The 72,089-nt window shown below is 42.5% G+C and overlaps 1 protein-coding gene across 1 annotated transcript; it reads right to left on the bottom strand.

Moving 5' to 3' along the window:
* Positions 1–32,931: 32,931 nt before the first annotated feature.
* LOC140465046 (beta-1,3-galactosyl-O-glycosyl-glycoprotein beta-1,6-N-acetylglucosaminyltransferase 7-like) lies at positions 32,932–71,104 on the bottom strand. Its single transcript, XM_072560870.1, has 3 exons — positions 69,964–71,104; positions 59,429–59,524; positions 32,932–37,013 (listed from the first exon to the last, which is right to left on the bottom strand). Exons 1-3 carry the CDS (start codon positions 71,084–71,086, stop codon positions 36,766–36,768), a joined length of 1,467 nt encoding a protein of 488 aa, XP_072416971.1. The 5' UTR covers positions 71,087–71,104; the 3' UTR covers positions 32,932–36,765.
* Between the last annotated feature and the right edge of the window lie 985 nt (positions 71,105–72,089).

Here is a 72,089-nt window from a genome sequence, read left to right as displayed (position 1 = left end):
TGTGTACAAGAAAATTTTCTGATTCAGTATGTGGATGTACCTACTAGAGAAGGAGCAAAACTTGACCTACTCTTGGGAAATAAGGCAGGGCAGGTGACTGAGGTGTCAGTGGGGGAGCACTTTGGGGCCAGTGACCATAATTCTATTAGTTTTAAAATAGTGATGGGAAAAGGATAGACCAGATCTAAAAGTTGAAGTTCTAAATTGGAGGAAGTCCAATTTTGACAGTATTAGGCAAGAACTTTTAAAAACTGATTGGGGGCAGATGTTCGAAGGCAAAGGGACGGCTGGAAAATGAGAAGCCTTCAGAAATGAGATAACAAGAATCCAGAGAAAGTATATTCCTGTTAGGGTGAAAGGAAAGCTGGTAGGTATAGGAAATGCTGGATGACTAGAAAGTTGAGGGTTTGGTTAAGAAAAGAAGGAAGCATATGTAATGTATAGACAGGATAGATCGAGTGAATCCTTAGAAGAGTATAAAGGCAGTAGGAGTATACTTAAGGGGGAAATCAGGAAGCCAAAAAGGGGACATGAGATAGCTTTGGCAAATAGAGCTAAGGAGAGTCCAAGGGATTTTTACAAATACATTAAGGATCAGGTGTACCCTAGAACTCTGTAGGAAGACAGGGAAGTGATTGCTGGGCCCCTTGCTGAGATATTTGTATCATCGATAGTCACAGGTGAGGTGCCGGAAGACTGGAGGTTGGCTAATATAGTGTCACTATTTAAGAAAGGTGGTAAGGACAAGCCAGGGAACTATAGACCAGTGAGCCTGATCTCGGTGGTGGGCAAGAGGTTGAAGGGAATCCTGAAGGCCAGGATGTTCATGTATTTGGAAAGGCAAGGACTGATTCGGGATAGTCAACATGGCTTTGTGTGTGGGAGATCATGTCTCACAAACTTGATTGAGTTTTTTGAAGAAGTAACAAAGCGGATTGATGAGGGCAGAGCAGTAGATGTGATCTATATGGACTTCAGTAAGGTGTTCAACAAGGTTCCCCATGGGAGACTGATTAGCAAGGTTAGATCTCATCGAATACAGGGAGAACTAGCCATTTGGATGCAGCACTGGCTCAAAGCTAGGAGACAGAGGGTGGTGGTGGAGAGTTGTTTTTCAGACTGGAGGCCTGTGACCAGTGGAGTGCCACAAGGATGGATGCTGGGTTCACTACTTTTAATCATTTGTATAAATGATTTGGATGCGAGCATAAGAGGTATGGCTAGTAAGTTTGCAAATGACACCAAAATTGAAGGTGTAGTGAACAGCGAAGAAGATTATCTCAGATTACAATGGGATCTTGATCAGATGACCAATGGGCTGAGAAATGGCAGATGGAGTTTACATTAGATAAATGCAATGTTGGGAAAGCAAATCTTAGCAGGACTTATACACTTAATGGTAAGGTCCTCTGGAGTGTTGCTAAATAAAGATACCTTGGAGTTCAGGTTCATAGCTCATTGAAAGTGGAGTCACAGGTAAATAGGATAGTGAAGAAGGCGTTTGGTATGCTTTCCTTTATTAGTCAGAGTACTGAGTACAGGAATTGGGAGGTGATGTTGCGGCTGTACAAGATGTTGGTTAGGCCACTGTTGGAATATCACTTGCAATTGGAAGGATGCTGTGAAACCTGGAAAGGTTCAGAAAAGATTTACAAGGCTGTTGCCAGGTTGGAGGATTTGAGCTAGAGGGAGAGGCTGAATAGGCTGGGGCTGTTTTCCTTGGAGCATCGGAGGCTGAGGGGTGACCTTATAGAGGTTTACAAAATCATGAGGGGCATGAATTGAATAAATAGATAAAGTCTTTTCCCTGGGGTCGGGGAGTCCAGAATTAGAGGGCATAGGTTTTTCATGCAGAGGGTGGTACGTGTATGGAATGAGCTGCCAGAGGAAGTGATGGAGGCTGGAACAATTGCAACATTTAAAAGATATTTGGGTGGGTATATGAATAGGAAGGGTTTGGAGGGATATGGGCCAGGTGCTGGCAGGTGGGACTAGATTGGGTCGGCATGGATGGGTTGGACCGAAGGGTCTGTTTCCGTGCTGTACATCTCTATGACTCTATGACTCTATGAACAATGAGCATAGTGGGTTAATTTTAGTTAAATGTTTTTACTGAGATCTGTCTACTGATTAAACTTTAAAAATATAAAACATAGTATTGAGTTAGCCTGGAGCAGTGTTTCTTGAGCAGTAAGATGGTGCTACTTTCTGGGTTTGTACATTGTAAAGGTGCAAAGATGGCCTTGAGGAGAATGATTTGCTCTTCCTGTCGGATGTGGGAGATTAAGGACAGTTTCCATGTTAGTGATGATTATGTCCGCAGGAAGTGTGCTTGGTTTCAAACATAGACCGGGACTCCCATAATGTTAAGAGCTTGGATGGAGAGGAACTTGTTAGAAGTTTTCTGATTCAGTATGTGAAGGTACCTACTACAGAAGGTGAAAAACCTGACCTACTCTTGGGAAATAAGGCAGGGCAGGTGACTGAGGTGTCAGTGGGGGAGCACTTTGGAGCCAGTGACCATAATTCTATTAGTTTTAAAATACTGATGGAAAAGAACAGACCAGATCTAAAAGTTAAAGTTCTAAATTGGAGGAAGGTCAATTTTGTTGGTAATAGGCAAGAACTTTCAAAAGTTGGTTGGTAGCAGATATTTACAGGTAAAGGGACAGCTGGAAAATGGGAAACCTTAAAAAATGAGATGACGACAGTTCAGAGATAGTATATTCCTGTTAGGGTGAAGGGCAAGGCTGGTAGATATAGGGAATGCTGCATGACTAGAGAAATTGAGGTTTTGGTTAAGAAAAAGAAGGAGGCAAACTTCAGGTATAGACAGCAGAGATGGAGTGAATCCTGAGAAGAGTATAAAGGCAGTAGGAGTATACTTAAAAAGGAAATCAGGAGGGCAAAAGGGGACATGAAATAGCTTTGGAAAAAAGGGTTAAGGAGAATCCAAAGGGATCCTACAAATATATTGAGGACAAACGAGTAACTAGGGGGAGAATAGGGCCAATCAAAGATCAGCAAGACGACCTATGTGTGGAACCACAGGAGATGGGGGAAGATACTAAACGAGTATTTTGCATCAGTATTTACTGTGGAGAAGGACATGGAAGATATAGAATGTGAGGGAAAAAAAAGCGACATCTTGAAAAATGTCCATATTACAGAGGAGGAGGTGCTGGACATCTTAAAATGCATAAATCCTCAGGACCTGATCAGATGGACTTCGAACTCTGTAAGTTTGCAGATGACACTAAAATTGGAGTTGTAGTGGACAGTGAAGAAGGTTACCTCAGAGCACAACAGGATCTTGATCAGATGGATCGAGAAGTGACAGATAGAGTTTAATTTAGATAAATATGAGGTGCTGCATTTTGGAAAGGCAAATCAGAGCAGGATTTAGACACATAATGGTAAGGTCCTGGGGAGTGTTGCTGAACAAAGAGACTTTGGAGTACAGATTCATAGTTCCTTGGCAGTGGAGTCACAGGTAGATAGGATAGTGAAGTAGGTGTTAGGTATGCTTTATTGGTTAGTGCATTGACTGTGACGGTTGGGAGGTCATGCTGCAGCTGTACAGGACATTGATTTGGCCACTGTTGGAATATTGTGTGCAATTCTGGTCTCCATCCTATGGAAAGAATGTTGTGAAACGTGAAAGGGTTCAGAAAAGATTTATAAGAATGTTGCCAGTGTTAGAAGGTTTGAGCTAAGGGAGAGGCTGAACAGGCTGGGGCTGTTTTCTCTGGAGCATCAGAGGCTGAGGGGTGACCTTATAGAAATTTATAAAATCATGAGGGGCATGGATAGGGTAAAGAGACAAAGTATTTTTCCTGGGATTGGGGAGTCCAGAATGAGAAGGCATAGGTTTAGGGTGAGAGGGGAAAGCTTTAAAAGAGTCCTAAGGGACAAGTTTTTCATGCAGAGGGCAGTGTGTGTATGGAATGAGCTGCCAGAGGAAGTGGTGGAGGCTGATACGATTACAACATTTAAGAGGCATCAGAATGATTAAATGAATAGGAAGAGTTTAGAGGGATATGGCCGAATGTTTGCAAATGGGACTAGATTTATAGAGGATACCTGGTTGGCATGGGCAAGTTGGACTGAAGGGTCTGTTTCCATGCTGTATATCTCTATGACTCTATGACTCTATAACTTCTTCAGTTTGAGCTGATTGGGCTGGTTTAGTTAATTCTAGATCAGCTTGCTGAGCCTCAATTAGAAAAGACTTATTGAATACTTCCTTCAGATTACCCAAATCAATGAAGACATTTTCTGATCAATATATATCTGTTCATGCTGCATATTTGACCTCTGACAATGGGTTTTGTTTAACTGCTTGTTGGGTCATGTTCATGATGGAAATAATTCTGGAGTCTTTTCCTGTAATTGCTCTATCGTCTTGACTTCACTTGACCTTTTCATTAATATTGGAGAGGTGGCAACATTTTTCTCCTGCCAAAACATTCTCTGATAGTAGGTCACGCCTGTCTACAAATAAACTATGGCTGAGTTCTATAGTGATCTCTACAGAGAGAAAATCATATTATGGGTGCATCCAATGCAAAAGCATATATTTTGCATGTATACTTCCTGCTAATAACCATTTGCTAAAACTTTGGCATTCATTTCACTCTCTCAAGAAAAAGTTATACCTTTCTCTAGTAATACTGTGTGAGTGGCTTCTGTATATCTAATTATGACAGTATCTGTACTTTGGCTTGTTTCAGGAATTATTTCCTTTTCTTGAGAATTCCTTGTAACAATCTATACCTTGTTTATTTTCTGGACATTACAGCAGCAGTCAGACCGACGGCGCATACGGTGGCTCAATGGTTAGCACTGCTGCCTCACAATGCCAAGGATTGCACTCTTGAGCAACTGTCTGTGTGGAGTTTGCACATTCTCCTCATTGTCTGCATGGGTTTTCTCCAGGTGCTCTGGTTTCCTCCCACAATTCAAAGATGTGCAGGCTATGTGGATTGGCCATGTTAAATTGCTCATAGTATCCAGGAATGTGCAAGCCAGGTGAATTAGCCATGGGAAATGCAGAGTTACAAGGGTATGGAGGTGGGTTTGGGCGGTTAGTATGGACTTGATGGACTGATTGGCCTGCTTCCACACTGTAGGGATTCCATGATTCTCCAACTTGATCTGTTTAACCCTCAGCCAGGGGTCCTTTCTCTACACTGATATATCCCACAGATTTACATCAGAACATCCAGCAATCTGAACAAAGATATCCACCTTGTGACAATCAAAACGATGCTGCCTTTGGATATCACATCCATCTTCTGCACCTTCGATTCTGGCTGCAGGTGGAGATCCTGGGCATTTCCAGCTGCACCTCCTCATCCCTGGGCAAATTGCCTTCCTTTCACCCTCCCGCCTTTGATGGTTTGTGGGTTTGAGAGGGTGATGGAAAAAGGGTTTGGATTTGTGGACCAACTTGTAATCATCAGCTGCACGACTTGCTTTTGACACCTTGCACTTTCTATGAGAATTCTTACTAATGGAGGGTGTGAATTTTTAAAATCTCCCAAGGGAATTACTTCTCTAAGAGTTTCATACCTCGGCTTATACCTTTAAGACCAGCATCCAACAGACAGTGTGCTGTTCTAAACCCTCTCTAATTCTATACAAGTCTGTTTGGGCTGTTTCCAGATATTCCAACATTTCTGCCTGTAAGCCTAAGGGACCAACACAAATGCACCAAAAACAACTCTTTTAATTTGTAGAAGCCTCCTCAGAGAGCAGGACATAATCATCAAAAGTTCTGTTCATCAGTCTGCTTTGCATTTTCAAAGTTCTCTTTTAGCCACTTTATCTGCTTAGTTGTCTTTGCAAAAATATGATAAATGCCTCTGTCGCCTTCATAAAATCCTAGGAGCTGTTGCACAAATTTAAATAACTGCCTGCGGGATCTTAGAATCAACTCCAATCTTTCTTGTCAGAATAATCCCCAGAATTACAAGCCTTTTTAATTTTAATTTCTGGCTTTTTAAAGCTGGAATGTCCGCTCTCTTCCCCCTTATCATTTTGCCTGAAATGTTATGGCCCTATCTCTGAAATCATGTTCTTGTTCCTTTGTTTCTCAAGGTCAAGTTTTAAATTTCCACTTCCTTTTCGTTTTCAATCAGTCTCATCTTATTTTTAATTCATTCTTATAACTAATGTATCACTGGCTGGGCCAGTATTTATTGCCAATCCCGAGCTGTCTTTGGGGAAGTGGTTGTGAGCTGTCTCCTTGAACTGTTTGGTGTAGTTTGACCCACAATGACCTTTGAAATGGAATTAAAGAATTTTGATCCAGCAACATGGACGTTGCCAGGATTGGAGGATTTGAACTATAGGGAGAGGCTGAATATGCTGGAGCTGTTTTCCCGGGAGTGTCGGAGGCAGAGGGGTGACTTTATAGAGGTTTATAAAATCATGAGGAGCATGTATAAGGTAAATAGACAAAGTCTTTTCCCTGGGGTGGGGGAGTCCAGAACTAGAGGGCATAGATGACTTAATTCTGTCATTATTTGGTGCCTTTTGGATGGTGAACAGCTTGGGGAGTCAGGAACTGAACTACCCGCTGTATGATTCCTAGCGTCTGTTCTGCTTGTATAGCCATTGTATTTATATAACTGGTCCAGTTCGGTTTCAAGTCAATGATAATCCCTTTCAGTGATGGTAATGGCATTGAATGTCAAGGGATGATGATTAAATTATTTCTTGTTGCAGATGGTCATTGTTTGGCACATGTCTGGCATTACTGTTTGAACATGGACTGCTCCAGTAGCTGAGGAGTTACGCATGGTGCTGAAAATTGGGCAATCCTCAGTGCACAATCCCACTTCTGACCTTATGATGAGGGAAGGTCATTGATGGAGCAGCTGAAAATAGTTGGACCTAGGACACTACCCTGGGGAGCTCCTATAGAGATGTCCTGGAGCTGAGATGACTGACTTCCAAGAACCACAGTCCCCCTCCCATATGCGAGGTATGACTCTAAACAGCAAAGAGTTTTCCTCGATTTCCATTGATTCCAATTTTGCTCAAGTTTTTCTGCCACATTTGGTGAAATTTGACTTTGATATCACTATCACCTCACTTCTAGAATTCAGCTCTTTGGTCCATGCTTGAACCAAGGCTGTAATGTGGTCAGGAGCTGAGTGGTCCAGATGGAACCCAAACTGGGTATCAGTGAGCAGGTTATTGCTGAGCAGGCGTTGCTTGATAGCGCTGTTGATGACATCTTCCATCACTTTACTGACAATTGAGAGTAACTGATGGGGCAGTAATTGGCGGGGTTAGATTTGTCCTGCTTTTTATTTATAGGACATACCTGGGCAATTTCCCACATTGTCAGGTAGATGCCGATGTTGTAGCTGTACTGGAATTGCTTGGTTAGGGGCATGATAAGCTCTGGAGCTTCCTTACTATTGCCAGAATGTTGTTAATGCCCATCGCCTTTGCAGTATCCAGTGCTTTCAGTCATTTCTTGTTATCACGTGGAATGAATCAATTTGGCAGAAGACTGGTTTGGGCACCTCCAGAAGAGGCCAATATCAACCATGGACTCAGCACTTCTGGCTGATGTTTGTTAACACATGCTTCCATTTTATCTTTTGCATTGACATACTCAGCTTCCACATCATTGAGAATGGGGATATTTGGGGAATCTCTTTTACCAGCCAGTTATTCCATTCTTGACCAGTTGTGGCTTCACTTTGGCAGAACTTAGGTCTAATTCATTGGTTATGGAATTGCCTGTCCCTATCTATCATGTTCTGCTTGTGCTGTTTCAGGTGTGAGTAGTCCTTTATTGTGGCTTATTTTGAGAATGGCTAAGCATCTCCTCATGCTCTCTTCAATGACCAGGGTTAATTGTAATACTGGAATGTGGGAGATGCTGAACAATGAGATTGTAGATTGCATTTGAGTACAATTCTGTTACCACTAATGGTCCATGTGCCCCCATGGATGCCCTGTCCTCATTGCTGGACCTTAGACTCTTGTCACCCTCAGTTCTTCCTGTGAGATGTGTTCAGTATAAAGGAGTATTGATTAATCAGCTGAGGTTGGGCTTCAGGAGGTTGTCACATAGAGGTGTGATTCATGGGGTACATGGTATTCCTTGCCTTTGAGGTCAGGAGACATCCAGGGCTACAGAGTTAATGCTGAGGATTCCCAGTGGATCTCTGTCCTGACTGTATACCACTGCTGAATTTGTCCTGCAGATGAGTTAGGACATCTCCAGGGATAGTGATGGCGTATGTAAGATTTAGCAATGTCAGGCATACAATTTTGGCATCAGCCCTAGATATTGGTGAGGAGAACTCTGCAGAACCAATCAGGCTGCGTTTGCCATTTTGGTTCTGGTGTTGAAGTCCATCGAATTTTGTTCCTTTTCAGAAGCTTTTAGCAATTGATAGAACTGAATGGCTTGCTCAGTATTTTCAGATGGCATTGCTGTCGCATATGTGCCAGGCCAGAATACTGGAAAAGGGTCACTGGACCTGAAATGCTAACTCTGCTTTCTCTCCACAGATGCTGCCAGACCTAAAGAACAAAGAAGAACAAAGAAACTTTACTGCCCAGGAACAGACCCTTCAGCCCTACAAGTCTGTGGTGATCCAAATCCACTGTCTAAGCCTATTGCCCAATTCCTAAGAATCTGTATCCCTCTGCTCCCCACCTACTCATGCAACTGTTCAGATGCACCTTAAATGACTCTACCGTGCCTGCCTCTGCTGACAATGCGTTTCAGGCATCTACCATCCTCTGTGTAAAGTACTTTCCACATGTATCCCCCTTAAACTTTTCACCTCTCACCTTGAACGTGTGGCCTCTCATTATTGAATCCTTCACCCTGGGAAAAAGCTTGTCTCTATCCACCCTGACTATACCCTTCATAATTTTGTAAACCTCAATCAGGTCCCCCCTCAATCTCCTTTTTTTCTTATGAAAACAATCCTAACCTACTCAACCTCTCTTCATAGCCAGCACCTTCTATACCAAGCAACATCCTCATATACCTTGTCTGCACCCTCACCAAAGCGTCCTATCGAGTTTTTCCAGCAATTTATGTTTGGGTAGACCAAGCCAAGCTTGAAAGGAGATTAGTGAACCAGGTGGGGTTTTTTTAACAACAATGATTTCACAGTTATTATTATAGTTTTAAGTTCAGATTTATTAGTTAAAATTCACCATCTGCCATGATGGTATTCACACCATGTCTCTAGATTACTAGTCCAGAGCTGAAAAATGTGTTGCTGGAAAAGCGCAGCAGGTCAGGCAGCATCCAAGGAGCAGGAGAATTGATGTTTCGGGCATAAGCCCTTCTTCAGGAGGGCTACTAGTCCAGAGACAATATTAGCATCACTAACTCAGTTGACTCACTATCTGGTTTGCATTACTGTTCTTTTAACTTCAAGTGTTGTCCCATTACCCCACTAATGTCTTCCTTCCCTGCTCTTGTTTTTAAATCTAACCCTAACTTCTTAGTCCATTCTATTAGCACTGTCACCACTGGTCACAAGGAAAATAAAACTACTTTCTCCATCTACCAGAATGGTCAATTAAATTATATTGAATTGAATTAAATTATTTAGATGATAAAAAGTGACAAATGAGTTGTGAAGAAGATGCAAGGCAGTTTCAGGAGGATTTGAACAGGCTTAATTGGGTACGAACATGGCACTTGGAAACTAATGTGGAAAAGTGGGAGGTACAGGTATTCTTCTGTAATGCAATGGTTGCGTTCTTGTGCAACTCTGCATTATAGAAAAGTAGCCCTTTAGAAACCGTGCTTAAAGTGTTGGCGATGTAATCGTGTTACAGCCAATGCACGTTTTAAAAGTTTGCGCTTTAGAAACAGTGTACTCAATTTGTCAATCGCATTACAGCGAATTTGCATTAACGAAACATGCGTTATGGCAGAACGACCTGTATCCACTTTGGTAGGAAGGAACAGATGCACAGAATACTTCTTAAATGGTGAGAGGTTTGAAAGTGTAGATGTGCAAAGGAACCCAAGTGTCTTTGTCAGTTAGGCTAACACTGAAGGCTAACATGCAGGTGCAGCAAGCTGTTAATGGAATGTTAGCCTTTATCACAAGAGAATTTAAGTACATGAGTAGTGATGTGTCACTTCAATTGTCTAGGAGCTTGGTTAGATCACACCTGGAGTACTGTGTGCAGCTTGATCTTGGGAAAAATTTTAATGCCACAGAGGGAGTTCCAAATTTCACCAGATGTGTTCCTAGGATGACAGGACAGAAGAAAGCAGAGGATTTGGGGAAACTGTGTTCCCTGGAGTTTTCATCAAAATCAAAGGTAATGTCATTGAAATCTACACAACACATAAATGGATAGACAGAGTAAGTTAAAAGAAGATGTTTCTCCTAGTTGGGTGCTCTAGAACCAGAGGGCAGAATTTAAAAATAAGGTGGGGGGGGGGGGCTATCATTTCAGACCGAGAGGAAGATAATTTATTTTTACCCAAAGCATTGTGAGTGTGGAATTTGCTATGCCACTGGAAGCTCAGTCTTTGAGTTTATTTAAAGTAAAATTTAATAGATTTCTGGTTATCGATGGTGGTTATGGGAATAGTATGGGTAAAAGGCATTGAAATATTCAATCAACCGTTCTGACCAGAATATAAAACAACAAGGTCTATAAATCAGGTCACTTAATAAAGACAGGTATTGGTATATCATGAAAACAAATGTGTTTGAAAAAGATTTAATTGTAAACTATTCGCAGTCAGTAACATAGAAATACAAATGATTATCCTTCTAAATATGTCCCAAGCACACACAACCTTCTTAAAAGTATTAAAGAAACAGATCCCACACCCCCCCAGAGATTGGTTTTCTGATTAAAAAAACACTTTGGTGAATGGTTTATTCTTAAGCTGAAAGGAGAAAGTGTAGGAAGTATTGGAATCTGTTGCTGTCATATCCTGGCTGGTGTGGGCAAGTTACTAATCTTGTACATTTGTCTCTGGAATTTTGCAGATACAGTTTGTTCAGGAAATTACAGGGTGGACTTTTCCACAGCCTTGAGCAGCTTGGGTAATGGTGAGAAAGTTGGGAAAATATGACGAGAATGGAAAAATCAGATCCCTGACATCAAGAAAATGATCGAACTCTCCCCTTAAGGTATAGATGGCCAGTTCTGAATTATCCTAATGAGCAGTGATTTGCATCGCATTGTTAGCTAATCTTGACTGATTTCTACACAGCTCCTCATACTTCCCTCTGAGAGAACAATTCTTAAACTGAAACTCAGAATGGTTATCTGGGGCAGTTTGCTGGTTGTTTCCATGGATCTTCATCCAAGTCAACCGACACAACCATTTTCTTGCATGCTGAGTTCTTACTCCACACAAGACAACACGGTGGCACAGTGGTTAGCACTGTTACCTCACAGCGCCAGAGACACGGGTTCAATTCCCACCTCAGGCGACTCTCTGTGTGGAGTTTACACATTCTCCCTGTGTCTGCGTGGGTTTCCTCCCACAATCCAAAAATGTGCAGGTTAGGTGAATTGGCCAGGCTAAATTGCCCATAGTGTTAGGTGAAGGGGTAAATGTAGGGGAGTGGGTCTGGGTGGGTTGCGCTCCAGCGAGTTGGTGTGGACTTGTTGGGCCGAAGGGCCTGTTTCCACACTGTAAGTAATCTAAGAGGCAATTGCCAGAACACCAGCTTCACCACATCATTGTAGTTGTTTTCGGAGCAATGAATACACCACTGCAGCACCTCCGGGGTAGTTATGATTTGCAGGATCTGCAAGGTCACTTTCTGTGCAGGGGACACACATAAAGGTCTCATGCATCTACACAGTCTGCATTTTCTGGCTCTTGGTGTACTTTCTTAGTGTTCACTCACTTTGTGCTTTCTTCCAGGCAGATAGCCTCTCTGGCTTGCTTTCGTTTTTAAGGTATAGGGAGAGGCAGGCCCCTGAACATCGAAGGCATGGTCATAAGATTATAGAAGCAGAAGTAGACCATTTAGCCCATCAACTCTGCTCACCCATGGCTGATCTGATAATCCTCAACTTCACTTCACTGCCTTATCCCTATAACACTTGATTCCCTTACTGATTAAATATCTCTTTCAGCTTTGGATATACTTAAAGACCCACCTCTACAACTCTCTGTGGCAAAGGATTCCACAGACTTAGTGCACTCGAGAGAAAGAATTCCACCTCATCTCTGTTCCAACTGGGAAACCCCTTATTCTTAGATTCTGAGACTCTACCTGAATTGTAAGAACCATCTATATCATAGTTGTCAAGCCCTCGAAGAATGTTGTCTGATTCAATAAAGTTGTCTCTTGTATTTCTAAACTCAATTTAACACAAGCTCAACCTGCCTAACTTCTCCTCATAAGAAAATCCCTTTATAACCAGGATAAACTCTTCTCAGGATTGCCTCCTATTCTTCCTTAGAGAAAGAGTCCAGAACTGTTCACAGGATATCAGCTGTGGTCTATCTCATGCCTTTGTAGTTTTAGCAAAACCTCTATTTTTATACTCAATTCCCGTTGAAATAAAGGCTGACAGTCTTTGCTTTCCCTACTGCCTGCTGAACTTAAATGCTAGCTTTTTGTAATTCACAAACACAAGAACTCCCAAATCCCTCTGTGCTGCAGCTTTTCCCTGTCTTTCTCCATTTCAATAATATTCAGCTCTTTATTACTTCTTGCCAAAGTGCAGAAACTCACATGTTCCCAAATTATATTCCATCTACCAAGTTTTCGCCCACTCATTTACCCCGTCTATATCCCACTATAGATTCTTTGTGTCATCCTCATTACTTGCCATTCCACCTATTTTGTATCATCTGCAAACTTGACAATAGTACACTCACTTCCCTCCTCCAAATCACAGAAAGGGTTCAATTCCCGCACTGGCTGAGCTTACTATGAAGATCCAGCCTTCTCAACCTCACGGGGAGAAAGTGAGGACTAGAGATCAGAGATCTCAGATGCTACCTGACTGGCTGTGCTTTTCCAGTGCCACACATTTTGTCACTTCTCAACTTCATCCCATGCTTGAGGAATGGTGACCGTCAGATTAAACTGACCGCCAGTTCTCTCTCTCTCTCTTTGTATTGAAAGAGTAACCCCATGGTCCTCTGGGATTATGGTAACTTTACCGTTACCTAAATATTGTAAATAATTATAGCTGCACTGCTGATCCATGTGGTACTCCACTCGTTACAGGTTGTCATCCTGGAAATGCCTCTTATCCCATATCTCTGCCTTCTATTAGTTAACTAATTCTCTATATATAGTACCTCAAATACAGTGGGTTCTTACTAAATAACTGTGCGTGATGCTTAATAGAATGCCTTTGGAAATCCATACATAATACACTGACTGGTTCCCACTTATTTAGTCTTAGAGTTGTAAAGATGTACAGCATGGAAACAGACCCTTCGGTCCAACTTGTCCATGCCGACCAGATATCCTAAATTAATCTAGTCCCATTTGTCAGCATTTGGCCCATATCCCTCTAAACCCTTCCTATTCATATACCCATCCAGATGCCTTTTAAATGCTGTAATTGTACCAGCCTCCACCACATCCTCTGGCAGCTCATTCCATACATGCAACATCTTTCCCATCTCACCCTTAATCTAGTTTTGGATTGCCCCAATTCAGGGAAAAGAATTTATCTGTTGTCTATTTATCCTATCCATGTCCTTCATGATTTTATAAATTTCTATAAGGTCACCCCTCAGCCTCTGCGAATCTAGGGAAAACAGCCCCAGCCTATTCAGCCTCTCCCTACAGTTCAAACCCTCCAACCCTGGCACATCCTTGTAAATTTTTTCTGAACCCTTTCAAGTTTCACAACATCCTTCCTATGCACTTCCTCAAAGAACTATAATAAATGTGTCAGGCATGATTTCCCCTTCAGGAAGCTATGGTGACTCTGCTTGATTTTGTTATGTGTTTTCAAATATCCTGCTATTTATATCCTTTCTAATAAACTCGAGTATTTCACAAATAAGCAGATGTTGGACTAACTGGCTTAATCTTACCTGTTTTTGTTTCTCTCCCTTATTGAACAAGGATGTTACATTAGCAGATTTCTAAACCTCTGGGATATTCCCTGAATCTCAGGATTCTTGCCTCTCTCTGATTACTTCTTTTAAAAACCAAGTTGGAACCCCTCAATTCCCAGGACTTGTCAGCCTCCAGCCCTGTTAGTTTCCTTAGTATCTTTTCACTAGTGACAGATATTGAATTTATGCTCCTCAGCTCAGTGTTGGAATTTAAGAATATAAATCTTAATTTTTCACATACTTAAAATCTAAAATTGTGGGGAAGGGAAGGGTAGACACTTCAAGGGTTGTACTTACAGCTAGTTCTTCAAACCATTATAGTATGAAAGATAGGCAGAGAGTGAGTGACAAGAGCATGCAATCACTGAGATTTGAACTAAGTGCGGAAGTTTTAGGCAAGTCTACATTCACTAATTGTTAAAGGGGCAGAGATGGCAGTCAGTGGAGTGGCATGCTCCTTCTGCTGGATGTGGGAGATCAGGGAACAGTTGACTGACGACTATATCTGCAGGAAGTATGTTTGGCTGCGGCTCATAACAGATTATTTGGATCGGTTGGAGAGGCAGTCGGACTCACTGAGGAGCACACGGGAGGCAGAGAGTGTGAGGCATAGTAACTTCAGGGAAGTGGTCACACTGCAGGTTTAGTCAAATAGACGGGTGACTGCCAGGAAAGGAAGGAAGGCAGTGCAAGAGTCTCATGTGGCTATAACCCCTCAAACAAATTCAGTCGCACCTCGACATACGAACGACCCCGTTCACGTACAAATTGGTTTACGAACAGGATTGTACATAAAATTTTGCTTCAACATACGTACGAAATTCAAGGAACAAACGGAGGTCCGAACGCAAAAAGCCCATGTGTGACCACGTGGTTTCATTGTTCTGCTTTGCTATGCACTTGTTGAACGCAAAAGCTCTCGGGCCCCGCGTGATCTCATTCAATTCGTCTTTGGCGCATGCGCTGTGAACAGCCGTCCAAGTATTCTTACGCTATCCGAACAACAGGAAAAAAAAGTTCATGAACCTGGTCCCGGAACAGATTAAGTTCGTAAGTCGAGGCACTACTGTATATATTTTTGGATACTGTTGTGGGGGATAGTCTTTCAGAGGAAAATAGCAGCAGCAGCTCAATCTTGGGCCCCAAGAATGAATCTTACATTAAGCAAGGTTTGTCAAGATTCAAATGAGCAATTTTTATAGAGGACTCTCCAGTCAGGTGCACAGATAGGTGTTTCTGTGGCTGTGCGTGAGACTTCAGGATGATGTGTTGCCTCCCTAGTGTCAGTGTCAAGGATGTCTCGGAGTGGTTGCAACAAATTGTCAAATGGGATGATGAGCAGCTGGAGGTGGTTGTACACATTGGTACCAATGGCATAAGGAGAGAAAAGAATGAGGTTTTGCAGAGTGAATATAGGAAGTTAGGTAGGAGATTTAAAAAGCAGGACCTCAAAGGTAGTAATCTCTGGATTATTCCTTGTGCCATGTGCTACTGACAGTAGGAATAGGAGGAGGGAGCAGATTAATGCATGGCTGAGGAGCTGGTGCAGGGGTCAGGGATTTAGATTTTTGGATCACCGAAATCTCTGCTGGGGCAGGTGACTTAAACAAGAGGGATGCATTGCACCTGAACTGGAGGGGTACCAAGTCCTGGCGGGGAATTTGTTAGTGCTATTTGGGCAGGTTTAAATTAGTATGGAGGTGAGGTGGGATCCTAAGCAGTAGTGAGGAAAAAGAGAAGGTTGAGGTTAGTTCAGAAGTTAAAGGGAGCAACTTAAAATGACAAGACAGGCAAAAGCACAGCAGAGACTGAAGTAAACCCAATGAATTAAACTGCATTTATTTCAATGCAAGAGGCCTGACAGATAAGGCAGACAAACTCAGGGCATGGATGGGAATATGGGACTGGGATATCATAACTATTACAGAAACATGGTTGAGGGAGGGACAGGACTGGCAGCTCAATGTTGGGGTATAGATGCTACAGGAAGGATAGAAAGGGAGAAAGGGGATTGGTACTTTACAGAGGATATTCCTGGAAGATTATCCAGTGAAGCTATATGGGTGGAACTGAGAAATAAGAAGACAATATTCACCTTGATGGGATTGTACTATAGGGGCCCTCAAAAATCAACAGGAAATTGAGGAGAAAATAAGTAGGCAGATTGTAGATATCTGCAAGAATAATAGGGTTGCAACTATAGGGAATTTTAACCTTCCAAACATAGACTAGGACTGCATGGTGTTATGGGCTTGGATGGGGAGGATGTCCTTGGCGGAGTGGGAGGGGGAGTTGATGTGTTCAGCCACAGGGCAGTGGGGTTGTTTAGTGCAAGTGTCCCAGAGATATTCTCTGAAACATTCCGCAAGTTGGCGTCCTGTCTCCCCAATGTTGAGGAGACCACACTGAGAACAATGGACACAGTTGACAACGTGTGTGGATTCCCACCTCCCCCCTCATCTCCATCCAAGGCCCCAAAGGATCCTTCACCATCTGACAGAGATTTTCACCTCCACAAGTCACCTACTGAATGCTGCTTTGTACCATGTTATTGTCACCGTTCCCTATGAGATCTCCTACACTAAGATCACATTGTAAACCTAACTCATTACACATTACCAGATCCAAAATAGCCTGATCCCTGGTCACATCCACAATGTATTGTTCTGGGAAGGTAAGCCAAATACATTCAATGAAATCTTCCTCATGGCTACCCTTTTCAATTTGATTTTCCAAATCTACTGAATATTAAAGTATTAGTGTGTTTTATGCCAGTAAGGGTACTATTGATGGTCTTGAAGGTTTCCTCAAATTTGTTTTATTTAGGGATGACAAAGGTGTCATCCACATAGCAGACCCAAAGTTTGGGTTGGATGGTTGGCAGAGCTGTTTGTTCAAGTCTCTGCATTACTGCCTCTGCTAAGAACCCTGATATTAGAGATCCCATGGGTGTTCCGTTGGTATGTCTGTAGGTTTTGTTGTTGACTGTGAAGGCGATTTCACTAAAGAGGAGGAAAACAACAACAATCTGCCATTCCTAGATGTCACAGTAGAGCGAACAGCCAATGGGGAACTTCAAACCAGCGTCTACAGGAAAACAACACATACAAACCAAATTCTGAATGACAAAAGCAATCATCCCAACACCCACAAATGAAGCTGCATTAGAACATTATTTCAATCAGCCACCATACACTGCAGCATAGGGGAATTATGCAAAGCAGAGGAAAATCACCTATACAGTGTATTCAAAAAGAACGGGTACCCAATGAACACAGTCCAGCGATTTCTCAGCAACAAACCCAAACAAGCAGACAAAACAGGTCCAGAAACCCAAGACACTCTCCCCTCCATCAAAGACATCTCGGAAATGACTGCCAGACTACTCAGACCCCTTGGCATCATGGTAGCCCACAAACCCACCAACACACTAAAACAGCAGCTAATGAACTTGAAAGACCCTATACAGACAACAAGCAAAACTAATGTCATTTACAAAATACCGTGCAAGGACTGTAACAAACACTACATTGGACAAACAGGCAGAAAACTAACCATCGAGATGCATGAACATCAACTAGCCACAAAAAGACATGACCCACTCTCACTAGTATCCTTATATACAGATGAGGAAGGACATCACTTTGACTGTGACAATACATCCATCCTGGGACAAGTCAAACAGAGACATGTATGAGAATTCCTAGAAGCATGGCATTCCAACCAGAATTCTATCAACAAACAAATTGACTTGGATCCCATTTACCACCACCTGAGAAAAAGAACCGGAAATGGTGTCACCACAGGAAATGACATCAACACAGGAGATGGCATCACCAACCCAAGGAAACCTAAACACATAAATAGAAAGTGGGCTACACCACCAGTGCTTCATCCGGAGGTACACTGAATATGTTACCTAGTATGGTGGCAAAACGTCTGAAAATGAACCTTCCAGCTCAGCGAGCAAACCTACATCCAGAACCTCAACCTGAGCTACAAATCTTCTCAAAATTTGCTCTGCTTCTATTTCTTACGTCTAACACCATGCAGTCCCCATGAACTGAGACCCATTCCTCCCACAATTGATTTTTCGCCATGTATTTAATTCCATGACTTAATTTACCCTATTCTGGATTAGTGGTGCTGGAAGAGCACAGCAGTTCAGGCAGCATCCAAGGAGCAGCGAAATCGACATTTCGGGCAAAAGCCCTTCATCAGGAATGTACCCTATGTCTGTTTGCCCATGGCTCAGCTAGTAATCCTGAGATTATTACCTTGCGTTTTAGTTTAGCTTCCATCTGTTCAATATCTTTCAGTACAATTCCTTTCCACATCCTATCAATGTTGTAAGAAGCAACATTGCCAGCAACAGCAGGAATTCTCCCCTCCCATTCCAAGTTCCTCTTCAGTCCTGAGGTATCATTAACCTTGGGCACTGAGCAAGCAATACAGCCTCCAGGACTCAGGTCAATTAGTCAGGGTGTTGTGAAGGGGCTGACCTACTCAGTCCAGGGCTTAACCTTGCACATGCTGAATCAGCCTCAGTCTTCACAAGTCACTTGGGGGTTAGTCCACAGTCAACCTCAGGGTTTGGGTATTAACAGTAAGGGGCTTGCCCGGGAGTAATCTGTGCAATCCTGGGGAAAGGGGCAAGTTCAACTGTGGGGCGAGGGTTAATTGGACTGAGTAGCTGAGGGGATGACTACGGTAAAAGGGGGAATCAAAGTAGAAGCATTCAATGTCATAAAGCAAAGAAAAGCATTGGGAAGCTGTGGGGAGGTGATGCTTACCTCATTGTTTCTTATTGGCCTAGTACGCTACAATGTACAAATGATCTTGAATCATAGTTCATGGTATTTTAAGGAAAATCAAAGACAGACACAGATGCTGAGAGAAAGAGATAGAAAGACTCCTGTTTCCAAATTAACTATCAATCTGACACACATTCTCTTATATTCCTTTTTCATGCAAGCAGTCTGTGTGATCAAATCCTGACACTGTCCAGTCTTCAGTCATTGATCAGTTTGACTACTGCCAGACTTTACAAGTGTGCCTTCTGCAATGGTCAGTCTGACCTTTCACCTATTAGGACCTTTTGTTTGTTTTCTGTGAAAGAAGATTTATCTTTTGGTTCTGGGCCAGCCTGCTCAGATAAGCTATGTTCTTGCAATTTCTGTGTTGTCCAGTGAATCATGTGATATTTATACAGTACAGCCCAATGATCAACCATACTTTGTTTTGCTGACAAATAGTACATCACACATCTCGTGCATGGTGACTGCTTTAGTTGCAGGGATATGAACCCTGTGACATTGGAGGAATGGGTCTCAGTTCCAAGCCAGAATAGTGTGTGGCTTGGAGGGAACTTGGAGGTGATGATGTTATCCTGTGTTTGCTGTCCTTGTCTGTCTAGCTGGGAATAGTCGTGAGTTGTGTAAGGTGGGGCAAAGATCCCCATCAGCTTGTGGGTATACCTTGGACTAAAACTGTCTGAACTTCAGATGTAAATTTATGGAAAGTTCATTGGACTAAAATTCACTGAACCATTGGACTCCAGAAGCTATGGGCCTCAACCAGAGAAGGCTGGTTGGGACAGACTGCGTAATACGCAAGCCGAGGGGCAGCTGTCTGGAACAGGGGTCAGCTTGCAAGACAAAAGGAAGACCCCCATTCATGCCCCAACTTAAAACAATAAAAGCCAGAGTGCAGATCAAGGTTGACAAGCAGGAGGCTGGAAGAACACAGCAAGCCATGCAGCATTAGGAGGTGGAGAATCAATGTTTCGGGTGTAACCCTTCTTCAGGACTAAGGATGGGTGTAAGGACAAATAAATGGGGAAGTGGGGGAGGATTTTGGGTGGGGAGAGGGGTAGGTGGTGAGGTATGGATAGGTGAGAGACTCCTGATGAAGGGCTTTTGCCCGAAACTTCGATTTAACTGCTCCTCGGATACTACCTGAACTGCTGTGCTTTTCCAGCACCACTAATCCAGAATTTGGTTTCCAGCATCTGCAGTCCTTGTTTTTACCTGGTATGACCTCATTGGTCAATGGAAGGAATGAATCCAGTTGGTAGCTGGAAGGAAGGGGGGGGGAGGGGCTGGGAAGGGAATTGGGGGATGGGAAGGGAGCTTATCTGAAATTGGAGAACTCACTATTGAGTCCTCTGGGCTGTAGGTTTCCCAAGTGGAAGATACAGTGTTGTTCCTTCAATTTGTGGTCTGATTTGCTGCAGCAATGGAGGAGGCCAAGGATGGTCATGTCAAAAAGGGAGTGGGAAGGGAAATTAAAATGGGTGGTGACTGGGAGGTCAGGTCAGCCCCTGCAGTCCTGGCTGAGGTGCTCGGCAAAACATGCCCTGTTTACCTTCAGGCCCTCAGTTTCTTCCCCTCCAACAGACCCAACCGGTCCCCCTCCACCAAAACCCTCCTCTGCCTCACTGAACTAGCTCTCACCCTCAATAAGTTTTCCTTAAAATCTTCCCATTTCCTCCAAATCCAGGGGGTATCCATGGCACTTGGATGGGTCCCAGCTATGGCTGCCTCTTTGTCGGCTACATCGAACAGTCCCTCTTCAGTACCTACACCGTGCCCCAACTCTTCTGCCACTAATGCAGTCTTCTGCGGTGACTGCATTAGTGCTGCATCCCGCACACAGGCTGTACTGGAGCGGTTCATTGACTTTGCCCACAACTTTCACTCCACCCTTAAATTCACTTGGTCTATCTCATATACCTCCCTCCCCTTTCTTGACCTCTCTGTCCTGATGAAGGGCTTTTGCCCGAAACATCGATTTTCCTGCTTCTCAGATGCTGCCTGACCTGCTGTGCTTTTCCAGCACCATTCCAATCTAGACTCTGGTTTCCAGCATCTTCTGTCCTTGTTTTTACTCTCTGTTGCTATCTCTGGCAACAATCTACTATAAACCCACAGACTCCACCTCCTCCCAACAGGTATACTGAAGATCCTTCAACCCATTCTCACAATTCCTCTGCCTCTGCCGCATCTGCCCAGATGAGGAGACATTCCACTCCCAAGCATCACAGATATCCACCTATTTTGAACAACGTGCTTTCCTCCCCTCTGTCATCCTCACCGCACCGTCTCCATTTCCTGCTCCAACCACCTTCTCTAAACGTAATAAAGACAGGGTCCCCTTGTCCTCACCTACCACCCCATCAGTCTCCGCATCCAATGCATCATCTTAAACATTTCCACCAATTAGACCACAACACCAAGCACACCTTCCCCTCCCCACCCCTCTCTGCTTTCTGAAAGGACTGTTCCCTTCTCCAATCCTTGGTTCGTGCCATTCTCCCCACCAACCCCCCTGAAGCCCCAGGTAACTTCCCCTGCAACTGGGAAAGATGCAAAACCTGCCAGCACACCAGCCCCCTCACCTCCATCCAAGGCCACAAACAGTCCTTCCAGGTGAGGCAGAGGTTCACCTGCCTCTCCTCTGACCTAGTTTAATGCATCAGGTGCTCCCGATGTGGTCTCCTCTACACTGGGGAGACCAAATGTAAACTTAGGGCACGGTTCACCGAGCATCTCAGCTGGGCCTGCGGGGGCCAACTAGCCCTCCCAGTCATCATCCGTTTTAATTTCCCTTCCCACTCCCTTTCCGACCATGCTTCGCCTCCTCCATTGCCACAACGAATCAGACCGCAAATTGGAGGAACACCACATCTTCCACTGGGCAGCCTACAGTCTGGCGGACCCAACATTGAGCTCTCCAAATTCAAATAGCCTCCCTTCTCACCCCCTGACTCCCTTCCTTCCAGGTACCAAATGGATTCATTCCTCCCATTGACCAACCAGGTCATGCCCCCTACCTGTCTTCACCTAACCCCACCTCACCACCCCACTTGCCCCCACCCCACCCAAAATTGTCTCCACCCCCACCCCCCTTATCTGCAGCTCCCCCTACACCCACCCTCCAGTCCTGAAGAAGGGTTACACCCAAAATGTTGACTCCTCCACCTGCTGAAGCTGCCTGGCTTGCTGTGTTCTTCCAGCCTCCTGCCTGTCTATCTTGGATTCCAGAATCTGAATTTTTTTTGTCTCAGACTACAGAACAAAACCAGTTCAGACCTGCTGGAGCCTATAGAGTTCCAGAGCCATTCAACTTTCAATCAGTGCTCTGGCACAGAAATAGCACACATTCCACACCATTGTGCTTAATGTAAACCTGTTTCACCTTAGGCTATAAGAGCCTTTCACGCTACCAGTCAAATATTTAGCGAGCACCTATTCAGGGGAAATACTAGACATTCCAAACCATCGAAAACCCATTTACACCCCATCCCGAAGACTCATTCAGTCCTGAGAGAAGGAACAATATCTCAGCTATCGAAACCAGATTTGGTGGGAGGTCAGGATCTTGATGAAGAGCTTATGATCGAAACGTCAGCTCTCCTGCTTCTCGGATGCTGCCTGACCGGCTGTGCTTTTCCAGCGCCACACCTTTTTGACTCTGATCCTCAGCATTTGCAGTTCTCACTTTCTCCTAGTTGATAAGGGTCCTGCAGTTGGGCATAACTGGGGGAGCCCTGACCTCTAATACTGAGGGGAGAGAAAAAAGAAACTGAGCGGGGCAACACCACCACCGAGAACCACTGTCAGCTAGTGAGTTGGTGAGTTCGGATAAGGGGAAGTGGGCTTTAGGGCCGATGGTGGAGGACATCCCAGGGTAGGACTCTGGGATTAGCGCGTTTATTTTCTCCTCTCTCTGTCTCTCTCTTTTCTCTGTCATCCATTAGTTCACAATTACTCACTGTAATTTACAAACCACGGTGTCAAGGCTGGGCTACAAGGGCTGACTGGTCAGGTTAATTCTCAGAGTTTCAATTTTGATCTATATTAGTCAGGTTTTGAAATATTCATATATATATATAGATTCAAGTTGCTTGTTATCAATTAAATGAATGTTTTGTTTTGCCTCTGAAGCATCTGCCTCCTGTGTTTTCCACCAGACTACATGCCACTACAATGGGGCGGCACAGTGGTTAGCACTGCTGCCTCACAGCACGAGGGACCTGAGTTTGATTCCTGCCTTGGGCGGGACTGTCTGTGTGGAGCTTGCACGTTCTCTGTGTGTGTGTGTGGGTTTCCTCCCACAATCCAAAAGATGTGCAGATTAGGTGAACTGGCCATGCTAAATTGCCCAGAGTGTTAGGTGCATTAGTTAGTGGTAAATGTAGTTTAAATTAGTGGTGCTGGAAAAGCACAGCAGGTCAGGCAGCATCCAAGGAGCAGGAAAATTGACGTTTCGGGAAAAAGCCCTTCATCAGGAATGGAGGCAGGGAGCCTCCAGGGTGGAGAGATAAGTTGGGGGCGGGGGGGGGGGGGAAGGGAGGGAGGGAGGGTTGCTGAGGAGAAGGTAGCAAAGAGTACAATAGGTGAATGGAGGAGTGGGGGTGGGGATGGAGGTGATAGGTCAGAGAGGAGGGTGGAGCAATTAGGTGGGAAGGGAGATTGGCAGGTAGGGCAGATCATGAAGACAGTGCTGAGCTGGAAGGTTGGTTCCAGGGTAAGGTGGGAGGAGGGGAAATAAGGAAACTGGTGAAGACCACATTGATGCCCTGGAGTTGAAGTGTTCCGAGGTGGAAGATGAGGCATTCTTCCTCCAAGTGTTGGTTGGTGAGGGAGCGGCGGTGGAGGAGGAGGCCAAGGACCTCCATGTGCTTGGCAGAGTGGGAGGGGGAGTTGAAATATTGGGCCACAGGACGGTGGGGTTGATTGGTGCGGGTGTCCCAGAGATGTTCCCTAAAGCGCTCTGTGAGGAGGCATCCAGTCTCCCCAATATAGAGGAGACCGCATCGGGAGCAACGGATACAATAAATGACATTGGGGGATGTACAGGTGGAAAGTGGTAAATGTAGGATAGGGGAATGGGTCTGGGGGGGGGTGGGAGTTACTCTTCAGAGGGTCAGTGTGGACTTGTTGGGCCAAATGGCCTGTTTCCACATTGTAGGTAATCTAATCTATTCTTACAGAAGCCCAGTGTTAGAATCAGGGAGCTGGTGAGTCTGAATAAACCAAAAGAACTCCCTTCAGTTGAAAGGTGCTTTCTAAAGAAACTTGATGGGGCTATCTTGTGGTCCAGAGGTAGTTTCCCAACCCTTGAGCTGAGCAACTTGGGTTCAAGTTCCACCTGCTCTAGAAGTGTGTCATAACATCTCTGAACAGGTATTTTTAAAAAAATCTTGGTAAATTTCTGCAGTACATTGTGCAGATAATGTATGCTGCTGCTACTGTGCTTTGTGGTGGGGGGGGGGGGGGGGGGGAGTGGGGAGTGAATCAAATTGGCTGTTTTCACCTGAGTGGTGTCAAACTTATTGAGTGTTGTTGGATTTGCATTTATCCAGACAAGTGTAGATTTAGGAGACGAATTTTTCACCACAGCATATTGTTTTCCCTAGATCTGCTGAACAACTTGTTTGTAGCAGACTTTGTCCAACATCTGCTTGTTCCGAGCAAGCTTCCCCCCAATGGAACCAAATAAAACTAACCTCTCCACACCATTCACTGTTTAAAACAGCCCTAGCAGGGTTCGACAGCAAGGCAAGTAATTATTACTAATCTTATGATTTACAGGGAACCTTGTTAAATAAAGTTTCCAATGTCCACAGTGACCTTTTACTGATCTCTTTTAAAGAAATCACAACAGATATTTCCTCAAAACTTGAAATAAATCCATTTTCTACAATCTGTAAAAACATTATCTCTTTAAGTAATATTAAATATGAAGTATCTTAGTAATAGTAAAAGTAAACTTTTTTGTTCGCTTTATACCATGTTCAATACATAATTTATGTGGCGACTTATATACGATTTACTGTATTTTCACAACTTCAGTAACTATAAATCTCTACACCTTATCGAACAAAGTGTTTTAATGATGATTGTCTAGCTGCATGTTTGGTGCTTTTCTTCTTCATGGATATGCACTAGCCTCTTTTTCTATTCAATATGCATTTGAATATCTTGCTTTGTTGGTAGGTTTACAAATTCAGATGTTTTTCTATGGAATAAATATATTAGTTTGTTCTGACAATATTGTGGAAGAACAGTGCTGGGTTTTGCTACACCATTCGTAGACTACTCACTATAGGTTCACACAAAGAATATGAGCGCAGTTGGTATTTACACAGAAGTGTTAACTCTACCCAAAAAAACTATGAAGCTAGTGCTTCTAGGAACACAGAAATTTGTCATTAGAAAAATATTCAAGTAAAAACAACAATTAACCACAGTGGTTTACCCAACTTTAAACCTTTTTGTAAAGCTTTTTCAGACATATGGCTATATATGGCTGTACCATCCAAATGTTAGTATGATTTCAGTCTAGTAAGAAATTAGTGTACTCTGGAGCTTGTAAACTGAACTTTGCCATTGTGGTTGCCCATTTTGAAAAATAGACTTGGAGTAAATTCAGCTGGAAGGAAAGTATGTACAAAGAAGCAGTGCCTAATGTTTCCTTTGCCGAAGACGAAAAGGAATAATTGAAAAACATATACCTACACTCTCCCACACAAGTAAAGATTCTTGGCATGATTTAGAGTTAAGAATCGCACAACACCAGGTTATAGGTTCTGGATTAGTGGAGCTGGAAGAGCACAGCAGTTCAGGCAGCATCCAAGGAGCTTCGAAATCGATGTTTCGGGCAAAAGCCCTTCATCAGGAAGAAAGGCAGTGAGCCTGAAGCGTGCAGAGATAAGCTAGAGGAGGATGGGGGTGAGGAGAAAGTAGCATAGAGTACAATGGGTGAGTGGGGGAGGGGATGAAGGTGATAGGTCAGGGAGGAGAGGGTGGGGTGGATAGGTGGAAAAGGAGATAGGCAGGTAGGACAAGTCCGGACAAGTCATGGGGACAGTGCTGAGCTGGAAGTTTGGAACTAGGGTGAGGTGGGGGAAGGGGAAATGAGGAAACTGTTGAAGTCCACATTGATGTCCTGGGGTTGAAGTATTCCGAGGCGGAAGATGAGGCGTTCTTCCTCCAGGCGTCTGGTGGTGAGGGAGCGGCGGTGAAGGAGGCCCAGGACCTCCATGTCCTCGGCAGAGTGGGAGGGGGAGTTGAAATGTTGGGCCACGGGGCGGTGTGGTTGATTGGTGTGGGTGTCCTGGAGATGTTCCCTAAAGCACTCTGCTAGGAGGCGCCCAGTCTCCCCAATGTAGAGGAGACCACATCGGGAGCAACGGATACAATAAATGATATTAGTGAATGTGCAAGTAAAACTTTGATGGATGTGGAAGGCTCCTTTAGGGCTTTGGATAGAGGTGAGGGAGGAGGTTTGGGCGCAGGTTTTACAGTTCCTGCGGTGGCAGGGGAAAGTGCAAGGATGGGAGGGTGGGTCGTAGGGGGGGCGTGGACCTGACCAGGTATCACGGAGGGAACGGTCTTTGCAGAAGGCGGAAAGGGGTGGGGAGGGAAATATATTCCTGGTGGTGGGGTCTGTTTGGAGGTGGCAGAAATGTCGGCGGATGATTTGGTTTATGTGAAGGTTAGTAGGGTGGAAAGTGAGCACCAGGGGCGTTCTGTCCTTGTTACGGTTGGAGGGGTGGGGTCTGAGGGCGGAGGTGCGGGATGTGGACGAGATGCATTGGAGGGCATCTTTAATGGAAGGGAAATTGCGGTCACTAAAGAAGGAGGCCATCTGGTGTGTCCTATGGTGGAACTGGTCCGCCTGGGAGCAGATACGGCGGAGGCGGAGGAATTGGGAATACGGGATAGCATTTTTGCAGGAGGTAGGGTGGGAAGAGATGTAATCCAGGTAGCTGTGGGAGTCGGTGGGTTTGTAAAAAATGTCAGTGTCAAGTCGGTCGTCATTAATGGAGTTGGAGAGGTCCAGGAAGGGGAGGGAGGTGTCAGAGATGGTCCAGGTAAATTTAAGGTCAGGGTGGAATGTGTTGGTGAAGTTGATGAATTGCTTAACCTCCTCGTGGGAGCACGAGGTGGCGCCAATGCAGTCATCAATGTAGCGGAGGAAGAGGTGGGGAGTGGTGCCGGTGTAATTACGAAAGATCACCTGCTCTACGTAGCCAACAAAGAGACAGGCATAGCTGGGGCCCATACGTGTGGGAGGATTCAAAGGAGAAATTGTTAAGGGTGAGGACTAGTTTGGCCAAACGAATGAGAGTGTCGGTGGAAGGGTACTGTTGGGGATTCTGAAGAGGAAAAAACGGAGGGCTTGGAGGCCCTGGTCATGGCGGATGGAGGTGTAGAGGAATTGGATATCCATGGTGAAATTGAGGCGTTGGAGGCCGGGGAAATGGAAGTCTTGGAGGAGGTGGAGGGCATGGGTGGTGTCTCGAACATATGTGGGGAGTTCCTGGACTAGGGGGGATAGGACAGTGTCGAGGTAGGTAGAGATGAGTTCAGTGGGGCAGGAGCATGCTGAGACAATGGGTCGGCCAGGGGGTCAGGTTTGTGGATCTTGGGAAGGAGGTAGAACCGGGCAATGCGGGGTTCCCGGACTAAGAGGTTGGAAGCTGTGGGTGGGAGATCTCCTGGGGTGATGAGGTTCTGTATGGTCTGGGAGATGATGGTTTGGTGATGGGGGTTGGGTCATGGTCAAGGGGGCAGTAGGAAGAGGTGTCCTCGAGTTGGCGTTTGGCTTCAGCGGTGTAGAGGTCAGTGCGCCAGACTACCACTGCGCCCCCTTTATCCACTGGCTTGATGGTGAGGTTGGGATTGGAGCAGAGGGATTGGAGTGGGGGAGGGGAGTAGACAGGTTGAGGCGGTTAATGTCCCGGCGGCAATTGGAAATGAAGAGGTCGAGGGCAGGTAATAGGCCAGCGCGGGGTGTCCAGGTGGATGCAGTGTGTTGGAGGTGGGTGAAGGGGTCCTCGGAAGCTGGGCGGGAATCCTGATTGTGAAAGTAAGCTCGGAGGCGGAGGCGACGGAAGAATTGTTTGACATCACGGCGTGTATTAAATTCATTGATGCGTGGACGGAGGGGGATGAAGGTGAGTCCTTTGCCGAGGACTGATCGTTCGTCCTCAGTGAGGGGGAGGTCTGGGGGGATGGTGAAAACTCAGCAGGGCTGGGAGCTGGGATCTGGTGTGGGTGTAGAGCTGGGAGTGGGGGTGGAACCTGTAATTGGAGTGGGTGTGATGGTGGGGGGAATGGGGATGGAGTCATGAGCAGGGGTAGTGTTCCCTTTGGGGTTCTGGGGGTGGGGATAGTGACAGTGGGGTCTGTGTGGGGCATGTCAGCAGAATGCAGGTGAGTGGTGCTGGTGGGGGCGGAAGTGGTGGTGACCACGGCAGTAGGGGTGGCGGACATCACTGAGCGTGTGACATCAGCGATGATGTGAAGGGCGGAAGTGATGTCACGTGTGATGCATGAAGAATTGTGAGGGGTGGAAGTGGTTGTGGGAGTGGCCATGATGGGGTCGGAATCATCAATCAATGTGGGGGTGGCAGCTGCATCAGCCGCATGGCTATTGGCGTTTGAGTAGATTGTGAGGCTAAGGGAATCTTCTGGAATGTTTGAGGAGCGCTGGTTTTGGAGGTGGGTAGATAAAAGTTTGTTGTACTTACAGTTTTTGGTGTTTGAGATGGAATTGAAATACTGTTTTTTGAGAGTATGAATTCTCCTGAGGATGTAGTACAGAGTGGGTCCTTTGCAATTCTGAGAGAGTGTGGCCCTCAGCTGAGGCAGGGATGACTGGAGAGAGGTTAGGTGCCGGCGCATTGCTGCAAGCGTGGAGCAGAGGATCTTGAAGGAGAACTGTTGCTGGTGTTTTTGAATTTGTAGTCTGTACTGTTTGTCCTGTTCAGGTCCGAACTCTGCTGGTTTAAAGGTGGTCTGGAGTCCGTGTGGGATGAGTTGGTTACGGAGGCAGGCACTGAGGAAGCAAATGTGGCTGTGGTAGCGAGTTTGTTTCACGACATGGTTGAAGAGCTTCAGGGCAGAGGAAATAACCTAAGAGTTGCAGTGGGAGAGGGACTCCCTGAGATTCTTGTAGAGAGAGGAGGAAAACTTCTTCAAGGCAGGCATCCTTGCAAGAGGATTCGCAGTAGGGTTAAAATCCAACAGGTTTATTTGGAAGCACTAGCTTTTGGAGCACTGCTCCTTCATCAGATGAACCGTTTTGTAACCACATGGAAGGACTACGATTTGGAAATAACTGGAGGGGAAAAAATTTCCAAATTATGCAGTTAACTGATCTGTTGTGTTGAGCTAGTTAGCCATTTACCACAGAGTCAACTCCAGAGTTGTCTCTACGACGGTGATAATGGTTGAGAGTGTAGTGCTAGAAAAGCACGGCAGGTCAGGCAGCAACCGAGGAGCAGGAGAATCGACGTTTTGGGCAAGAGCCCTTCAATAGGAATGAGGCTTGTGAGCCGAGAGGGTGGAGAGATAAATGGGAGAGAGGTGCAACTGGAGAAAGGTAACTGAGAGTGATAGGTGGATGGAGGTGGGGGTATTGGTGATACGTCAGAAAGGAGGGTGGAGTACATGGTGGGACGGAAGATGGACAGGTAGGACAGGCCATGAGGGCAGTGCCGAGGTGGAAGTTTGGATCTGGGATAAGGTGCGGGTGGAGAGATGAAGAAACTGGGGAAATCCACATTGATGCCGTGTGGTTGGAGGGTCCCAAGGCAGAAGATGAGGCATTATTCCTCCAGGCGTCAGGTGGTTAGGATGTGGCGATGGAGGAGGCCTAAGACCTGCATGTCCTTGGTGAAAAGGGAGGGGGAGTTGAAATGTTCAGTCATGGGGCAGTAGGATTGGTTGGTGCTGATGTCCCGGAGATGTTCTTTAAAGTGCTCTGCAAGTAGGAATCCCCAATACCTATAGCACTCTCAGCTACCTTCCATCCATCCCCAACCCTCTCCCATTTATCTCTCCACCCCCTTGGCTCACAAGCCTCATTCCTGATGAAGGGCTTTTGCTTGAAACGCCGATTCTCCTGCTCCTCGGAAGCTGCCTGACCTCCTGTGCTTTTCTAGTGTCACACTCTCGACTCGGATCTCCAGCAGTCCTCACTTTCTCCGAGGTAGTAATGGTGTCAATTAAATACAAACACCAAGATTTTAACTGGTCATGAATTAGTGGCACTGGCTCTTGCAATCAGGGAATCATAATGAAAGATCACAGTCCAAATTGTGACTTAGATCTGTGATTCTGGTAGGGCAGAAGGAGCTGGGAAATAGAAATTAGTTCCATCGCTTTAGGATATTGCATAGTCAGACAGCTGACAGAGACACAGAAAATGCTGGAGAAACCCAGCAGATTTTTCAGCATCTGTAGAGAGGGAAACAGAGTTAATATTTCAAATCCAGTATGACAGTTCAAAATAAGAACGCTGTTTCTCTCTCCACATATGCTACCAGATCTCCTGGGTTGCTCCAGCATTTTCTGTTTTTGTTTCAGGTTTACAGCATTCTCAGTACTTGGCTTCTAATAAAGCTGACAGGATCCTATTTTCAAATCTGCAGCATTCACTATGTCAGATTGTAAACATGTCCAGGGAAACCTGTCAGTAAGTAAACCTTGAGCAGAACTGCTTAGAGGACAAACTTTAAAAGACCTACAGATTTTGCAGGTTTAAATGGCTCAAGTTTTTAAAAGGCCCCTCGTGAATTTTAGTGCTTTCTTCCAGCTGCTGTTTAAGCTTTCAAGAGACCTTCCTCCAGTTGTGATCCTTTATTTCTTCCCTGCCTGCCCCCTCCCTCACCTCAATGTGCTTTGTTGACATCAGCCGTTTGGCCAATGGGGATTCTTACATTTGCGTGATCACATGAAGAGCTCCAGAGGGATATCAAGTGGTGCTGCATTCACTCCCAACAACACAATATTTCTAGCGAAGCACCTTCCTTTAAAAAAGAAAGACTTGCCATATGTATTGCTTTTTCACAACCATGGAATAACTTAAAGCACAATTGATTAAGTATTTTTTTGAAGTGCAGTCATTGATAATATGAGTATGACAGCAGCTAAAATGTTCACTAGCCTGCACAAACAGTGATATGATAATAATCAGATGATCTGTTTTTGTGATGTTGACTGAGGGACATAGGGCCAATACACCAGGGATAACTCCCCCACCAGTCTTTGATATAGCACCATGGGATCTTGCACATCCACCAGCTAAGCAGATGGGACCGGAGTTTAACATCTTATTATCTGATGGACAGTGCCTCTGACAGTATAGCATCCCCTCAGCACTGGAAACATGATTTTTGTAATCAAACTCTGGAATGGGACTTTGTAAGTCAATGGATGTTTGTGCTGGTGAGAGTTTCTCTTTCCAACTGTCTCAGGAGAAGCGTGATTTCCAAGATGTCAATACCAATTATTACACTGGAGGGTTCTCTAAATGTTCTTCAGGCAGCACTTATAACATGCTACATATTATTATGTGAAAGGCAGCTGCCAACAGAATCCACTTTACTGGTTGTCATGGGCAACCACTAACTAACAGGTATTATTACCCACCGAGGAAATTCCGTGTCACTGCTCATGGATTCGGTGCTTCCTTGTGTGGCTGATGAGCCACATCTCCAACCACACATTTGGCAGGTATTTCCAGAGGGTGGAATCATCCTCGGCCTTAAGGTCATAGGCATTTCTTCCTCCAGCTCCTTTCCATACTTCCTTTTATTGACAGGTGCTCTCAAAATATTGTGTCCTTTGCTCCAAGTCAGTTTCTTCTGAATGAGCGCCTCCCATGTGTTGACTTTGTTAGCATCGTTTTCCGTATGCATCTGATTTACTTGCTTACTTACTGAGACTTGTTTTAAACAAATAATGAGATGTGCTTTATTATCTTTGAAATACAGGATAAATACATGCAATTCTATGGAATCTGTCTTTCTTTCTAATTTCCTAATGAACCTTACTGTTCTTAAATTACTATGTTCTTGTGCTGCTTTAAAATCTGCCTTGGGAACAAGAAGGTAAATAAGTTTAGACTAACCCTGTTATAGCTGGCCAAACTGAGGTTGAGGCTATTTTTCTCATTCTCCCAGGTTCCTGACTCTCTGGAGTGTCAGCCCCTCTGTTTCAATGGTCCCATTAAATACAGTTCTCCAGGTCATTCCCAAGGACAGTGGCTTTACTATCATTTACTATTTTGCAATGCAGCTTCCTCCTATGTAGTCATACAGCATGGAAGCAGACCCTTCAGTCCAACTTGTCTCTGCCAACCAGATTTCCCAAACTGAACTAGTCCCATTTAACTGTTCCTGGCCTGTATCCCTCTAAACATTTCTATTCATGTACCTGTCCAAATGTCCTTTCAATGTTTTCACTGTATCTGCATCTACCACTTCCTCTCGTCAGTTCATTCCACATATGAGCCAACCTCTGCATGGAAACGTTGCCCCTCAGGTCCCTTTTAAAATCTTTCCCCTTGAGCTTTAAACTCCTGTACCCAAAAAAAAGACCAAGGCTATTTCAGCCTATCCTGATTTTATAAACCTCTATAAAGTCACCCTTCAATCTCCTACGCTCCGGTGATAGGCATCCCAGCCTCTCCTTATAACTGATTCCTGACAAACCGCTTTTCCTGCTCCTCGGATGCTGCTTGACCTGCTGCACTTTTCTAGCACCACTCCAATCTTGACTCTAATCGCCAGGATCTATAATCCTCACTTTCTCATAACACTCCCATTGTTAACATTAAGCATCTCTGTTCAATATACAAGACAGCTCTAGGCTGGTCTGTTTGCTTTTGACTTGTGGTAACCTTTGCCTCCTTGCATCATATCAGGCCTTGCTTGCAGAATTTGTGCCTTAATTTATGTCGGGCCTAGTTGCTTAGGCCATTGGCCACAGCAGGTCCCCATTTAAAATATATCAAATCAGAGCCAGCTGCAAAAAACGTCAGTCAGAAATTCTGAGAGATCATGTTTAACATGTATTTATTGTCATTATTCATATTACATCCATGTATATCACTTGCATATACTTCCAGTGGGAATACAAGATTCATTTTGAAAAACACAAGGTGAAGCATGTAACATCCAGTCAAGCAAAATGGTGATCAGGATCTTAAAGCTTGTGACGAATACTGTGATTAAAATATCTATTATATTATTCTAGATCAATCTAATAATGTTAACACATGAACATTATCCATCCACACATTGTCTATTTTAAATATGTTGCTAAAATCAGTGCAATCACCTGGCACCTGCAATAAAATAGCAGATATTGGAATATGAAATTAATCAACTGTAATTTCTAGGTTACAAACAGCATAAATGGTACAAGAAAACAAGTACATTATTTTGTTAACAGTTTACCAAAGTGCACGATTAACCATTCATTTTCTGTCCATGTGATGATTATGTTGCCGACTGAACATCGTAAACATGATTCTCTACTAAAAAAAAAGTGGAAAATACGCAAAATAAAGCATGATACCATTTGTTGGGGGTGGGATATGTAGCCACAGCCCCAGTGAACATCTACAAACATTGCACTCTATGCCTAATTTTACAACGAATACATCACTGGTTAAAATCTTTCCTTTTGCTTGTATAGAAAGAATATCTTCACCTTCACTTTGACAGTCCTCCCACAGAATTAAGGCAAAATTACATTTTAACAGTAGTACCCATTCAAGTGGCTTCACTTTCAAAAGACAAGAGACTTTAACGTGAATCAAGAGTCAGGGACCAAATTGCCTCAAGACTAAAGTGGTTGCTTTGAGAGTCAGGTCAGGACTTACAAATTTAGATTTTAAAAAAAAAGGAACATCACTTTACACTGATACTACAGGTGTAACGTAAACAATTTTACTTAACCTTTCTAGAGAGAGAATACATTTAGCTCCCTTTAGACTTAAACTGGTCAGTTAAATATTTGCTGAAGACAACACTGGAATATGTTGAACATCTTCCATTCTTTGGCTTCCACACATATCTCAGAATATCATCAGGAAGTGTTTACACCAGAGACCTCTGCAAGTAAACAAAAGGTCTAATTTACAGAGCAGTTGTCATCATCACATTCCTGCATGGCAGTGAAATCTGGGACTGTGTACTAGTGACACACAACAGCTGTCTAACAGCAATGTTGCCACCACATATGTGGCACCAATTTGCCAACAGCACCAGGGACCAGGTTTGATTCCAGCCTCGACTGTCTGTGTAGAGTTTGCATGTTCTCCTCATGCTTGCATGAGTTGTCACTAGGTGTGCCAATTTTCTCCTATGGTCCAAAGATGTGCAGGTTAGATGGACTGGCCATACTATATTGCCCCATAGTATTCATGGTTGTGTAGGCTTAAGTGGATTAGCCATGGGAAATACAGAGATAGAGTCAGGCGCTGGGTGTGTTGTTCAGAGTCAGTGCAAATTCAATGGGCTGAATTGCCTATATCTGCACTGTATAGATTCTTTCATTCTATTACACGCTCTGTTCAATGGAGGACTGTACAAACACTAGTGTCTTTCTTGAAAACAGCTCTAAAAGCATTCAGCAAAACTCATACATAACTAAATATAATTGTCAGGGCACTCTTCTCAGGCCCTTGCCAGTGTTCCCGGGGAGGACAAGGAGAATGCTACAAAGACATTTTAAAGTTCAAGTACAGCAGCACTGGCATGTGTGACTGCGTGGAACTCATTTATAAATAGTTTAAAATGGCAGCAATTTGCCCATCAAGTCGCATCACGCTGAGTCCAAATGCCTTAAACAACAAGGCAGAGTGGCAGTACAAAAAGAAAAATGGAAACAAATCCTGTACTTTGGGTCCCACTACTTTGTGAGATTTCCTTCCCTTCGTGACAAAAAAATTCACAAGTCGAGAATCAGCCTGCACAATCACATGAAGACTCACAGTATAAACATATCTCCCTGATTAGATGCCACGTTCAAGTCAAGGGTCTGCCAACAAGAATTGATATTACTCATATTCCCTGTTTTTGACTTTTTTTTCAGTGCATCTGCAGTTGTGCAATTATTGATCCGATGTAGATATAATACTTCAGGTTGTGCTTTACCAGTGGTTAACAGATTGTGACAACCCTTTCTTTGGATTTATACTCATTCTATCAATTAATTTAAAGATTTTTAAATATTCTAAGTGCTTCGGTAATTTTTGCTACTGACTAGGACCCTTCTTTCAATATTAGAGACCGCCACATCCAAAACTGCTATCCGTATCCTATTCTTCACAAAACCCTACTCCCAGTAATCTCTGTTCGTCATCATCTATGCTGGTTCAGAGTTTCCAAATATAAAGTTTTCCTCCTTGCATTTAAATATTCTTACAGCTTTGTACATCCCCTGTAACTTGCCCCCACCTCCAATCCAAAGAACTCTGTATTCTTCGGATTGCAATTTATTAATATCACATATTTCCTTCAGCCCATTCATAACTGTACCTTCAGTCTTCTAGGCTTTCCACCCTGGAATTCCTTTATTAAATCGCTTCGCTTATTTGAAGACCCTTTTTAAACCTCTCTCCTTGACTAAAGACTTTATTCTTCCTTGTAGCAGCTCATCCTCTGATTTGGCATTAATTCAAATTGGATTATTTACCTTTAAAGTGCCTTTGTATTTGTAACTGTATCAAAAGTACTTTAAATATGCAATGTTTTCCTTTATATTTCTTATCAGTAACCAGTTATTTTCTCACTATCCAATGTTGTCACATTTTTAAATACCAGTAGTGATTTAGCTATTCAATACTTGCAGTATTTCCATCATAGTCAAAAATACCAGCAGAGTCACCAGCACAAAATTCTTTTGGTTTTACGTGATCTATAGAATTAAAACTATTAATAAATACCCTCAATTTCTCAATAATAAAACTAATACACTGTCTTACCTGAATTTCAATACCTTTGGCTTTCATTCCATCAGGTGTGATGAATCTCATCACAGGCTTACTAAACTTATATCATACCCATTTTCTCATCCTTATCAAATAATTGTTACATCCTCAGAAAATATCAACGAAATTTGTTGAACAATATTTTCCATTGAGGCGTTAACTTGGATGTTCTTAGATTGGTTCTTTAATATTTGCTTCCAATGTTTACCCACCATAGTTACCATATTAAATCATTTATAATTCCTTGTATAATGCATCAGACTTTTTTAAAAATCTGACTATTTCTCTCACAATCCCATGTTTCTGAATTAGTAAATCTAATTCTCCTTAAACTTTGTTAATACAGTCCATTTTGTCTCGTGCCTACGGATTTTCCAGAAGTTCTTTTGCTTGTTCCTATTTTCTTCATGAGTTTAGATGCATCCTTTGCTTGGGTGGGATTCTCAAGTAGGCAATCAATGTACTCTATGGAAAGTAATGTATACATCCACCATGTTGTCAACTTTTCTAAAGTCAGGAAACGAAAAAGAGTACCAAGTGAAGGAGGCACTGAGCAGGCAGAAGAAACAAAGAAAAACCTCAAGGTTATTTTTCTGCATCTTCTATCAGGTGATTGCACATTATTAACAGGAGCGATGGCAGCGCTGACCATCTATTCACCTTTTTCACTCTCAAAATGTCCAGCAGAAAAACCAATAACTGAAACATGAAAACTTCCGGGGTGATTAAAAATGGAGGGCCAGAGGAAAGACATAGGGGAAGCAACTAAGTTCAAAAAGGAAGAGGCGACAACATTTTCTACCTAACCAATGACAGAAAAACAGCTTCCTTTTAGAATTGGAGAAGGAGGTGGGACACAAAAACTCTTAGCTTTCTTCCTGTACAAACGTTTATCACTTCAAAGGGATGCTGCAGTTGTTGCCTTCAATATCGAAGAAACACTTGTTTTTCTTAATGTACCATTCTTGCTGAATAGGTACTTCAGAATGAGACAAAGCTCTTGGTCTTAACCACCGTTCCAAGCACTGTGCCACTAGTGGGTGGTTCTTGACTTCAAACTTGTTTGCAAATAAAAAGTCCTTTTGAACAAGCCATTCCAGGTCCCCCAAACCATAGACACAGATGTTGCGAACATAGTGACCTAGAGGAAACAAAAGAGATAGAAAAGGCACTTTAATTTATGTAAAGTGATAGTGGTAGGTTTCATGACTATGACATTGCAATATTACTGCCACAATTGAAAACTGAACTGCACTTATCATCAACCTAAAAAAGGTAAAAAGGACATTCACCAATATTGACCAAAAGAAATAAAACCGATGTACTGGAATTTAATAAAAAAAAACCACCAGGTCAGTTTTCTCAGTAAAGCAGAGTAATAATGCAAGGAAATTACTTCCTGAAAAGACCGTTCTCATAGGTTACATTAATTGCTAAAGGTGGCTGACCTTAAACAAGGGTGGGTCTATCTTTCTCTGAGGAGTGGAAAAGTCACAACAAATTTGCTAAAACTGACCCTAATGTATTAATAATGTATTATTATAATGAGCAACCTCAACAAGAGTCAGTTGCAAGTTTTTTTTGAGGGAGTATGCAATGTATCCCCTAAAATTCAGCCCTCTGGGTCAAAAGCTGCAAGAGAACACATGAGCCGGTGGAAAATACGCTCATGTTGGATATTCCTCATGCAACAGAGTTTAATTTATTGTATTTAATTGTACTATGTTACCACTGGAAAAATCAGACTGAAATCTGGCTTAAACAATCTTTTTGTTTTAACTTAAGGTGATGGTCTCTCACTGAAATACAAACGTGCCAACTCGCAGAATTAGTTTGAACAATAAAACCAAAATGATTATTAGAATGAAGATAAAATAGAACAAACCAAGCTATTTACATATAACACAGCTTGAAAGATTTCAAAAATACATCAAGAGAAATCACTGGAGAAACTCAGCAGGTCTGGCAGAATCTGTGGAGACAGAAACAGTTAACAATTTGAGTCCTATGACACTTCCTTGAAATTCCTTTGATTTTATTTTAATGCCTTTCAATATTCACTCTCTCCCATTGTAAAACTTACAATCCAAAATAAAAAATCTCATCATGACTCCTGGAGTGCTTTATAGTCTATAGAATCCCTACAATGTGGAAGCAGGCCATTCAGTTCATTGAATCCACACCAATGCTCCAAAGAGCATCCCATCCAAATCCACCCTGTAACCCTATCAACCTACATTTCCCACAGCTAATCCACCTAGCTTGCACACCCTTGGACAGTATGAACAATTTAGCATGGTCAATCTACCTTACTTGCACATTTTTGGACTGTGGGAGGAAACTGGAGCAGCTGGAGGAAACTCACGCAGACACGGGGAGAATGTGCAAACTCCACAAAGAGTCACCCAAGGGTGGAATTGAACAAGTGCTAACCGCTAAACCGCCCAGTTGATGCACATACTGGTTTAAAAATGATGGCTCTATAATGAATGACAAGTTACTGATTAAACCCCTCATGCAAAAAAGACCTAGAGCCACTTATCTCTAATTCAAAAGCCAAATACGAATACATCATAATTATACACTTTACATCGCAATTGTGATGTATGGACCGAGTATGGGCCCTTATAATAAGAAATAATTTTTATATTGAAATTGGGTTGTGTGTTAGAAAATCTATGCTTGTAATGTATGTTTGTATAAATGAAAACTTAAAGTGTCAAAGGATCAACTCTGGTATTATCCTTTGGTACTGGGCTTTCTAGATACTGACAAGACAGCAATAGATAGTTGATTCAAGGTTGGAAACAAATATTCAGGCAGGAATACTAAAATTCTTGTGGCCATCGATGAAAACAGCAAGACTGAGGTAGAATTACTGTCCAATGTTCTCAAAATCTGAATCACATGACCAGAAGAATGGGGAGGGTGCACGAATAGGGGGTTACACTGCTATCAAATAGATAACAAGCTATGGTCGCAGTATTGCTGCTTATCATTAAAAATATAAGCAGAAGTACTTTGACAGATGGACATTCATCATCTGGATCAAGAAGCCTAGACATTTTATTAGTTTTTGGATAATGTTTATAAGAAAGATGGTCAGTTAAATAAGACACGGTCAGAATTTGATGGATGTTAGGAAACAGATGGCCGTTCCACAGAGTATAATCACAGACTTTAACAGATCGTGCTGGCAAAATTCAGTTTAACGATCCTGGGATAAATACTAGCATTTAAACTAGGCAAAAGTGAGGACTGCAGATGCTGGAAACCAGAGTTTAGATTAGAGTGGTGCTGGAAAAGCACAGCAGGTCAGGAATGATGAAGGGCTTTTGCCCGAAACGTTGATTTTCCTGCTCCTCAGATGCTGCCTGACCTGCTATGCTTTTCCAGCACCACTCTAATCTAGACACTAGCATTTAAATGACTAGTTTATGCTAAAGTACCTAACATGGACAGGCAATTCACTTTAAATTGTTTGTGAATGTTGGAGGAGGAATCTCCATTGGGTTACATGGACTACCTTAAATATAAATTCCAGGGGCAAACTGGTAAAATATTATTTTATTTCACTCATAGCTAGTATCAATATATGTCCAAAGAATATAAAAATAATGCTTGTTGGTAGGGTACAACACAGATCAGTAAAAAAGAATTGTAAATTCATACAATTTAGTTGGAGTAAACAATTGTATGGGTACTGACATAATCCCTTGCAAGATATAATATTTAGTCAACAGCATAGCTATCAAAAAGGCAAAGTGAAACTAGAAGAATGACCACTATTCAGAAAATATTGGATCTGCAATGTACCCAGTCAAGAGATGGCATCACTGAACAAATCCTGCTGCTTCGGACCAACGTATTAATAGTATTGAATGATAAGAATCAGATTTTATTTTTTAAAAGTCTGAATTTACATTGATAATATGCTTACCCTACTTGTTAAACATTAAAAAGTCCAGCTAAAAGATGTAGGTGTAGTTGGTAAAGATTATAGGAGGCTGATAAAACAAACTAGTCAGAATTGAAAATCTTTAAAATGCATTAAAAGGACAGTATCATTTCCCGGTGTAGTTATTTTAATCAAACTGTTTAGACAAGTAACAATGGACTTCCAGGGCAGGTCTGACTCGAACCCGGAATGTCTTGGATCATTATAAAGCTGTAAATGTAGGGCAAAAATGGGAGACTAATCAGCCATTTTCCTGAAGTCAGTGATGTGAACAGAAAACATATCTTCTCTGTCTTTCAGTGAGAATGAAAACTCAAAAACAACTAAAAAACTTAGAAAAAGGAATTTGAATAAGAACAGACCTAGGACAATGGACCAATTTTCAAAATGAAAAACAACCATCACTTTATAGTCAAAATCCTGGCCCAGCCAGTAACATTATGAATGAATTAAATGTTTTACATGCAAAGTCACAGCATTTCATTCAGACTGAAGTCTCAGTGGAAATGGGGAGAGCACAGAGTCACTACTGTAATGGCTTTCTGAAACTTGGTTCAATTCAGGATATTCAGCATGATATAAAAAGAATCACAGGAAATGAAAAAGGCTTCTGTAAGATAATAGGTTGTAACTGCAGGACAGTACTTGACAGTTTAATTAACAGAAGACCATTCCTCATGAAGGGCTTATGCCCAAAATGTCAATTTTCCTGCTCGTCGGTTACTGCCTGACTTGCTGTGCCTTTCCAGCATCACAGTCTCGACACGTAACAGCCTAGATGGTATTTTTTTTTGAAAGGAGGGACTTTTAGAAAATTGGGCAGCTGAGGGCCCTCCAGGACTTTCGAATAGGCACAGATTAATCATGGAATGTATTCTCCTTGACTTCCTTACAAATATGGTGCACCAAAAATCTGCATTATTCTATAAAATACGACAGCCCTTCCAGAACTATGTAGATACAGATATTTCAGCCATATTGTCAAGGGCTTTTAGCTAGTTGTGGTAGTGATTCTGACTGGTCCGGGGGCCCACGGCGGCGGGGGGACGAATCCACTATGAATATGGGTTTTCTTATGACTTGATGTTAATTCATTCTGTGCATGTACTTCATTATTTAATTACTATGTTTTTTTTAGTAATTCTATTATATGCTTTGGTTATTTGTAGGCTAGATTAGTTCTTAGTTGAGTTTTTTGTGCTTGTTATGTTTCGGTTATTATTTATTTAATATTTAATGGTATATTAGAGTTTGTATTTGCTTGTTATTTTGTAAATTTGTAAAAAAAGTGTTTAATAAATTTCCTTTTTTTCAATAACAATATCTATGTAAAGGGGGGACTTTGAATCCAGAACCATTCACCAACTGAACCACTTCCGACACCAACAGAAGCAATGTGTCATTTCTGCAATATGGTATTGGTCTATTTGGTGGATCTATTACAAACTGTGATTCTTCCCAACTGCAAAAATATATTCTTTTAAAGATTATTGTATAGGAGAAGCTGTGGGGCAGAAATGTGAGAAGATAAACAAAACATTGAAATGATTAAAGTACATAAGGAAGTAAAGGCAGCAACTTAGTGACTTATTATAAATTTAGCAAAACCCCCAATGTCATCACGAGTTTAAAGCATGACTTAGTCAGCTGTAACGCAAACAGAAAACAACCAGAAATTTCCAGAGCTGCCTACCTGTAACCAGAGTCTAAAACAGATGGATCAAGCAACTGGTTTTAGTGAGAAACGTAGTTTACATCCATTTGATAGACAGTTGTGAAAGAAACAGTTTTTTTCTTATTCACTCATGGGATTATAGGCATTACTTTTACGGCCAGCATTTATTGCCCGTTCTTAGTTGCCCTCAAGAATGTGATGGCGAGCTCATTTCTTGAACTCCTGCAATCCACATGCTATAGGTTGACCCACAAAGTCTTCAGAGAGGAAATTCCAGGATTTTGAACTAGTGACAGTGAAGGAATGGCAGTGTTTTTCCAAGTCAGGATGGTGAGTGGCTTGGAGGGGAACTTGCAAATTATGGTGTTCCTAGGTATCTGCTGTCTTTGTCCTTCTAGATGGAAGTGGTCACGGGTTTGGAAGGTACTGTTGGAACCTTTGGAGAATCTCTTCAGTGCATCTTATAGATATTATACACTGCTGCGTACTAAGTGCTGGTGGTGGAGGGAGTGTATATTTGTCGATTTGGTGCCAATCAAGTGGGCTGCTTTGTTTTGGATGGTGTCAAGCTTTGAGTGTTGTTGGAGCTGCACCCATCTAGGCAAGTAGGGAGTATTCCAATCACACTCCTGACTTGTGTGTTATGAAGGTGTAGGTGTGTACTGTACCTTTAAGAGACAGGAAGCTAGCAAGGACAGACTGAAAGCACGGAGTGCACTGAACAATTTAAAAATGTAACATTTGGTTGAAACAAATAGCTGGAGTTGCATTGCCATGGAACAAAACACATTCAAATTCGGCCAGTCAGTTTAAATTATGTCCCAGATACCAAACTCCAATCAAATTTGAATCTTATTATTTGGGATGACATCAAATCAATGAAATGATCCGATGTTTTGGGGTATAAGACTGGACATTTTGAACAGTTAGTGGGGAGAGTTAGTGCAAAGAGCACCAACAAAAACAGACTGCTAGCTGATAGGTCTCTGAAAGGTACCTGTCCATAAGAAAAGTTGTGCAGAAGACCGAAGAAAGCCAACCCAGGAAATTACAGAGGAAAATCTACAAAGAAGAATCAACAAGCTGCTTTTGAAATGTGATTATTTTATTTGTAAATCTTAATTAGGTTTTTTTCAACAAAAAAAAATTAGACCAGTATTGTAGATTGGGAGGTAAAAGATAGGTTGAAGAGAAAGGAGCTGTAAATACTTGTTTAATATTCCCTTTTGGATTTAAAGAATAAAATTGTTAATTTTTACTTTGAGCCGTGAGATCTGGGATGGTTCTTTACCTCTTGAAATTTAACAGATTATGGCACAAGCTAAGCTCCTGTGTGTTGGGTTTTAATGAGCAGAGGGGTTTACATCCTGTCATAACAGTTTCGGGGCTTGTCGTAGAGATTTGAACAGCGTGGCTGCTCTCGCCCATGATCTGGACAGGTTTAGACAGATCCAGTCTAAGATTTGGACAGATTTGAATAAATTTGTGGTATGAAAAGAGTCCAGTAGATTTAAACACTTGCCGGTTAGTGACCTAGATCTTTAAATAAAACATAGGTGAGACATTTTGGTTAATTATGGCTGATGTAGTTGATTAAATTAAAAGTGAAAGAAGTGGCTCCTAAAATTGCTAAAGAGGTTCTGGGGTTTGAAGATGATTTCCAAATTTGTCAAGTTTAGAACATATTCTTACAATTAGCAGAGAGGTTAGAAATGGGCTTAACCAAGGACAAAAGTAAAGGTGAAATTGTAAGCGAATGAGTCAAACACTTATGTGTATCAGAGAAACAGACAAGTGCAGTAGAGTTAGAAAAACTTAAATTACAATTGAGGAAAATGGAGTTAGAAGATAAACAAGGGAGAGATAGGAAAGAGAAAGGGAGAAAGAAGAGCAGGGGGAGGGAAGAAAAGGGGGAGGGCAGAAAGGGGGAGAGAATTTGAACTTGAGAAGTTGCGACTTAGTCAGCAAAGTCAACTTCATAGGATGGAGTTAGAAGAGAAAGTAATGATATATACAAATACGTCAAAACTCTGCCACATTTTGACGAGAAAGATGTCAAAGCCTTCTTTATTTAATTTTTTTTAAATTGGCTAGGCAGAAGGGGTGGTCTGAGGATTTATGGGTAATGCTAGATCAAACAAAACTGGTAGGCAGACCAAGTGAGGTATTTACCATGCTATTTTGAGTGTTTGTGAATTAGTACCAGAGATGTACAGACAGGGGTTCAGAAACACAAAGGAGGAACCAGGTCAGACTTATGTTGAGTTTGGAAGATTAAACATAGTAATTTTGATAGATGGGTGCAGGCCTTAATGATAAGACCTAGGAGGCTCGAAGAGAGATTATTCTACTGGAGGAGTTTAGAAACTTACTTCCAGAAATGGTAATCATTCACATGGAGGAACAGAAAGTTCAGGAAGTGAGAAGGGCAGCAAAATTAGCAGACGAATACATGTTAGAGCATAAGACAAGCTTCCGGCCAGATTTTGTCCTATGAGGGATAGAAGTTGGGAGAAGGGGAGATCCATCACTACAAAACAGAGTAGAAAACACTGATAAGTGTTTACCACAGGTTAAAAAAGCCTAAGAGAGTGGAAAAGAGGTGAAAGGCCTCAGGTGTTTCCACTGAGGTAGAGTGGGACACAAAGTCACAATGGTAAAAACAATAACTGCAGATGCTGGAAACCAAATACTGGATTAGTGGTGCTGGAAGAGCACAGCAGTTCAGGCAGCATCCAACGAGCAGCGAAATTGACGTTTCGGGCAAAAGCCCTTCATCAGGAAACTTAATGAAGGGCTTTTGCCCGAAACGTTGATTTCGCTGCTCGTTGGATGCTGCCTGAACTGCTGTGCTCTTCCAGCACCACTAATCCAGCACAAAGTCACAGTGCTGGTCGTTAAAGAAAGGCACTGTGGGAAAAGATGCGGTAAAAGCAACTAAGCCAGCAGCATTGATGAAAGTAGTAAAGGAAACCCTAAGAAAAGCAAAGGAGCTGCAGGAGCGCACACAGCCTAGGCAGGGGCTGGGTATGGAGTTAGTGCCTGATCTCTGTAAAGAATTTGCCTTTGTGGATAAAGTTAACTCAGAAAGGACGGGGGGAGAAGGGCAAGAAGTTATAATTTTGAGAGATACAGGATCTAACCAGTCTCTAATAATACAAAATGAGCGAATTTTCACTCTTCCTAATCCGTTACCAGAGTGTGGTAATTTGTGGGCTAGATGGATAGAAATTTACCATTCCCCTGTGTAAGATCAGGCTGAAGTGCCAACTCAAGACTGAAGTAGTAACAGTGGGAGTGATTGACTGAGTATCAGTTCCAGGAAGCAAATTTCTTCCTCCAGAGGGCCATTAATCTTTGTAGTTCCCTACAAAGATTTACAATACAAAGGCTACAGTTTCAGGTGTAAATAATACCTGTACTGAATTCCTGTCCCAGTATACCTCAAGACGAGCGCCACCTTGTGACAGAGTTGGGAAATACCTAAGTGTGTGACATAAAATATCAAGCTTTGGAATGTTAGGAGTATTTTCTGTGAAAAAAAACATTTCTTTCTTTTTAGAATGTGGATTCAAAACTCAGAAAAAGGTACCACTTTAAACCAAGGACATTGTGGAATAAGACATTGCAGTTTTTAAAATGAATTACTGGAACTCAAAGTGAACTGAATCTACAACATTGCATTATTCAAAGAGTGGTGGAAGATGCTGAATACATTAGCACTGCGTAAACACTGTTCAGGGCTATTTTGCCCCAAGCCAGTCAGACTTAGAGGTGTACAGCACAGATACAGACCCTTCAATACACCTCGTCTGTGCCGACTAGATATCCGAACCCATCTAGTCCTATTTGCTAGAACTTGGCCCATATCCCTTTGAACTCTTCCTATTCAGATACCCTTTCAGACGTTTTTTAAAGGCTGTATTGTACCAGCCTCCACCACTTCCTCTGGCAGCTCATTCCATACATGCACTACCCTCTGCTTGAAACAGTTGCCTCTTAGGTCCCTTTTATATCTTTCCCGTCTCACCCTAAACCTACTTCCTCTAGTTCAGGATTCCCCCACCCAAGGGAAAAAACCTTGTATATTTATCCTTTCCATGCCCCTCATGACTTTATAAACCACTACAAGGTCACCCCTCAGCCTCTGATGCTCCAGGGAAAACAGCCTCAGGCTATTCAGCCCCTTCCTGTTCCCCCCCTCAGTCAAAGCAAAATGCACAGAGACAGAGTAGATTTACTTCCTTCATCTTTATTGTGGACCCTGGAGGGAGAGGGAATGATCATCCATGTGCACAGAGATGTGAGTTTAGTCTTTTCTGCAACAGCAGTTTCTTAATGAATTATATAGTCATGTTACAGGGAGGAGCATCCAAATAAGGCAACCTACATATTGATTGGGTGACCATTACAATCAGTGAGTGAGAATAGCAAAAATTAAGCCATCTGCTGTTACACAATGAATGTTCTTAACCTTAACTGGCTTCACAAAATGAATACTTTTCACCTTGTTAAACTGACCTCACATATTGAATGCTTCCAATATTGTTAAATAATGACCTCACATAATGAATGCTTTTGCACCTTGTTAACCCATTACCCTTGCCTCCAGCACCCCATTGTTAACTCCAATTTCTTATCTGATCTGAGTCATGCTCAGCTGAACTTAGTTTCACAAAACTCAGAACATAACTCTTTCCCTACCTGCTTATAACCTATACACATTCTCATGGCAACATCCTTGTAAATCTTTTCCGAACCCTTTCACGTTTTACAACATCCTTCCCATAGGAAGGAAACCATAATTGCAGGCAATATTTCAAAAGTGGCCTAACCAGTGTCCTGTCCAGCTCTAACGGGACTTCCCAACGCCTATACTCAATGCTCTGACCAATAAAGGAAAGCATACCAAATGCCTTCTTCACTATCCTATCTACCTGTGACTCTACTATCAAGGAATTCTGAACCTGCACTCCAAGGTCTCTTTGTTCAGCAATACTCCCCATGACCTTACCATTAAGTGTGTAAGTCCTGCTCTGATTTGCTTTTTCAAAATGCAGCACCTCGCATTTACCTAAATTAAACTCCACCTGCCACTTCTAAGGCCTTTGGCCCATCTGATCAAGATCCTGTTTTACTCGGAGGCAACCATCTTAACTGTCCACTACATCTCCAATTTTGGTGTTATCTGCAAACTTAGTAACTATACCTCCTATGTTCACATCCAAATCATTTATATAAATGATGAAAAGCAGTGGACCCAGCACTGTTCCTTGTGGCACTCCACTGGTCACAGGCCTCCAGTCTGAAAAACAACCCTACACCACCACCCTGTCTTCTACCTTCGAGCCAGTTCTCTCTGTATTCCATGTGACCTCACCTTGCTAATCAGTCTACCATGAGGAACCTGAACACCTTACTGAAATCCATGCAGATCACATCCCCTACTCTGCCCTCATCAATCCTCTTCAAAAAAACTCAAAACATTCCACCATTCTTCTATAAAATGACATTTGTTTGTCTGAGTTGTCTTTTCCAGATTTTCCCTTTTGAGTTAAATGTCTCTCGCACTCTCTGTGTCTCAGTGTCTCTCTCTCTCTCCCTCCCTCTCATTTCTGTCCCAGGACAGTTAACCTGGCGTTTGCAGTATTGTTCTTATTGCTGTCGCAGGAATCCAATTAGCACTTCCTGTTTGATGTTTCTCCAACTTTGAAAGATCTCAGCATGATGGCTCAGTGGTTAGCACTGCAGTCTCTCAGCACCAGGGATCCAGGTTTAATTCCAACCTTGGGTGACTGTCTGTGTGGAGTTTGCACATTCTCCCACTGTCTGCATGGGTTTCCTCCAGGTGCTCCAGTTTCCTCCCACAGTCAAAGATATGCAGGTTAGGTGAATTAGCCATGGGAAAATATGCTGTTGTAGGGTAGTGGGCTGGATTTAGGTGGGATGCTCTTTGAAGGGTCGGTCCAGACTTGATGGGCCGCACGGCCTGCTTCCGCACAATAGGGATTTATGATTTTCTAGATAGCTATCAGTACAGATTGTAAAAGTGGATATCTCTATAAAATTGCTGGATAATCTGAAGAGTGGATTGTAACTATGGGTGAATATGTAACCTAAGATCAAACAAAGTTAATTATTTCCAATCCAAGTTTTTTTCCCAAGTTCATTTGTTCCAATTTTTACGTGAGCCATTCTAATAATCCACAGCGGTCTCTAACTCCATGAGGGAGCACGTCTTAAGCGCACTGAAGTTTTGGCATCATCAAAACAGTCTGTGTCTATGTTTTCAAATCTCTCCATGGCCTTGTTGCTCCTGCCTCTGACTTTCTCCAAAACCCGAATATTCCTTCCACTCCTTTCAACAAATACCGCCCACCCCCTGCAGCACTTTTATCATGTGGCTCAATGGTGAACTGAGTTTAGACCGGCAGAGGAGAAGACCAAGTTCGTAACTATCTTGGACTTCAAAGTAACTTCAATGGATTATACATTAATCCTTGCTGTGCATGGTAAACATATATACACCAGGTGATTGTATTCGAGTTACATTATGAAGGCCTAAACTATCATCTGTAAATTCATGGTCCTGTTGTAGTCTGGTCCAGCATATAATGATATAACCCCACCCACACTGTGCTATTTAGACTCAGTGACATGCAGCTCAGAGACATTGCTGCAAACTTACTCCAGGGTCCTGAAGCCCTTCTGGAGCAGTGACAGTGTGTATATGCAATAGTAGAGTACATAGGACCACTGAGTGGAAGGTAGTCTGCCTCTATTTATAATCCAATGAGACCACTGCATTCCTCCAAACCAGACTTCTTAACCTTCACAGATTTTCATTATCCTGCTGATAGTTGATGAGGCGACCATAACTGTTTTCTTGTGTGAATTATTTATTTTAACATTTCTTGGATTTTCTGTCTTTAAGTCCATATTGGGGAGGGGGAGGGGGGAGGAGAGACAGAGAGGAGAATGCTTTCTGTCTGCAGGTTCTGGATGTTTTCAACTCTTCTGTTCTCAGCACCTCCAGTTTTTTAAATACTCTGCTGCTCAGCCATTCAAAGGGCTATTGCCAGGCAGAATTTCCCTATCTCTGAAGAATTCCATGGCTGCCCACTCTTGATTTCTCCCTCTTGCTGATTCTGGAAGGCAGCTCAACAATATCCAACCCCTTATTTCCAAGTTGTGAAACAGTTCAAGTTCAATTTCAAATTATAGTCCCAAAAAAAAAAGTCAAATGGATACGTGGTCTCTTGCAACACTTGCAATCTCCAACATGGTCAGTGTGTCTGCTATTGATCAAAGTCCCAAGCCAGGCTGACTAGTGTGACTTTCCTTCCAATTAGCAATGAAATCCCTTCAGTTCTCTTTTTATGTTGATTCATATTGAGCCATATAGTCATACAGCACAGAAACAGACCCTTCGGTCCAACCAGCCCATACTGAACATAATCCCAAAGTAAACTAGTCCCAATTGCCTGCGCCTGGCCCATATCCTTCCAAACCTTTCCTATTCATATATTTATCCAAATGTCCTTTAACGTTGTAATTGTAACCACATCAATCACTTCCTCTGGAAGCTCATTCCACACATGAGCCACGCTGTGTTTAAAAAAAAAAATTTGCCCCTCATGTCTTTTTTGAATTTCTCTCCTCTCACCTTAAAAATGTGTCCCCTGGTTTTGAATCGCCCATCTTTGGGAAAAGACAACTACCATTAACTCTTTCCATACCCCTCATTATTTTATAAACTTCTATAAAGTTGCATCTCAAGCTCCTACGCTCCGGTGAAAAAAAGTCTCAACCTTGCCAGCTTTTCTTTTCAGTTAAAAATCACATCAGGTAGCTCCTGATGAAGGAGCTGTGCCCAAAAGCTTGTACTTTCAAATAAACCTGTTGGACTGTAATCTGGTGTTGTGTGATTTTTTAAAACTTTGTCACCTTCGTCCAACACCAGCACTTCCTCATCGTTTCTTTATAAAGGTAGTTCTACTATAACGCAATGGTTGTGTTCTTGTGCAACCCTGTGTTATAGAAAAATGGTGCTTTAGAAACAGTGCTTAAAGTGTTGGCAATGTAAAGTTTGTGCTTTAGAAATAGCACCCCCAATTTGTCAATTACGTTATAATGAATTTGTGTTAACGAAATGCGCTACAGCAGAATGACCTGTAACCCAAACCTTCCATACCCAACAACATCCTGGTAACTGAACCCTCTCCAGCTTGGTAATAACCTTCCTAAAACAGGGCGGCCAGAACTGGACACAGTATTGATGTTGGTATTAATTCTGTAAAAATAATGCCTGCTCCTTGACTTGTGAGTGCACATGTTGTATTTTGAGGTTCTGCCTGATTACGCTTCAAGCTGCCCAGGCCCTACATTCTGGAATTTCCTCCCGAAATCTCCACCTGCCTGAAGCTTTGGCCGAATATCTCCCAAAAAGGTATAATGGTCAAATTTTGGTTGATGCAATCACTCCTACACACTGTCCAGAGGTGCTCCACTAAGCCAAAGGCACGATATAAATGCAAGTTGTTAGCAATGTCACTTTCCTGTGACTTCACGAACCCTGTGGCAAATCCAAAACCAACTTGTCAGCATTGGGAGGCCAGATGTAAAAGGAAGCTGACTTTGCCCAGACACCCACCTTGGTTTGTTCCACACTTCTCAAAATCTCCACATGGCTTTGTGAGAAAGTGTGGCTGCTCTGATTTTGCTGTTGGGCTGAGGGACTTAGCCGTTAGAACACTTGGTCGTGTGGCTTAAGACTTTGTTAGCTTCAGAGACATTCCCTAAAAAGAAATTCACTGGTCTGATGTTATTCAAAGAAGCTCATTAGCAGTTTTCAGCGAAGGAACTTGGATTCGGAGGATTCCCTTGTTGTGCAAATCGAGTTTGTTGTTGTTGCACTTGGGAATTTTGGCGTCAGTCTGATCAAAGTCTGCAGCGTTTCCTTGGCCTTAATTTGCCCCGAAGATCAGAGCCTTGGCTTGGAAAGTTCGGAGGGTCTGAGCCTTTTATCTAACCCTCTGGAGCTTTCGATTATATCTGTTTTTTCAGAGCAGCTCTACATTGTTGTCTGTTTTGAAATTGTGGAAGCAGCAGCACTCGGAAGATGCAGGGAAGAAAAAGAGCTGACAGCATGAAGCTTTTCGACACCACCATCTGCAGCTTTCCCTCCGAACCCCTCCCCATACTGACCTGGAGATACATCACCATTCCTTCAGTACTTCTGGGTCAAACTCCCAGAATTCATAAAATCAATAGACCATTTGACCAACAAGTCCACACCAAACCTCCGAAGACCATCCCCCACAGACTCAGTCCCCCCCTACCCTATCCCTGTAACCCTGCATTGCCCATGGCTAACCCACCTAGCCTGCATATCCCTGGACACCATGGGCTAATTTTGCATGGCTAATCCACTTCATCTGCACATCTTTGGACTGTGGAGGAAATCCACGTAGACACAGGGAGAATTTGCAATCTCCATACAGACCGACACTTGAGATGGGAATTGAACCTGGGTCCCTGGTGCTATGAGCCACCTTGCTGCCTCCTATAAATTCCCTCGCTATAAAGGGCACTGAGTGTCCCTAGTCTGATGGTTCAAGAAGGCAGCTAACACCACCTTCTCAAGGCAGTATGGATGGGCAATAAATGTTGGCCCAGACAGCAATGTCCATGTCCTATGAATGCCAAACATAATTCCTTAATCTCAATGGGCAAGGTGCAGTTGGAAGGAGACAGTGTGCCCCAGGCACACACTGACCTCTATTCCCTTCATGGCAACACTCCGTCAGCTCATAAAATGGTTACAGCTGAGAAGGAGGCCATTCAACCTATCGAGTTGATGCTGGTTCTCAGGAGGAATGGCTCAGATAGTTGACTGAACGGCTGGTTTGCAATGCAGAGTGATGCCAACAGCATGGATTCGGTTCTCACACAAGCGGAGTTTATCAGCAAGGTCCCAGCTTCTCAACTTCTCCCCTTGCCTGAGGTGTGGTGACCCTCAGGTTAGCCATGATGTGGAGGTGGCTGGTGTTGGACTGGGGTGGACAAAGTCAGAGGTCACAAGTTTTCGATTTCAAATAAACCCGTTGGACTATGAACTAATGTTGACCCTCTGGTTAAACCACCACTAGCCATGTCTTTGTAATGAGAAAGCAGCCCTACAGTCTAGTAAGTCTACAGCAACCCTTACAGACCAGGAGGTAATGTGTGTGAATGCACTGGAGATCGCGCAGAAGAGGATTAGCAGAATGGTCCCAGGAATGAGAGACCTCAGCTGTGGGGTCATTTTCCTTGGAGAGAAGATTTGATCGAAGCTTTCAAAATGACCTGAGAATCAGAGAAGGCGCTGTTTTCAAGTGTTTGACAAAAGATGCAATTGTGAGGTGAAAAATAATCTTTTTTGCAGATTGAATGGTTAGGAGGTGTGGACTCAGGTAAGGGTTTTGAGGGGGTATTGGTTGATGAAAGGGGAGGTGGGTTAGCACTGAATTAAAATGCTCAGAGAGCATGATGGGCTGAACGGTCTCTGAACCATGACAATTCTGTCTGCTTAAGATATTCGGTGATCTCGGATTCCAAAGTGAAGGCTGTCATGGAACATCCTGCAAGATTTGTGGATCCCAGTGTGGAAATTGATTCCTTTAATTGTTGTCCAGTGATAATAGTGTGATAAATTGCTTTGCAACACTGTCTCCACATGTGTCAGCTCCAGTCATTTGAAATCCACATGTGTTCAATCCATAGGCACTATTGCTCTGCAGTTCCATCTTCATATCTCATCAAACACAAAGCATTCAGAGCCACTATGTACCCTGCTTTACAAATAACGTGATCAGGACTGCAGACAGCTTGTGCAAATGGTTCTCAGTTTGGGTCGAGGTGACATTCTGAGTATTAACCCAGAGTTTGCACTGAAGGCTGGTACTGAGTCAATTCCTACATAGGAGAGGGTTCTGAGGAAGGGTCACTGGACTCGAAACATTAACTCTGATTTCACTCCACAGATGCTGCCAGGTTTGCTGAGCTCATCCAGCAATTTCTTTTTATCCCCCTATATAAGTCCTTTCCCCAGAGTGGGAGAGTGAACTAGAGGACATAGATTTACAGTGATTTAAAAGGGACCTAAGTGGCAACTTTTCCAGGCAGAGGGTTGTGCATTTACAGAATGAGCTGCCAGAGGAAGTGGTGGAGGCTGGTATATTTACAACACTTAAAAGGCATGTTGATGGGTATATGAATAGGAAAGGTTTAGGGGCCAAGTGCTGGCAAATGGGACGAGATTAGGTTAGGATGTCTGGTCGGGCTGAACGAATTTAACCGAAGGGTCTGTTTCCGTGCCGTACAGATCTGTGTCTGTATTAATTTACAGGCCAGTGTGTTGGCTGATTCCTAACTACCAGCCAGAGTGAGCAGGATGGATTGATAAGTTCCTGACTGGGCCTGTCCTCCCTCAGGCTCCCCAGGAAACCCGTTCTGAAGGGAGGAGGTGGACATTTTAGCTTTCACGGTGGAATCCGATCCAAGTCTGCATTAATCCGCTTGTGATTGAATTGACTGAGGAGACAAACTCACCTCTCTGTGATAGGCCAGATGTTAGCTTGGAGCCTCTTAGTCCAATAAATTTTTGATTAGTTTCCCATTTCTATTAAAATTTTGTGCTTATAAACTTAGCACTGCAGTTAGTAACCGAAACCTCTCAGTACTCCATTAGTGTTCAAAATGAATGATTTACTATGAGTTCTTCCAGGTCTGAAAAGCACTCCCCCTTCTCCTCTTGCTTAACAGAATAAAGACAGATGTAGAGGAATTTCTTGAGTGTAGTGAATTGGTAAAATTTCTTACAGCAAATGGTTGTCAAGGCTGGCTCATTAATTAAAGAAAAGATTGAGATACAGACATTTCAATCGCTAAGTGAATCAAGGGTTATAGGGAAAAAGGTAAGAAAGTGAAGTTAAGGGTTATTAGATCAGCCATGAACCCATAGAATGGTGGAGTAGACCTACTTTGTCTTATGATCTTGAGCAGACATTTCTGGCCCTTTTGGAACATGTCTGGTCAGTTCATGTTCTCAATTCTATTCTCAGGTGAGACCATTATTTAGATGTGCTGCTTATATTGTGATTCCAGCTAACTGTACTACTGGACAAGTCAGATCTGAGAAGGAAATTTGGCTTGATAGATTATTTCTGTATTTTAGGGTTAACAAGGCAATCATTCATTGAAATATAGTCATTCAAGTTTGCAGATTTCTTTTAACAACAAAACAACAGTTTGTTACACAAGACAAAATAAACCAAGTTGACTAAATAAAGAACAGTTAGACAAAAATCTTAAAACATCCAGCAAAACAAAGTTTCAATGCTTTCTAACACTACTATTTTATATTGAAGCTGGTCCTTGATAACACCCCTTGATGCCTGATGGAGCTGATTTTCCCCAGTTCTTTCCTGAAAACTCTGAAACTGTCATACATAAATACTTAATAAATCAGAGAAATCAGATTCAGTCAGCTAGGTGTATATTGCAGATTTCTAACCAAAACACTTAATAGTCTGGAAGTTGCACTGACTATGACTTTTCTACTGAGTTGCTTTCCCTAAAGTCCCAACAAACTATATTTGCTTCTGAACAAGTGGACTTGGCAGATGAAATAGCATATCGGAAAGCTACAGAACAGTGGGATTTGGGAGATCTTTTCTTGAATCACAAAATGCTAGCATCCAAGGTTTTCTGGGTAATAGGCAAGACAAACAGAACGTTGGCCTTTATTTCAAAGTGGAAGGGAGTATAAAAGGTAAGGAGGTTTTGGTAAAACTATACAAGCACTAGTCAGCTGGAATAGTGAACAGTTTTGGGACCCTTATACTGACATTATGTCTCAAGTGTCACTGTTCGCTGGCTGGAAGGGGAGGCAGCAGCAATATCATTGGACTGGTAATCCAGAGAGCTAGATTAATGTTATGGGGACATGGGTGTCAAATCCTACCAAGGCAGCTGAAATTTAAATTCAATAAATGGGAACTGAAAGCTAGCCCAAATGGTGTCCACTAAACCATTGGTGATTGTTGTTGAAATCTATTTGACTCACTCATGCTTTTTAGGGAAGGAGATCTGACATCCTTATGCGGCATGGCCTAAATATGATGCCAGACCCATAATATTGTGGTTGGCACGTACTTGAAATGGCTGAAAAAAAACAATTAGTTCAAGCAACTAGGTATGGGCAACAAATGCTGGCTTTGCCAGCAACATTAACAGAAGACCTATTAGGCTGAGCTGCACTTGCAGGATGTTTACGATAACCTCTGACTCAGAGGCAGTAACAAGGAAAAGTTTTATTATTTAAGAATGCATGTGGAATTCATATACGTGCAAGAATGTTAGTGAAAAGGACTTTAAAAGCTTGCACCAATTGTAAATAAGTCAACTATTATTTTCTTGGAAATTAAGAAATACTGGCTCATGTGGCGTGGCAAATCTTGACCTTGAAACAATACCAATGACAGAAATTACAAAAGAAGTTATGCAGCCAGACACAAGGGGGTGCTACAAACAAGGGACAGCTGGAATAGAAGGGACACTGTAAAGCGAAAATGTAAAACAGAAAGGAGAGCTGGATGCAGACAGTAATCAGCTCACAGATACAAAAAAATAAAGTCAGATTGTGACAGAAAGAGGAACAGAGAACTCGTGAGGTAAATCCAGTAAAAGTCTCTTTTAAAAGATTGGTTTTCCTATTTGCATTAAAAGGAGAACAGAATTTTGGAAGGCTCTTGGGGAAGCAGTTTGAGCTAACAAGAACTGAAAAATAAAGTCTGGCATGAATGGTATTCGAGGTCTTAATTATGATCCCAGTATGTTGGTTGGTCAGTAGAGAACAAACTTGGGAAAGCTATGCCTTCAAGACTGATATGACCTGAGGGAAAAGGGGTTCATGGATGTACATCTGGTCAATGTTAACAGTAGCTGGAGACATTGGGCGGAAGACACCTGCTAGCGAATGTATATTGAGGGCTTAATCAATTGGGTTAAAGGGCAATACGATAACACACGATGCCATGTTCACAGTCAGATTGTATTGATTGTTTGTTGTATCAATTATCTTAAGTGAAATTTATCTTTTCATTTGAGTCAAGTATAATTTGCCTGTTAACTCATTATATTTGTGATATTCCTGACTAATGTTAAGGTAAGAGTTATAAAGCAAGTATAGGAATTGGATAGTAATGTCACAGCTGTACAGGGCATTGATAAAGCTGCTTTTTTTAAAAAAAAAACTACTTTCAGTTCTGGTCTCCATGCGAGAGGAAAGATGTTGAAAAGATTTGTAAGGATGTTGCTGGGACTGGAGAGTTTGAGCTATCGGGAGAGACTGAATAGGCTGGAGCTTTCTTTCCTCAGCAAAGGAGGACCAAGAGTCAGAGTTTACAGCGTATGTTTCCGTGCTTCGGTCCAACTTGTCCATGCTGACCAGATATCCCGAATTAATCTAGTCCCATTTTCCAGCATTTGGCTCATATCTCTTCAAATTCTTCCTATTCATATGCCCATCCAAATGCCTTTTAAATGTCGTAATTGTACCAGCCTCCACCACTTCCCCTGGCAGCTCATTTCAGACACACACCAACCTCTGTGTGAAAAAGTTGCCCCTTAGATCCCTTTTCAATCTTTCTCCTCTTACCTTACACCAAGCCATCTAGTTTTGGACTCCCCCACCCCAGGGCAAAGGCTTTGGCTATTCACCCTATACATGTCCCTCATGATACTATAAACCTCAACAAGGTCACCCCTCGACCTCTGATGCTCCATGGAAAACAGAATAGAGGGACGACTTTATAGAGGTTTATAAAATCATGAGGGGCTTGGATAAGCTGAATAGCTAAGTTTGTTTCCTAGTCCAAAATTAGATGGCATAGGTTTAAGGAGAGAGGGAAAAATTTTAAAAGGGACCCTAGGAGCAACTTTTTCCATGTAGACAGTGGAACACATATGGAGTGAGCTGCCAGAGGTGGCGTGGTGGAGGGTTGTATAATTACAACATTTAAAAGGCACCTGGATGGGTTTTTGAATAGGAACGGTTTAGAGGGATATGGGCCAAATGCTAGCAAATGGGTCTAGGTCAGACTGGGATGTCCGGTCGTCCCAATGGGAGATTACTCACTTTGGCAGCAAGAATACAAAGGTGGATTATCAGAATGATGATAAACTGGGGTATCCTTGTATACTAGTCACTGAAAGTATGTAAGCAAGTGCAGCAGGCAGTGAAGATGACAAATGCTATGCTGACCTTCAAAGAGATGACAAGAGCAGCTGCAATTGTACAGGGCCTTCGCGAGACCACATCTGGAGCACTGTGTGCAGTTTTATTCTCCTTATCTGAGGAAGGATATTGTGGCTATGAAGGGAGTACAACAAAGATTGTACTCCCTTCATAGTCAGACCAACATATAAAGAAAGACTAAATCAGTTAGGGTTATCATTACTGGAGTTTAGAAGAATGAAAGGTTTGGGGGGAGTTGCTGAAATTCATTGAAATCCATAAAATTTTAATAGGACCAAACAAAAAAGTGTCGGCTCTGCTGAGCTGAAGGTGGCACAAAAATGGCTGACCATGAGTATTAGTTGACATAGATGGTAGAGGAGACTTTTAGCAGAAGCAGTAGCTTGTTTAGTGTAGTATTAAGGCAAAACATAAGTTAGGACAATTGTAGTTTTGTAGACAGAATTTATATCTAAGGTAACAAGAATAAGATAGTACAAAGGATCTTACTGCAAACAACAGCTATAGCTGTTGATACAGAGACAGCTGTATAAGGAGACCCTCAAATATGCTGATAGAACAATTTCATACCTAGCTGATTTGAAGTCGAAAGTCAGAGATCCATCACAAATAAAGTTACTTTGAAAATTAGGTATGAACAGGTAGGGAAAGAGTTAAGTTCTGAACTTAAGAGGTTCAGCTGACCATGACTCAGATCAGAACTTGCAGTTAACAATAGGGTGTTGGAGGCAAGGGTAATAGGTTAACAAGATGGAAAAGCATTCATTATGTAGAACTATTTAACAATATTGGAAGCATTCAGTACGTAAGGTCAGTTTAACAGGGTGAAAAGTATTCATTTTGTGAAGCCAGTTAAGGTTCAGAACATCTATTGTATAACAGCAGATGGCTTAATCTTTGCTATTCTCACTCACTGATTGTGACAGTCACCCAATCAATATGTATGTTGCCTTATCAGGATGCTCCTCCCTGTAACATGACTATATAATTCATTGAGAAACTTCTTCCAGAGAACAGCAAAAACTCATGTCTCTGTGCATGTAGATGATCATTCTCTCCCCCTCCAGGGCCCAGAATAAAGATTAAGGAGGTAAAACTCTGTCTCTGAGAGTTTTGCTTTAACTGAGGAGGGGAAAACGGGATGACAATATTAGTTAAGATTCCCAGATAATCAGTTATAAATTTTGAAAAACACACAATAAGCATTTTAAAAAACCCAGTGAACTCTTTGGACAACTTTAGACAATAAATAAAGGCCCCCATACTGCTTACAGGGAGAACTGAATTACAGATGCAGAAAGCAACATCTAGTAAACACAGATCATGGGAATACCTGGGGTTGTCCATAAGGCTGTCCATTGCTGACAATGCAGTCACATGAGTAACCTGATTGGATTTGTAATCAATGAGCAATATTATTGGTTTGTAATAGTCAAAAGGTGGGCTGAAAACAAATGTCTAAGAGTTTACATCTTTCCTTTGTTCAGTGAAGCTTCAATAAACTCTGATGCTGAAAGTGGACTCCAGATGTCAAGCGACTTTATCATAGAAATCATAGAAATGAAACCATCGAATCCCTGAATTGTGGAAACAGGAGATTTGGCGAAACAAGTGCATGTTGATCCTCCAAACAGCAACTCACCCATATCCAGTCCCCTATCCTATTACTGTCACATTTCCCTTGGCTAATGGGCAATTTAGCATGGCCAATTCACCTAACCTACACATCTTTGGATTGTGGGAGGAAACCGGAGCACTCTGAGGAAACCAATGCAGACACTGGGAAAATGTGCAAACTACACACAGACAGTTGGCAGAGGCTGGAATCAAACTTGGGTCCCTGTCACTGAGGCAGCAGTGGTAACCACTGAGCCACCATGCCACCCTATTTATTTAAATATTCCACCCCAACACAAATTAAACACAGGAAGTAAGTTCTCAATAATGACAGAAGCCAGGACCAGGAGCCACAATTTAAAGATATGGAATAGACATTGAAGACCAAGAAGAGGAGAAATTTCTACACCCAGAGAGTGGTGAGCCAGTGGTTGAGGTCAAAGCGTTGAATGTTTTCGAGTTAGATAAATTTCTTAGGACTAAATGGATCAAATGGGTATTTAGAGAAAGTGGGAACAAGTGAGTGATCAACTATGATCACATTGAATGGCAGAGGAGGCTTGAAGCACCAAATGGTTACTCATGCTCCTACTTTTTATATTTCTACAGTTTTAAACACACTATATTTATATCACAGATACACAATGCAAATAGAAAACAATGATCCAAACAGGTCCCAGTAAAGTAATAAAAGAACAAAGTCAAGCTAATGACTTTAAAAATCAAAGCAGAATTTGTCTGTTTAATACCAATGACTAACAGTCAACACGTCTGAGCACTTAAATCTTATCTCATGGGAAAAACAACCCATGTTTGTATCCCCAGGATATTGTAGATGAAATCTCAAAGAAACCAATGCAAGGTTGTGAAAGTGATTCAGAAATTAACAGTATTTCCACCATAATTTATGTAACTTTGGCAAAACTACACAATATTACACAGTAATGCTTAACCAATTTACTGCAAGCACTGATGTTGCTATAACATGGACATATACAAGCATACCTTTACAACCATCGTGAGCCACTTTAGTCTGGTCCAGCCATTTAACTAACTTTACATTGCCTTCCCAGCCAGCATCGGGATCTGCTCCAGGTGCATCTGTTGAAAGGAAAGTATGACTTTGTTAATTCAAACCAAACAGGTTTGAAAAATATATCAAAGTAGAAATAACAAAATCATACAGCAGTTGGTCACACTTAGGTAGATGGGAAAAGTATCACTATACCTTCAGCCTAAAGGTTAGTCTGCAACTAAAACCAAGCCATATGTAACACTGAACTCAGAGGTTGAATTTTGTGCATATTCTGACAGATATGCAATTTGCTTGGCACTATTTTTCTATTTACGTAATTGACTATAAATTGACAAAAAAAAAAGGGAAGTGATAATTCAGTGAGGCTCCAGAGTTCGCTTACAGTTTTGAGGTTTGACACTTGTGCATGTGTTCCAATTAAGAGATCTGTTTGTTGACAATAAGGACAAAGTGTGCACTCGCAACACATGCAGTCAGAGTTTATGTCATCACTGTCAGTAACATCCCAGTCAGTTTCCAGACATACACCAGACTAACAAATAGAGAAAATGAAATGTCTTTGGAACTTCTTTCTACCACCTCTTCAGTTCCCTTCAGCCACTCCCCCACTTCACATCCCCGACTTGCCCTTCTCCACTCCCACCCATTGGGCATGTACAGAATGAGTACAAGCCAACAATAATATAGGCATGTTTAGAACGAAGCCAGTGCATTTGTGCAGTCTTCATGCATGCAGAATGTATTTTGCAGTTGGCAGTGATCAAGGCAACCCCATAATTTGATTGTTTTTAATCTCTTGGCAATGGATTTGTTTACAGTTTATAATTTCAAATTCAATGGCTTTTTGTATGGTTTATTATGGTCATTAGACTACAGTGATAAGGAATTTTGTGTTTTTGCTTAGTAGCACAGGATATAAACATGAACATCTTGTCTCCTTTTAGCAAAGCATTTCAACTTGCGATTATCAGGATTAGGACAAAAGACTTGAGAAGAAGGAACATCAATTTATGACAAAAGTGTGCTGAATAGTTAAGCCATCAGCATGGAGTTGCAGCAGGAAGAATAAACTGTCAATCTTAGTTTTTCATTGTTCAGCTTGATTCCATGAGAATTCATTGTACCCTTCTCACTCCCTATGACAAAAGATGCAATGGATACAAATTCATTTATCTACAAATGATGCCCATCTATTAATAGATATATATACAAATTTTCTAGTTTATGCAATGCATTTCACTGACAGTCTGACTTTTGACTTTAAACTGGTTTCTTTTTTTAAAGCATAGTCTAGATTATTTGTCAAATAGTGGAATCACAATGTTGGAGATAATATTTTGAGGGATATAAGCAGAGCCTACTGAGCACAAATCAGCATGTCATCTACTGTGAATGGCTGATGGGCAATGGGGTTTGATACTGTCTGCCAATCATCGATTTAGACCCTATCTACCTTCCCTTGAAAAAAAACCGGAAATGACATTACCCACCTTAAGAAACCAAAAAGATTTATAAATAAAAAGAGGCGGGACATACCACCAGTGCTTCAGAGACGAAATTTCTGAAAATAAACCTTCAAGCTCAGTAAGCTAACTTACATACTTATCAACTTGAGCTACAAATCTTCTCAAAAATCACTAATTGGGAACACATTAGTTACATTCTGGATTAGTGGTGCTGGAAAAGCACAGCAGTTCAGGCAGCATCCAAGGAGCAGTGAAATCGATGTTTCAGGCAAAATCAGGAATAAAGCTGTAGAGAGAGAAGGAAAACTTCTTCAAGGCAGGCATCCTTGCAAGAGAATTTGCAGTAGATCTGGTTTCCAGCATCTGCAGTCATTGTTTTTACCTCTAACATATTAGTTACATACAGCACAATGGCATGCAAATAACTAATTCATGCCGTCGGGTAAACATCTTGAATAATGGTGCCACTAGATTTTTGACTTGCAGAATGTTTCTGACATTTCCCCCAGCCCCCTAGATCCTCCCTCCATTCCTGATGAAGGGCTTATGCCCGAACCGTCGACTCTCCTGCTCCTTGGATGCTGCTGGACCTTCTATGCTTTTCCAGCACCACACTTTTTAACTCCTGAATATACAGTCTTGTATCTACATATGGTTATATTTAATTGGTTGTTGTGTCCTTAAGATCATACAGGTAAAGCTGAGCATTACAACAAGTATTCATTTAGAACAATCAAGCTGCAGGCCAAAGGTTACCTTTCTTCATAACTTTTGGATTTTGTGATTGGTACAATAAGTAGTTTTCTAAGGTATTGCTCTCAGTATGTGCAAAGATATACAGCTTTATGAAAGTGTATATTGTATTATGTACACTATACTACTCTGTTAGTGTTGCTATAAAACAAAAAGTCCAATCAGTCCCTTGTTTAAAAAGTGTTCCAGTAAAGTTTAATGGTTTATAGAGAATTTCATAAAACGTTTGATTAGATTTGCCTCAGAGTGAGAAGCAGCCAGTACACAATGATTGACTTCTTTGAAGCTTGTTCAGGATCTTCGTCCTGCTCTCACACCTCAAACTTGCAAAATGCGAGTCGGGCCCGGTTACAGATTCAAAACTGCACACCAGGTTCATATGTGACTTTGCTCAGGACTTTCTTTCATACAAGGGCAATCTGCAGTTTGCGAGTCATGATGCGCAGAGTGCACACACTGAGGTGGGCAGCTTGGAAGACCAACTTTGGTTCTTGGGGTCAATAGAATCACTAAGGTCTTAGCAGATCATAGAGCTTCTCTCTAATGCAAGAGAGAGATATACACTGAGAAACAAAAGGCAGAAGGAGAGAGAGGTAGACAACTGGTAGTGGCTTAACCTGGGGGTTACCCAGGTGTACTAATCAAGCAGCGCTGAATGGCACTGAATTACTGGAATATTGCTGGAGCTTCAATTATCTAGGCAACTGGACAGTATTCCATCACACTTTGAATTTAAGCCTGATAAATGGTGGACAGGCTGTGTGGAAAAAAAAATCTGATGGGGGGGTTAATTGCTGCAGGATTTTCAACCTCTGACCTGTTCTTCTAGCCACTGCAGTTATATGGCTAGTCCAGCTCAGTTTCTGTTCAAAGTAACCCCCAGGATGTTAATGGTGGGGGATTCAAATGACGGTAATGATTCCTCTTGCTGAGAATGATTATTGCCTGGCACTTGTGGGCACAATGTTACTTGCCACTCATCAGCCCAAGCTTAATTTTTGTGTAGGCCTTGTTTCATTTGGACATAGACTGCCTCAACTCAGTCATTGTTTTTACCTTTCTGAGGAGTTGTGTTTAATACTGAATACCAGCCAGTTATCAGGGAACATTTTAACTTTTTAAACTTTATAATGGAGGAAATGTAATTGATAAAGAAACTGAAAATGGTTGAATGTAAGACACCACCCCGCAGAAACTCAACTTTCGCAGTTAAGGTCATTGGCACCCAACTACCATGGCATCTTTCTCTGTGCAAGGTAATGACACCAATCATGGCATGGAGTGTCCCATTTATGTTTTACCACTGAACTGCTGAAGTGAAATAATTACATCATTTAAACAATGCACTGCCCGAAAATTTTTCTGGGACTCTTCTGGTACAGTGGTAGTGTCCCTATCTCTGAGCCGGAAGGCCTGGGTTCATGCACCACCTGCTCCAGAAGAGGGTAGTAACATCCCTGGACAGGCTGATACAAAAATATCTCCAACAGTTTTCTGCAGTAACATTAAATCATAACACAGGTTACACTGTATGCACTCTACTGAAAACAGCCAACAAGAACTTAAGACTGTTCCCCAAGTCCTACAGAATATACAGCACAGGAAGAGACCACTTGACCTAGTAATTTCATGATCCCCATGCTCCTCTATAGCCTAGTGTCATTCAACTTTCAATTCCTGTCTCGCTCAGGTGATATCTTACTTCCTTTTAAATGCATCAGTCCGATTCACCTGAACTACTCTCAGACAGCAAGTTCCACATTCTCACCATTCACCGGCTAGAGAGTTTCTTCTGAATTTCCAACCCGATTTTTGAAACATAGACATGATGACCTCTAATTTTGTTCTCCTCTGCAATCCCCCAAACCCTGCCAAATCAAATGCTGTGTTTGTGCCTGTTAACCTGTGAATGTGCCTATTATACAGAAGGTTACATGTTTGACAGGCTGCTTTTAAAAGGCCTTATTAACTGTCATTATTTTGAGTGATTTGAGAATTTGTACTTTGATCCTTTTGCTCAATGCTATCATTTTAAATTACTTTTCATTATTAATGTTAACACTCATTAAAATCTAATAACCCAATTATTTGCACTGGAATTCATGTACATAATATACAAGTCTATGATTCAATTCCCTTCTTATTCTTAACAAAGAAATTTTAGAAATCGGTTCCAAAGTCCAAAGTCCAAATTATTTACTATCTACTTGGACTGACAGCATTGATCTTCCCGTAACCCTATTTCCAAGAAGTATCTAATTCTGGCATTAGACCATTTATTAGTTTATGAATGGCTAACATTCATCTCAACAGCCACTCTAGAAAGCTGAAAAATACCCAACTTGAAGTTGATTTGAACTTCCTCAGCCATACAGGATGCTGGTCTCTAAAATCAGACCTTGTTACACACAATTGGGCCCGTATTATTGTGACATGGTCAAACAAACAGTCAGACTTAGCAGAAATCTAACAGTTTATAAGAGACAACTAGCTGTGTGGGATTTAAACAACCAGAGGAACACAATAGATGTCTTCAATCCATGACAAGACACCTGGGTGTCAAGATCACCATGTTTTCATTGCTAGGTATCAGAAGCCAAGACTTAAAAAAAAAATTGATGTGACTTAGTGAGCACTGATAATTCAATGACAGCTTTTAGAATTAATCTATACGGATGATATCTAGGCAATGACTGAATTAAACCAGTCTCTCTAGACTTTGTTGCATAAAGATATTGTGAGAAGGGATTGACCAAGTGTAGAGATTTAGAAGTTTTACATATTGCACTGACTGATGTCAAGGTACCTGAGGCAGACCAGGGAGTGTTTAATTGGAAATTACACATACAACCAGCGTCATTGTCTTGCTGATGCACTTTGATCTTACTGTCTTGAATATAACAATGTTTCAGGTCTTCCCTTCATTTGAAGGAAATGTAACTACTGTCACAAAGTACCAAGATCTGGACAACATTCAAGCTGACAAATACCAAGTAACATTTGCATTGCGAAAGTGATAAGCAACAATGATCAAGAGAGAATCTTGCCATCAACTCTCAACATTCAATGGCATTACTAATGCCAAATCCCCCATTATCGACATTGATGGTTACTACTGACCAGAAGCTGAAGTGAGGCAGTTATTTAAAATACTGAAGGGCAGTCAGAGGCTAGAAATTCTGTGGTAAGAACCCAATCTCCTCACTCCCCAATGGCTGTCTACCATTGATAAGACAAGTTAGCAGTGCAACACAAGTCTCTCCATTTGCCTATACCAAATTCAAGATGACAGGTCATCAAACTTGTTCAGGACAATTACAGAGACTAATAAATGTTGGCCTGGCCAGCAACTCCCACATCCCATGAACAATAAAATATTGATTTTAGTTCGGGACAAGGGAATATGGGGTTAATTGACTCTCTACCGCCTGTGCAATCTCCCCATGCTAACCATGTGCACATTACAGGAAAAGACAAAACATTCAGATTACAGATATTGAATTAAGCAGAAGATTGAGAACTCTAAATAAGAATACATTGTTTCAACTTTGAAAATCACAGGATTTAGGTTGCACTTGCATTGTAATAATTCACACCTGATACATTGTAATGGCAGATGGTTGGTGCTGCATATACTCTAATGAGTTCTTAGTTCATATCCAACTTTACTGATATTCATCATTGTTGCAAATTACTTTTGATAGAAGTTTATGCAAATACAAGAAATTAAGTTAAATGAAGGAATCCAGAATTTCTGCCAGAGAAGCTCTTACTGCACCAAAAATGGGTGGAGGCGGCTCAGAGAGACAGATACATGAAATGTAAAGTACCTACCCAATGCAAGAAAGAGGATTGGAAAAGTTAGGACTGTTAAGTTTAGGAGTAAATTAGTTTTTAAAATAGTAGTGACTGGCCCTGAATGTAAATATGAATGTGGAGACTTATCCCTCAAGAAATGTCATGCTACCAGTTTTTGAAAATAAGTTTTTATTTGTTTGTCTCTTCTAGCAAACGTTTGTAATTCCCATTTTGCCTCCAGAATACAGTTTACATGTTGTTTATATTCCCTGTTTTTTTTTCTGGCTGTGTTTTTTTTAGAAAATAGAATCCTCACAGCGTGGAAACAGGCCATTCGGCCACAACAAGGTTCACATCAATCCTCCCAAGGGCACTCCACTCAGAGCCACCCCCTACCCTGTCCCTGCAATTTCCAACATTCACACCTAACCTACACATCCTTGAACACTGTGGGTAATTTAGCAAGGCCAACCCACCTAACTTGCACATCTTTGTACTGTGGGAGGAAACCAGAGCACCCGGAGGAAACCCACGCAGACACAGTTGGAAGTTCTTTGATCAGACTCAAGAGTCTGAACGTTGCCTGCCCTGTTCACAGACACCACAGAGCCCCTGCACCAAGACATATGCCAGATTAGAAGAAAGATCCTTGAAAAACATGCAAAATCTTTGCAAGAAAAGATGAGTAGTGAAAGGCATTTCCAGAAGATGAGAGGACATAGTTTTAGGATAAGAAGTAGCAGACTTAAAACAGATGAACAGAAATTACTTCTTTCAAAGTACCACAAACCTGGGGAATTCACCACCCCACAGTGGATGCCAGAACACTGAGTAAATTTGAGGAGGAGATCATCAAATTTTTAACTAGTACTGGTTTAAAGGGTTATGGAGAGTAGGCAGGCAAGCAAGTGGACACGTGATCACATGAACGATTCAAATGGAGGAGCAGGTTCAAAAGGGCCAAATTACCTATTCTTGCTCCACAGCTCTTATGGTCTTCACCATGAGGAGAGACAAGAACTTGGGTTTTCTTTGTACTTCTGAGCAATGTCCATTACTGCTCTCTTTTCTGCATTAAATTTCATCTTTTGTGGATATTCCTCTTCACTGGTCTGTTTGCCCTAAAGTATAATCCCCACTCATTATATAAAATTTGAAAATGTAGTAATATGCAAGCAATGTGCCCTGTTCACCCAAGTCCTGCTCATTATTACAGACCAGTATTACTAATATTAATCCTTTAGGAACACTCCTGTTTACCTCTTTCAAAAGAACCATTAGCCATCACTTTGTCCCTTTAGTCAATTTTTAAAATTATACTACTTTTAGCTTCTTATAGAATCTTAAAGATTTTGCAAGCAAGATTACATGGCACTTTGTGAAACACATTTTGAAAGTGTGTATAAGGCGCACACGCTTCAATTTGTTTTAAATCTTCAAATTTTCTTGCATAATCGGCACATCAAAAGAGAACAGGAAGAATGTGGTCAAAACCTCTACAAAATTTCTATGAAACCTATGAAATTTCCATCTTGACTGTCCCCACCAAAATCATGCCACCTGGACCAATTGACATCTCTACTATGAGAACTTATGTCCCAACTACTTTTTTATATCCTACCCAATTGTGCTGCTGCCATCTGCACTGCTACTACTGCATTTTATTCACTTTCATTGTTGCCAAGGTGTTCACTTATTACCCTGCCATGTCCTCAGTATCCAGGTAAAGATCCGTTTTGTTCTCCTCCACGGTACGGCATGGTGGCACAGTGATTAGCATTGCTGCCTCACAGCACCAGACATCGGGTTCAATTCTCGCCTCAGGCGACTGACTGTGTGGAGCTTTCACATTCTCCCCGCATCTGCGTGGGTTTCCTCCGGGTGCTCCGGTTTCCTCCCGTAATCCAAAAACGCGCAGGTTAGGTGAAACGGCCATGCTAAATTGCCCGTAATATTAGGTGAAGGGGTAAGTGTAGGGGAATGGGTCTGGGTGGGTGGTGCTTCGGCGGATCGGTGTGGAATTGTTGGGCAGAAGGGCCTGTTTCCACACTGTAAGCAATCTAATCTAATTAACCTCAACCTTACTTTGAGTAGCATTTTACAACAGCTTATAAAACAGTCTTTGGATTCCAGTTGTTAATACAACTAACAAATAAACCCACACAAGGTCACATTTCCATAATCACACCAGGCAATATCCACTGAGTAAGTAAATTGACATAGTGCCTTATTGTTTGTCAACAATTGAACAGCTTGAGAAAAATGCAAGTCTGTGTTTGGTACTGAATTGCATATTAAGAACTAGTTGGTACAGTGGGCTGGGAAAATATTCCTTTCATTTCAGGAATTTGAGATAAAGTCTGGCCATCAGTTTGAAAGTGTAAATATATCTAAAGTATATATTAAAAAAATTATTCATTTGAGTTAGGATTTTGAATCAGTGGCATGAGGGGCTTTTAATATTTCTACTTGCATATGTGTGTATGACTACTGGAGTGATAAATGATAATGTCTTTGCATTGCACAAACCGTACAACTTGTTTTGCTTAGAGGAAAATCCCAGAGTTGTAAAAGTTTCTGATTTCAATTTCCAGAAGTCCTGACTGGAGTCAGATGAAAAACGCAGCTTCTCCTGATGAAAAGAAATAGTTGGGCACAATTAGAAAGTGGGCTACCACAGTCTAAGAGTTTTTAAGATGTAAAATACCAGACCAGTGTGAATGGTTAGAAACCTGAAGGTGTTATTTGAAGATGTAAAAGTCCACGTTCAGCAGACTAATCAAGAAAAAGGATCTCAAAATGTTTAAGACTAAGAATTAAAAGAAACTGATAAGTCAAACCTGCAGATGTGATTGACAAAGGTAATCTTTTTGATAAAGTGATGGTGTTGGGATAGATGAGTTTTATTTCCACTTTCAAATTGTGTTGTATATAAATAGTCTGGTGTATTCTGTTTGATTTTCATATCTTTTGCATAATAAACTTTTGATTTATTGTTGAAACCAAATTTGCTGCATTGTATTTTGGTGAAAGAAATCCTTATTAAAACAAAAAAGCAACAACAAAAAACATGGTCTGGTCAAGCTAGGTTTCAATCTGGGATACATCCAGAAATAATGGCCAGGATCATAACATAATTCTTTAGCAAAGACCTGACCTAATTTCCAACAAGAATAGGCAGAGCACAAATGATGACCTCAATGCTTGCTGATAAAGGAAATGGAAACAAAAATCGCAATGGGGAAAAGCCAGAGTGTACTCATAAGCACGTTGCTGAAGTAGGACAAAGAAACTGCAGCAGTTACAGGTGTGATCCATTATCTAGAATTCAAATCTTTCATTCGAGTACAGAATTCAACCAAAATTATGTAAATAAACTAATTTAACACTCAATGTCACTGATATGCTAGTAAGGAGGTCAACTGCCTCTCCTGTAGTCTCAAGGACAACCACTGAAAGCATTTATATTGGTACTACATATCGTCCTTTAAATCAAGCACATTGTATTATTGTATTCCAGCTGACCTTTTTACTGTACATACATAGATCCTATTTGGACAGTGAAACTTCATTACATAATAAATTTTGCCGCATCAACATTTCTGCCTCTTTCCCCCTTATATTTTCTCCCACTGCTCTCAAATGCATCACATCAGGCCTGTCTGCCTGTTTCCATTAGCCCACTGACCGATTTAGGAAATTCTGATAATGAAGTCTGTTACAGAAATATGTTATCACACACCTCTGGGGCAGATGGGACTTGAACCCTCATGTCCTGGCCCAGAGGTGGGGTTATTACCATTGTAACACAAAGGCTTCTCTGACATTATAAACCAGAGGAAACTAACTGCTTCAGTTTGCCCACAGGTAGTGTTAAGAAAGGGGCCGCATAAAACCCACGCAACAATAGATTACTACCAGCTGCTCTGATGCAGAAAACTGTAGATAATAGACAAATCATAATTCAAAGCAAACATACATCAATTGACTAGCCTTTGCATTCTGACAAATCGGTTAACAGCCAGGGTAATGTTGCAAAAAAACTTTTCAATCTCCCTCGTCTTTAAATACTTGCCTTAAATTCAAATTATGATTTGTTTTTTTTTTAAGTACAAACCGAGTTAGAGCAATAGAATGCTGGCAGTACGTAATGATGCTATTCGGCCCACCATGTGCGCTGGTTGTCTAAAACAATCTCAATCAGCACTGGGGCCAGGGGGAAAGCAACACGAACAATTGCAATTTTTGCTTCCACGCCCGACAAAAAAAATTCTAAAATAGGACGGAAATGTAAAGCAACAAGAGAAACATTTTCAGAGGGAGGTCTGAATTAGTATCTGCGCTGTTGGAACAGGAACGTCCAACTTCTAAATAAGCTCATGGCGAGGGAAACGCGTGAGTGGGTTGACTTCAGACGATTTCACAGTAAAATAGGAATTGGGATCACGTCCGCGGCGCCGTGTTGGCTCAGAGCAGCACGGAGTTACCTGCGATCCGGTTCAAGGTGACCCAGTAATGCTCATCCGGGCTGTAAGTGTCCCGGGACCACTGCAGCAGGTCCCTCGCCCGCACGTCCTGAAGCACAAAGTCCACGAAGCCGCGGGTCAGCACGTAGTAAGCGGAGCCGAAGTAGAGCTTCAGGCCGTGGGGGACGCCGCCCGCCTTCTTGGCCGAGGTCTGGATCACGTACGACTGCCCGGGGGCGAGGTGCTCCCGGTGGACGTGAGCGGTCCTGGGCTTCATGTGCTCTGGCTGCGGCACCCCCGGGGTGATGTTCCTGCTCCGCCGCTGGCTCTTCAGGAAGCGCACCAGCTCCCGGTTGGTTTTCAGCGGGTAGTCCTGGCCGCACAGGTTAATCACGTACTGCCAGCGGAGCGGGGAGCCCGCCAGCTCCTGCATGCAGTTGATGTCCGCCTGCAGCCGGGAGAAGCCGCCGTACACCACCGTCTCGCTGCGGGACGCCAGGAAGACGTTGCGGAAGCAGGAGGCGAGCTCCTGCAGCCGGCGCCTGAACTCGGCCGAGCTCTTGTTGTCCACATGGATGCAGTAGATGTTCTGCGGGGCGTAGATGGCCCTGAAGAGCCACAGCAGGGTGTCCAGGTCCTTGTGGACGGTCAGGATGTAGGCCAGGGGGAAGTCCGCCTCCTCCTGGGACAGGGGCTCGGTGATGTAGGAGTGCGCGGCCAACAGGCGGGAGCAGTTCAGCGGCCCCGGGTCCCTGGCCTCGGCACGGGACAGCTGCTCACACCGAGCCCCCAGCCCCACGGCGGCCGCCTTGCCCTGGAAGAGCGCGGCGCACAGCTCGTCCGGGTAGTCGCCGCACTCAGCCGGGTGCAGCGGCCAGGCCTGGGGCACGGGCCGCCGGAGCTTGCCGCTGCTGATGTAGATGCACAGGCAGACGGCGGCGCTCACCGAGGCGCACAGCACGAAGCTCCATTTCGCCGCATTCATTGGCTTCGCTCCGAGAGCCAGCAGCAACTTGTACCATGGTCCGGGTCCGCAGCACGGCACTGCACCCGGACACTCTGCATCGACTCTCCTTCCGCATTCCCGGCTCCACCCAGAAAGGAGGCAGGCACACTCTCCCCGGAACTCAGTGCACAGAAACATGACAGCGTGCAAACAAATGGCAACACTGCACTGCCCGCCGCTGACCATTTCCAGCATCACACTCGTCTGAAACAGAAACAAACTGCTGGTGGGGGGAGAAAAGCTCTGTGGGTCTGGGAGCATCTGTGAAGAGAGCGCACAGTTAACTTTTCGGGTCCAGTGATTCCACTGCAGAACCCCTTTTGAATTCTCCACAACCACCTGATGAAGGAGCACCACTCCGAAAGCTAGTGCATCCAGCTGTAACCTGGTGTTGTGTGATTTCTAACTTTGTCCACCCCAGTCCAACACCAGCCCCTCCAAATCATGGAATAAAGGCCAGCATCAAGAAGCTAAAAACCCAGATCAAACCATCCGGACTCTCAGATTACTGCGGAATGTTCTGAAATCAGAAACATTCAAATAGTCTATAGTCACACACTAGAACGGAAGTGAGGACTGCAGATGCTGGCGATTAGAGTGGTGCTGGAAAAGCACAGTAGTTCAGGCAGCATCCAAGGAGCAGGAAAATCGACGTTTTGGGCAAAGGCCCTTCATCAGGAAACGTCGATTTTTCCTGCTCCCCGGATGCTTCCTGACCTGCTGTGCTTCTCCAGCACCACTCTCATCTTGCCTATAGCCGCACACTGACACCAGTGTGAGAAAATCCAGTAAATCTTGTAATGGTGCTTACAAAGGTGACATGTTTCTCTACTCAGGACAGAACTCCAATAGGTTCATGTCTAAATATGACTTTTTTTTAAAAATCCTCTCCGCTCAGGTTTTGGGAGAGTGAGTGTTATCACACAAAATGGGGAGGGGAGAGGGGGAGGTAGGGGGAGGGGAGAGAGGGAGGTAGGGGGAGGGGAGAGAGGGAGGTGGGGGAGGGAAATGGTGGAGGGGGAAAAGTCGGGGGAGGGAAGGGGAAAAGTTGGGGGAGGGAAGGGGGAAGCGAGGGGAGAAGGGGAAATGTGGGGGGAGGGAAGAGGGGGAAAAGGTGGGGGCGGGGCTGGAAGGGGGGGGG

The sequence above is a fragment of the Chiloscyllium punctatum genome, chromosome 41 (assembly GCF_047496795.1).
Source record: "Chiloscyllium punctatum isolate Juve2018m chromosome 41, sChiPun1.3, whole genome shotgun sequence".
NCBI classification, from domain to species: Eukaryota; Metazoa; Chordata; class Chondrichthyes; order Orectolobiformes; family Hemiscylliidae; genus Chiloscyllium; species Chiloscyllium punctatum.
Note: the sequence above shows the minus strand (reverse complement) of the source record. Positions and strands in the feature narration are given on the sequence as shown.

Excerpts from the sequence above, each read along its gene's own strand:
- LOC140465046 (XM_072560870.1), bottom strand. The coding sequence starts at position 71,086 with ATGTTTCTGTGCACTGAGTTCCGGGGAGAGTGTGCCTGCCTCCTTTCT. Across the intron at positions 59,525-69,963 it reads CACCTTGAACCGGATCGCAG|ATGCACCTGGAGCAGATCCC; the intron begins GTAACTCCGTGC and ends TCCTTTCAACAG. Across the intron at positions 37,014-59,428 it reads GGCTCACGATGGTTGTAAAG|GTCACTATGTTCGCAACATC; the intron begins GTATGCTTGTAT and ends TGTTTCCTCTAG.